Source organism: Plecotus auritus (assembly GCF_963455305.1).
Source record: "Plecotus auritus genome assembly, chromosome: 6".
NCBI classification, from domain to species: Eukaryota; Metazoa; Chordata; class Mammalia; order Chiroptera; family Vespertilionidae; genus Plecotus; species Plecotus auritus.
The window spans coordinates 63,493,286-63,564,873 of NC_137773.1; the positions used below are offsets into that span (position 1 = coordinate 63,493,286).

At 43.1% G+C, this 71,588-nt stretch overlaps 4 protein-coding genes and 1 pseudogene across 5 annotated transcripts; 2 read left to right on the top strand and 3 right to left on the bottom strand.

The window, feature by feature from the left end:
• The first annotated feature begins 17,887 nt into the window (after positions 1-17,887).
• On the top strand, positions 17,888-36,314 carry TMEM192 (transmembrane protein 192). The gene is made up of 6 exons (XM_080671927.1): positions 17,888-18,071; positions 24,687-24,833; positions 26,434-26,698; positions 31,647-31,781; positions 33,340-33,442; positions 34,041-36,314. Exons 1-6 carry the CDS (start codon positions 18,045-18,047, stop codon positions 34,177-34,179), a joined length of 816 nt encoding a protein of 271 aa, XP_080528053.1. The 5' UTR covers positions 17,888-18,044; the 3' UTR covers positions 34,180-36,314.
• A 587-nt stretch (positions 36,315-36,901) lies between these two features.
• On the bottom strand, positions 36,902-38,302 carry LOC308249881 (tripartite motif-containing protein 75-like; the record flags this gene model as incomplete). Its single annotated transcript, XM_080671926.1, has 1 exon — positions 36,902-38,302. The coding sequence occupies one exon, from the start codon at positions 38,300-38,302 to the stop codon at positions 36,902-36,904; it is 1,401 nt and encodes a 466-aa protein (XP_080528052.1).
• Positions 38,303-47,046: 8,744 nt separating this feature from the next.
• On the bottom strand, positions 47,047-48,456 carry LOC308249883 (tripartite motif-containing protein 75-like; the record flags this gene model as incomplete). Its single annotated transcript, XM_080671928.1, has 1 exon — positions 47,047-48,456. One exon carries the CDS (start codon positions 48,454-48,456, stop codon positions 47,047-47,049), a length of 1,410 nt encoding a protein of 469 aa, XP_080528054.1.
• Positions 48,457-49,773: 1,317 nt separating this feature from the next.
• LOC308251196 (M-phase-specific PLK1-interacting protein-like) lies at positions 49,774-50,311 on the bottom strand (annotated as a pseudogene). The gene has a single exon. The product of its transcript is annotated as an M-phase-specific PLK1-interacting protein-like (transcript).
• A 12,006-nt stretch (positions 50,312-62,317) lies between these two features.
• LOC308250999 (tripartite motif-containing protein 60-like) lies at positions 62,318-63,688 on the top strand (the record flags this gene model as incomplete). The annotated part of the gene is made up of 1 exon (XM_080673974.1): positions 62,318-63,688. One exon carries the CDS (start codon positions 62,318-62,320, stop codon positions 63,686-63,688), a length of 1,371 nt encoding a protein of 456 aa, XP_080530100.1.
• Positions 63,689-71,588: the final 7,900 nt, after the last annotated feature.

Sequence of the window (71,588 nt, forward strand, 5' to 3'; positions counted from 1 at the left end):
CATAGGTCAATGCTCAACCACTGTGCCATCCCAGCTAGGCTCTGAGATATAATCTTGAAAAATTTTCCTATTAAAAAATATTTTCCCATTTAGGGTGATGAAAACATTCTGGAATTTGATAGGGGTGATAGTTGTACAACATTATAAATATACTAGAGGCCCGGTGCGCAAAATTCGTGCACGGAGCGGGGGATGTCCCTCAGCCCAGCCTGCACCCTCTCCAATCTGGGACCCCTCGAGGGATGCCTGACTGCCTGATTAGTTGGGCATCCCTCTCACAATCCAGGACTCTGGCTCCCAGCTGCTCACCTGCCTGCCTGCCTGATTGCCCCTAACTGCTTCTTCCTGCCAGCCTGATCACCTCCTAACCACACCCCTGCCAGCCTGATTGATGCCTAACTGTTCCTCTGCCAGCCCAATTGCCCCTAACTCCCTCCCCTGCTGGCCTGGTCACCCCTAACTGTCCTCCCCTACAGGCCTGGTCCCTCCCAACTGCCCTCCCCTGCAGGCCTGGGTCCCCCCAAACTGCCCTCCCCTGGTGGCCTGCTCCCCCCAACTGCCCTCCCCTGCAGGCCTGATCACCCCCAACTGTCCTCCCTGCTGGCCTGGTTCCCCCCAACTGCCCTCCCCTGCAGTCCTGGTCCCCACCAACTGCCCTCCCCTGCAGGCCTGGTCACCCCCAACTGCCCTCCCTTGCAGGCCTGATCACCCACAACTGCCCTCTCCTGCCGGCCATCTTGTGGTGGCCATCTTTTTTTTTTTTTTTTTTTAATATATTTTATTGATTTTTTTACAGAGAAGAAGCGAGAGGGATAGAGAGTTAGAAACATCGATGAGAGAGAAACATTGACCAGCTGCCTCCTGCACACCCCCCACTGGGGATGTGCCCGCAACCAAGGTACATGCCCTTGACCAGAATCGAACCTGGGACCTTTTAGTCCACAAGCCAACGCTCTATCCACTGAGCCAAACCAGTTAGGGCTGTGGCGGCCATCTTGTGTCCACATGGGGGCAGCCATCTTTGACCACATGGGGGCGGCCATCTTGTGTGTTAGAGTGATGGTCAATTTACATATTACCCTTTTATTAGATAGGATTTTTTAAAACCACTGAATTATACCCTTTATTTTTTTTAATTAAAACTTTGTTGTTGAAAGTATTTCATATGTTCCCCTTATTCCTCCATTGACCCCTTCTAGTCTGCCAACCACCCCACCACCAGACCTTCACCATCCTATTGTCTGTGTCCATGGGTTATGCATATGTGCATACAAGTTCTTTGGTTGATCTCTTCCACCCTCCCACCCTCCTCTGCCTTCCCTCTGAGATTCCACAGTCTGTTCTATGCTTCTATGTCTCTGGATCTATTTTATTCATCAGTTTATTTTGTTCATTAGATTCCACATATGAGTGAGATCATTATACACTTTAAATAGTGAACTTAATGATATGTGAATTAAATTTCAATTAAAAAAAGCAACAACAACAAAACTAGTCACAGTGAGTAATACATGTTTAATTTACAACATAATGTAATAAAATTAAATTTCTTGATACAGTACAGGAAAAAAATCTCTCCCCAACTACTATGCCAAAATTCCTCTAATTCCATTATCAGAGAAATTGGTTTTTTTAATTATGGCATTGTCACTTCTGGACAACCTTAGTAATAAGAAAATACATATTACAGGGGTATATTAGGAAACCAGTATTGGCCATTCACTACATTAGTGAACTTAGGCAGTGAGTAGCAGGCACATATCAGGACCTGGTGGAGATATAATACGGTGGGAAAGAATAAGTTATTTTCAACGTGGACAGTTGATGCGGAAGGAATTGTGGTGAGGAGATGGGCAATGGTCAAATAATGGACTATGTGATGCTAGATTCGGAGCAACTAGAAGCCAGCATTAGTATTTGGGGTCATGATAGAGTAATGGGGTATCAGATTGAGGAGTAGGTAGAAGGAAGGAGAGGAAAGAGGGGTGTAAAAAAGGACAGAAGTTCTCAGAAGGGCATACAAAAATACTTAAGCCACGCTTCACCTCCCTTATAATTGGCCTGGAATGGATCTAGCAGTGACCTATTATCCACCTTCCCAGAATTCGGCATTTTCCATGGAAATGGATGTCAAAGAAAACTCTTAGGACAAAACTAAATTATTAATGGCCCCTGAAACAAAATGGACTTTTTATCTCTCTGGCAACACCCTGGTTCTCTTTTGCTTGTTAACTGCTGATCACACAGCTTACATTTCGCTTGGTTCTCCAAGTGGTACAGGGACTTTTTGAATTCTTGCCATATTACAGAAGGACAGGATGGAGTTTCCTAAATGAGGTGTGATGGGTAAGTCTTAGTTACACATGCAGCCCAGCACTGGAAAACACAATAAAAATAATTTTAAAAAAATTGTTTTTATGGGGGGGGGGTAATGGGGAAATAAGGACTCATATGTAATAACCAATAAATAAATTTTTTAAACAGTTCCCATTCAAGATTAAAGTGATTTTGGAGTTAGAGGATTAAGTAATGACTTGTGCATAGAGAGTTTAGGTAACATGTTACTTTCTCATCAAAATGTTTTGGGATGAATTTGTCCTAGCTTTTATCTTTGCTCATGTAAATAACTGCCTGTGCCATGATAGGTAAATGGAATTAGCTACTGCTTGAGATAAATTATATTCCATGAATGAAGTGGTTAGATACTGAGAATTGTTATAATAATAACAGCTAAAATTTACTAAGTACTTACTGTGCACCAGGGTTTGCTCCAAGCATTTTACACATTCTAACTCATTCAAAGACTTATCACAACCCTGTGAGATGGGACTATTAGTATCTCCATTTACAAAATGAGAAAACTAAGGTTCCAAATTTAAAGTAAAATTCAAAGAAGCAAATAGGTTTGTTTAGTTATCCCTAGAAATTCTCCTTTCAATGTTACTAGTAAAATTTGGAGGTTCTGGGTTTTGTCCCACATATCAATTCTAAGGCATGTTACCTTAAATGCCTTGTCCAAATGCCCGAGGACCATCATGATTCTGCATGAATTCTGTGGGTATAGATCTAGAGTCTCCCAGACTAAAGTGAACTCTGATACTTTGCTCTTGTGACCTAAATGCCATGGGAAGGACTTCTGAATTTATTCAGAGTGAGGTGGCAAATCATTTGAGCATTTGAACAGAGAGGAGTGTCATGACTTTATTTTTGCTTTTCACAAATCATTCTAGTTAATGTGTAGAAAATAGACTGGGATGAGGATAAGGATTGAAACAGAGAAGCCAATTAGAAAGCCATTGAACAGTCCAGGTGAGAAGAAATAATGGTCTAGATTAGGAAGGTGGTATAGAGGATGTAATGGGAAATAGATATTTTAAAATATGCCCGGTCAGTGTTGTTCTATGGTTGAGCATAGACCTATGAACCAGGAGGTCATGTTTGATTCCTGATCAGGGCACGTGCCCAGGTTGCCGGATCCATTCCTAATAGGGGATGTGTAGGAGGCAGCCACCAATGATTCTCTCTCATCACTGATGTTTCTATCTCTCCCTTTCTCTTTCTCTCTGAAGTCAATAAAATATATATATATATATATATATATATATATATATATATATATACACATTTCACAACTAGAACCATTAGGTTTTGCTGATGGCTTTATTGTGGGTTATCAGCCAAATTTCTTGGCCTTACGGACTGGTTGAAAGGCAGTTTTTTATTCAATAATATGGAGAAATCCATGAAGAGAAGGGCAGGAAATCAAGTTCATTCTTTGGATATTTTAAGTTTGACATGCCCTTTAGACATTAAGTGGAAATATGAAGTAGACATTTAAATATATGAGTCAGTAATTTTCAGGAAAAGCAACTTGGTTTTTTCTTCCTCCTCCCACCATGTTCTCAGGCAAAGATTTAACTCATATTGAACTACAAATTATGGTGGCCATTTTATATATACTCCCATTAGAAATAGATTAATGTCAATAAAGGACAAAATGTTATGCCATTTTCTGGTGGCAAAATTTCAGACATTCACATTACTCCAATGTAGAGTGAATAAAAGGGCATCTAAGTGCTCCTTGAATCATACCTCATAAGTAAGTATTTATAGTGCTTTATAGTCAGTCCTCATGATAATCTCAATGTTCAAGAAGTAGACACACTGCCCTAGCCATTTTGACTCAGTGAATTGAGCATCGGATTGTGGATTGAAGGGTCCCAGGTTCTATTCTGGTCAAAGGCATATGCCTGGGTTGGAGATCGATCCCCAGTAGGCGGTGTGCAGGAGGCAGTGGATCAATGATTCTCTCATCATTGATGTTTCTATCTTTCTTTGCCTCTCCCTTCCTCTCTGAAATCAATAAAAATATATTTTTAAAAAAGAAGTAGTCACCCTTATAGAAATGTTAACGAATACCTTGACATTTACCAGTTTGCAAAGAAATTTATTGGATTAAATATGTTCTCAGATTAAACAGATAGTTGGTAAAACTCATGCTTAAAATAAACTCACTTCCTTTTGCTCATTGAATGACATTAGTTATTCAGTATGGATGAAGGAGAGAGGTAGTTATTATTTTCACAGGCTGAAACTTTATCAGGAAATATATAAAGACACAAAAATCACAGCACCATATCAGAATGTGTGAGAAAAATACAGTAAATAAAAAGTGTTTTTAAGTCAGATTTCTTTACAATATAAACATGCCACAAGTTTTCTTTGTAAAATAAACTTAAAGTTAAATTTCTGTAATTAGGTTTATAACTAGAAAATAAAAAGGGAACTTTCTCCAAAATGTTCCAATAGAAAACTGCTAGAACCACTCTTTTTTTTTAAAGTGATTCCTTTTTAAAAAATGTTTTTATTGATTTTTTTAGAAAAAGGGAGAGGGAGCCCTAGCTGGTTTGGCTCAGTGGATAGAGTGTTGATCTATGGATTGAAGGGTCCTGGGTTCGATTATGGTCAAAGGCACAGGCCCAGGTTGCGGTCTTGATCCCCAGTAGGGGACATGCAGGAGGCAGCAGATCAATGATTCTCTTTCATCATTTATGTTTCTATCTCTCTCTCACTCTCTCTGAAATCAATAAAAATATATTTTTTTTCAAAAAAAGGGGAGAGGGAGAGAGAATGAAACAATGATCGGTTGCCTCCAATGGGGAACTGAACCTGCAGTTTGGGTACGTCCTCTGAGAATCGACCGGTGACCCTTTGGTACACAGGATGGTGCTCAACCGAGTCACACTGGCCAGGGCTAGAATAACTCTTACTTTATTTTTATTTTATTTATTTATTTATTTATTTTTAAATATATTTTATTGATATTTTACAGAGAGGAAGGGAGAGGGACAGAGAGCTAGAAACATCGATGAGAGAGAAACATCGATCAGCTGCCTCCTGCACACCTCCCACTGGGGATGTGCCCGCAACCAAGGTACATGCCCTTGACCGGAATCGAACCCGGGACCCCTCAGTCCGCAGGCCGATGCTCTACCCACTGAGCCAAACCGGTTTTGGCTCTTACTTTATTTTTATGTTATTGTTCATTATTCCCAAATGTCCTTCAAAATAAAAACCCTTATCTTATTATGTCTTGCACTAAATTTAATGTCGTGTTTAACATACCTAAGACAATACTATACAAAATATCCTACACTATATTTATCTAGTTGACCTCTACAACAACCTTTTGGAACAAGTGTTATTAATATCCCCATTTGCAAATGAGAAAATTTGAGGCTCAAAAAAGTTTAACAATATACTTAAAATTATATAATCAATTGATCGTTTTAAACTAGTCTAGTTCTTCAGACTCCATATCATGTTGCTTCTCTGCATTTTTCCTCCTCTCAACCCACAACACCCACTCAAATTTGACCTATTTTTCTCTGGCTTGAAACATTAACTTTTCTATAAATAGAAGCTTTTTTTCAAGAACATACTGCCCTACACCTGTGAGAATGGCTACCATCAACAAATCAATAAATGACAAGTGCTGGCGAGGATGTGGAGAAAAAGGAACCCTCGTGCACTGCTGGTGGGAATACAGACTGGTGCAGCCACTGTGGAGAACAGTATGGAGTTTCCTCAAAAAACTAAAAATGGAACTCCCATTTGACCCAGTGATCCCACTTCTAGGAATATATCCCAAGAAACTAGAAACACCAATCAGAAAGGATTTATGCACCCCTATGTTCATAGCAGCACAATTTACAATAGCTAAGATTTGGAAACAGCCTAAGTGCCCATCAGCAGATGAGTGGATTAGAAAACTGTGGTACATCTATACAATGGAATACTATGCTGTGATTAAAAAAAAAAAAGAAGGAATTCTTACCATTAGCAACAGCATGGCTGGAACTGGAGAGCATTATGCTAAGTGAAATAAGCCAGTCAGAGAAAGATAAATATCACACGATCTCACTCACTTATGGAATATAATGAACAACATAAACTGATGAACAAAAACAGATCCAGAGACATAGAAGCATCGATCAGACCGTCAAACTTCAGAGGGAAAGTAGGGGAGGGTGGGGGTAAGGGGGAGAGATCAACCAAAGGACTTGTATGCATGCATGTAAGCCTAATCAATGGACACAGACAACAGGGGGGTAAGGGCATGAGTGTGGGGCGAGGGGTGGGGAGCAATGTGGGGATAAGGACACATATGTAATACCTTCATCAATAAAGAAATTTTAAAAAAAGAACATACTGCCCTCGCCAATATATTTACCCTTGACAAGGGTGAAAGGACAATCAAATGCTATCTGGCAGAGAAAAAGGAAGAACTTGTCTGTATGTCATTTGTCCCTCTTTCTCCCCTATTTTCTTCTGCTACCTACAAATCTTATCCGGTTCTCTGTTTTGAGCATATTTTCATTTATCTCATTGAACATAGTTATTATAACTGCTTTAAAGTCTTTTTAATTCCAACGTCTGGGTCATCTCAGGTTTAACCTCTGTTGATGGTCTTTCCCTTGAGAATAGCTCTTATTTTCCTGTTGTTGTTTTTTGTTTGTTTGTCCTGGACATTGTGGATGTTACACTGTAGAAACTCTGGATTCTATTGTATTTCTCTGAAGAATGTTGGCAGTTTTGTTTTAGTGCACAGTCAAGTTGATTAAACTCAATGCACACTTTATCTCACCTGTGGTGGGTGGCGGCTCAAATCTCAGTTCTTTTGTTTTATCGTTAGCTTCACTGCTTGCAGTCTGACAGCATGCATACATAGTTCAGGAGTCAGCTAGCATCTTGGACAAGCTTCACACACTAAATTTTTTGCTCCCTTCTCTATCTTTCCTCTCTGGGATTCCTCTGTCATGCTCTGGCTGCCCCTACTTGTAACCAAGCTTGTTCTTCAGATCAGAAAGATAGCCAGCTTGCTATTGGAGTTTTAGCTTCTCTGTGCCCTGCTGTGACTGTGGTCTGCACTCAGGAAAAGCTGCCAATAATTAGGAAAGCCACCTTGTCATAGTCCCTTCTTCGAAGTTTGAGCTCTTTTCCAGAAACTTACTGCCTTTGTCCAGTCTTCTTGGCCCTCAGCTAGTTGTCTCTCTCCCACCCCCCGTTTATAATTGTTATCTGCAGCAGGCTGATCTGTTAGCTATACCTGAGATATAACTGGGTGGTTCTTCTCCATGCATGTTGGATGCTGCCATCTGGAGGCTTGAATGAGACTGAAAATACAAAATAGCTTCACTCCTATGCCTCATACCATTCCTCTCATCCCTCCTCCTCCTTCTATATCTCTCCTTCTAACCTACTTGATCATATTTATCCCACTCCCCACCTTCCATTAGTATCTTGTTTTTACACATTTAAGTTTGACTGAGTTCAATTCGACCACCATTTGTTGCATGCTCAATTCTGGGCTGTGTGTGATGGATTACATCTTAGAATGTCTGAGGTTTAGTTGGGGAGGATAACCCATAACCTGGAAACTTCTGAAGCAAAATAGAACGTTTGCAATACCTATCTATACTAATAAAAGGGTAATATGCTAATTAGACTGGGAGACCAGACATCTTCCTACCGTCCGACTTCCTTCCGGACAAAGCCACAGTGGTGGGGGCTGAGGCAGAGGCAGTTAGGGCAATCAGGCCAGCAGGGGAGGGCAGTTGGGGGCAATCAGGCCAGCAGGGGAGGGCAGTTGGGGGCCATGAGGCTGGTAGGGGAGCAGTTAGGCGGCAATCAAGCGGTAGGCAGGCAAGTGTTTAGGAGCCAGTGGTCCCAGATTGAAAGAGGAATGTCCTGGATTGAAGAGGGTGGAGGCCGGGCTGAGGGACCCTCCCCTCCCCCCCGTGCATGAATTTCGTGCACCAAGCCTCTAGTATTCTATATAAACATTGCTTCCGATTGATTTCATCACTCTTATTTAGTTAATGGAGCTAAGTACTTGAAATAGTCACCAAAATTGCTAAGGATGTCTGCAATACCTATCAAATACCCACAAATCCGTAAGACATTCAGATGTAGCATGAAACAATGGCAGAGAATAAAATATCCTATCCTGATCAGTGTGGCTCAGTTCAGTGTCAACCTATGAACCAGGAGGTCAAGTTCGACTCCAGTCAGGGTACATGCCTGGTTGCAGGCTTGATCCCAAGTGTGGGGTATGCAGTAGGCAGCCAATCAATGATTCCTTCTCATCATTGATATTTCTCTCTCTCTCCCTCCATCTCCATTCCTTATTGAAATCAATAAAAATATATGTATTTTAAAAACAGAAGCTGAAACTCCCCAATGTCCTAGTTTAAAAAAACATATTCTAATAATCATCAGTCAGATTCTCTTGTAGGAAACAACTTTTGTTCTCTTCTTAAACTTCTCCTTCATGATAAACTTAAGACAACCTGATGCAGAGATCCAAAAGTAATGATTCTTCTATCCTCATTACAATGCTATGTTAGCATGTAAAGGTCATTTACTCTCTCCCTTGAGAAAAAAAAAAAAAATGAACCTCCCTAAGATTTACAGTCTGTTTAAATATGATACCTGCTTGAGAATTAGAAGAATGAACTGGAACTCAAAATCTGCAATGAAACAATTTTATATGCTTTGCACTTAGTTTAAAATCCTCAATCCTCTAACAATTCTATAAAGGTCATATGGAGGAAAATAGTTTTTAAAAAAGAATGAATGGGCAACATTGATTTCTAGACAACATCGAAACCTTACTCAAGTTTCCTAATCTTGCAATTTTAAAATAATTTCAGAAAACTGAAAATATTCTCTCCCATCAGAAACATCTTCATTTCCCTTTGTTGTTGTTGTTTTGTGTGTGTGCACATGAGAATCATGACTTGAGTTTACACCTTGGTGTGCTGTGCGACTTTGGTCAAGTTATCTGGCTTATCTGAGCCTTTGTTTTCTTTTCTGTAAAATGAGCATACTGTCACTTACCTCAGAAGATTATGTGATTTAATGAGGTAAGTTTACTGTCCATACAGTGGGCACTTAATAAATATTAATCTCCTTTTCCCGCTCTCCTCCTTGAGAAGGGGAAAATAAAGACTCAATGTCTCTTCTCAAACTCATAGTGAAAGAATTTTGGTTGTTATCTGGCTTCACATTCCTGCCACCTGCACAGAGGAGTATTCAGGTAAAAAGCTTAATGGAGTACTTAAGAGTCTGGCCTTAGCAAGGACAAGGATAATTATGATGATGGTGATAGCTGAGGCACACATTTTAAGGTTTCACATTTTAAAATTCTGTCTTTAGATATTCAGATATGTCAACCTCCTAGCATAATGCCTGAGCTATTCAAATTACAGCCCACTTATTTAGCATCCAGGTCACTAAAAGGAAACAAATATCTATCTTTAATGCTTGGCCAGAAATACTAAATATTTGTCCTTTTTGATGAGAAAGATGATACCTGAGTCCAGTCTCCATCTTACTGATAGAGGAACAGCACTGCTCAGTGGGCTGCATAAGAACTGCACCTCCAGCCGAAACCGGTTTGGCTCAGTGGATAGAGCGTCGGCCTGCGGACTCAAAGGTCCCGGGTTCGATTCTGGTCAAGGGCATGTACCTTGGTTGCGGGCACATCCTCAGTGGGAGGTGTGCAGGAGGCAGCTGATCGATGTTTCTCTCTCATCGATGTTTCTAGCTCTCTATCCCTCTCCTTTCCTCTCTGTGAAATATCAATAAAATATATTTAAAAAAAAAAAAGAACTGCACCTCCAAATGCAAGTGTGGTTTGGGGGAACTTAAAGCCAATTATTTCGCTTTTATGAAACAAGTCAGTTCCTTAAAGCTTCGGGATAGCCTGCAGTCCCAAAAGCATTGGGATGAGCACTCCATCTCGCCCAAAACTCATTGCTTGCTCCTAGGGAACAGCAGCCAGTGTGGTGTAGAGGGCGTGGTGTGGACGTGAAATAGGAAGAGGTGATCAGGTGGAGATTTCCTAGGGACATTTCTGAGTTTGTTTGGGAAAAATGCTTTCATAAGCTGCTTGGGAAGGAGAGTGAGATATCAGGGCCTGCTCAAGCAACAAAAGGTGTAAGCTGAATGGATATGCATGAAGGAAGGAGAAGTCTTGTTGTTGTTGTTTTATCCTAAGAAGGAGGCGGGGGCGGGGGGGTGGGGGCAGAGGAGAGGAAAAGGGCTGAGTCAGTAGGGCAACAGAAAGCTTACACTCCCCCCAAAACCTCAGAAAATCCTACAGAATTCACAAACACTTGGTGTAAATGGGCTTTTTGTAGAACTCTGAAGGGAGAAAGACAAAGAGATCCCAACCAACATCTGAGTTTCTGCGGAAAGCCTCATCTCCCTTGCTGACCCTCTCTTCTTTTGGAGGGGTGGGTGGCAATAACAAGTGACAAATCTCTTTTTTAAAAAAACACATATTTTTATTGATTACAGAGAAGAAAGGAGAGGCAGAGAGATAGAAACATCAACAATGACAGAGAATTATTCATTGGCTGCCGCATGCATGGTCCCTACTGGGGATCAGGCCCAAAACTTGGGCATATGCCCTTGATGGGAATTGAACCCAGGACCCTACAGTCCACAGGCCAACGCTCTATCCACTGAGCCAAACTGGCTAGGGCATAAGTGGCAAATCTCTTCATCAGTCTCTTTGACTAGCCCCTAGCTTCTCAATCTTTTTGCCTCTCTGTTAGACAACTATGTTACTGACTAAAAAGTAGGTCCTCGAAGTCTAGACATCTGACTGTCCAACGGCATAGGAGCAAAATTGTGAGAAAGGTGTGGGAATCATCATTCCGTCTTTGGGAGAAATGGAGTATCATTATGTGATTTTCGAAAACAACACTCTGAATTTAGCATTGGTGCCATCTGAATTTCTGCCAAGGAAAAACATCTAATCAGGGTGATTGAGCAAAGTGCCTTTCGCCTGCTATGATAATGCTGAACATAATCAAAAAGCAGTTATTAAGTACTTAATTACATGCAGTGCTGTGCTGGATGCTGCATGCCCACGGAGAGAACTCTGTGTACCTGGCCCCTCCTCGCTAGCTGACTACAATATAGAAAAGGGGGGCGGGGAGGGTACCCACCAGGAAGGAAGCTAAAATTTCACAATTTTATGAGTTCCTCATGTGTGCCAGGTCCCCTGTAGGGATTCGACATGTGCTTTAATACTTACGGTCACCTTAGGAGGTAAGTATCATTTTATAGATAAGAATAATGAGGCTCAGCCCTAGCCCATTTGGCTCTGTGGATAGAGCGTCAGCCGGCAGGCAGACTGACGTTGCAAGCTTGATCCCTGGCCCTGGTCAGTGTGCCTGCGGGAGGCAACCAATCAATGTGTCACTATCAGCTGTCCGTCTCTCCCCCTCCCTTCCACTCTCTCTGAAAATCAATGGGAAAATATCCTCGGGTGAGGATTAACAAAACAAATAAATAAAGGAATCTTATTTTTAAAAAAAGAATAGTGAGGCTCAGAGGGGTAAGTTGTAGAACTGGAATGTTCGAGCTGAGTTTTCTGAATCCAAGGCTCTTTCCCCTGCACCACCTTGCCTCTGGGAGGACCTGGGACAAGGGAAAAGGTGCTCCGAATAAAAGAACTACTGAACAATAAGATGACTACCATTTGGGGATGGAAGGCAGCGATAAAATAAGTCGGGTAACTTGGGGTCAAAGAAAGAATGTCTTGTAGACGTTCTGAAAAAGACTTTTAAATTCTTACCCTACGTTTTTATGTAAAACACTTCGCTTATTAGCTTAGGCTTGAAGTGCGCCATAAAGCAGAGGCCTGAGGAGCAGTTGCCCCTTCCTCCCCCACTTCTTTCCTCATTTGGAGATGCTGCTGAGATGCCCTTGGCCTTTAAAACTTGTACTTCAGACAATGAATCTGCCCCAGACACAGGGGCATTCTGGGAGTAAAGCTGCAAGTTTATGGCAGGATCCACAGCAAACCTACCCAACGAGAAATCTGCTCAAATGAAATACCCGCTGCTGTTAGCAGCCTGGCCGTGTGCTGAGGACCCAGCTGAGGATCCTGTCACCACGTAGCCATTTGCTCAGTGCCTGGGATAGGTCTGCCTCTCACTGCCAGCCGGTAATGTTTGTGTGCTTGGTGCCTCCCCTGCCCTGCCTCAGGCACCTTACGTTATTTATCTCCCTGTGCCCCCTACCAGCCCTGTTGGTGTTTCACCTACATCTTGATCTAATTAATACAAAGCCCGTGTGACTGCTTAGTCCAGTGCCCCTCAGCTCCCATATCTCTCTCCTCAACTTTTACAAGGGCTGCATTTCTGTCATCTCTCCTCTTCCTTCCCATCTGTCTCCTTCTATCATATCCTTCTTGCTCTGTTCTTCTCACCTCCCACCTTCCACTAGTATTTTATCTTTATACCTTTCTTCTCATTTCTCTTTGACTGGGTTCGATTCAATAACCATTTGCTGCGTGTGCACTTCTGGGCTGTGTGATGGATTACACGGCCTAGAGTGTCTGAAGTGTAGTCGGGGGAATAAGGAATAACTATGAAACTCTTATTGATGACAGGAAATAATTAGTATTGGGAGTCAATTAGAAAAATGGTGTGAACTAGAATCTAAATAGGTGAGGCAGGCTTTTGTCTCTTTATAACCTCCTAAACTCTGAATACTTGGATTAACCTTTGCTAATTTTTCACTTACTAAAGGATAAAGGTCAATTGAATGTGAATAATATGAGAAAAAGAAATCTTTTTTAAATATCCAGGGTTGTTACAGCCTAGGCCAGGTAGCTTAATGGGTTAGAGTGTCGTCCCAATATGCTCAAGTTGCAGTTTGATCCCCGGGCAGGTCACCTACAAAAATCAGCCAATGAATGCCTAAGTAAGTAAAACAACAAATCAATGTTTTTCTCTCGCTTCCTAAAAATTAATAAATAAAAAACTAAAAATTATCTTTAAAAAGTAATGAATGGTAAAAATTTCAGAGTGTGAAAAATTTTAACAGAAGAAAACATTATTCTACATTCTTAGTCCTACTCAGTAGAGATAACTATGAATGATTCTGGTATATTCTTGCAGAAAATTTTCATAATTGTACAAAAACAAATATGTAACAGTTATTTTCACACAAATGGAAACATGTATATATATTTGCAAATTGAATTGTTCTTACCTGGCTATCATTCTGCAGTACATATAAATCCATGCATATGGATCTACCCCTAGGCTTTTAATGTCAACTTCCATTGATACAATATTTTATTTAACTAGTCCCCCATTGACAAATATTTAGGTCATTACTGTTTTTAATAAAGAGGAAGTTTTAGAAATAATGTTGCAACAAATATCTTTCTCACTTTTTTTAGTACAACTGCAGAAAAAAATCTACAGTCAAAGGATAAATAAGTATTTAAAACCTGGGTAAATGTTTATTAAGTAGGTTTGGCAAATTGTCCTCAAAATGTTGCAGTAATTTACACTGCTTCTAATAATGCATGAATGTTTCCCACACTCTCATTAATACTTTTGTCTTCAGCAATCTGATAGGTAAAATGGCATCTTTTGTTGTTTTATTTTGCATTTTTAAGATTGTAAGTGAGATTAAACATATATTTCTTATTCTGTTTGCCTTTCTATTTCTGTGAACTACTTGCTTTTATCATTTGCCCTTTAAAAAACATTGATTTGAAGTGCTCTTCCCATAATAAAAAAATTACCTCTTTATCATGCAAGTTAGAGTTAGGATCATGCTATGATTCACAATTACATGATAAGCAGTTTTGTGTGTATTACAAACTTTTTTAAAAATTCTGTTTTTATTGTGGTAAGATATTTATAACATACTAGAGGCCCGGTGCACGAAATTCGTGCATGGGGGAGGGGGGTGTCCCTCAGCCCAGCCTGCACCCTCTCCAATCTGGGACCCCTCGAGGAGTAGGATCGGGCCTAAACGGGCAGTCGGACATCCCTCTCACAATCCAGGACTGCTGGCTCCCAACTGCTCACCTGCCTGCCTTCCTGAATGGCCCTAACAGCTTCTGCCTGCCAGCCTGATCACCCTCTAACCCAGGGGTGGGCAAACTTTTTGACTCGAGGGCCACAATGGATTCTTAAACTGGACCGGAGGGCCAGAACAAAAGCATGGATGGAGTGTTTGTGTGAACTAATATAAATTCAAAGTAAAGGAGTGGAGGGGAGAGCAAGAGAACCCTCCACTCTTTCGGCTCTGCGGGCTGGATAGAACAGCCGAACGGGCCGGATCCGGCCCGCGGGCCGTAGTTTGCCCACGGCTGCTCTAACCACTCCCCTGCCAGCCTGATTGGTGCCTAACTGCTCCCCTGCAAGCCTGTTTGCCCCTAACTGCCCTCCCCTGCAGGCCTGGTCACCCGTAACTGCCCTCCCCTGCAGACCTGGTCCCCCCCAACTGCTCTCCCCTGCAGGCCTGGGTCCCCCCCAACTGCCCTCCCCTGCAGGCCTGGTCACCTCTAACTGCCCTCCCTTGCAGGCCTGGTCCCCCCCAACTGCCTTTCCCTGCAGGCCTGGTCGCCCCCAACTTCCCTCCTCTGCCGGCTTGGTCACCCCTAACTGTCCTCCCCTGCAGGCTTGATCGCCCCCAACTGCCCTTCTTTGCAGGCCTGGTCCCTCCCAACTGCCCTCCCCTGCTGGCCTGATCGCCCACAACTGCCCTTCCTTGCAGGCCTGGTCCCTCCCAACTGCCCTCCCCTGCTGGCCTGATCGCCCACAACTGCCCTTCCTTGCAGGCCTGGTCCCTCCCAACTGCTCTCCCCTGCTGACCATCTTGTGGTGGCCATCTTGTGTCCACATGGGGGCAGGATCTTTGGCCACATGGGGCAGTCATCTTGTGTGTTGGAGTGATGGTCAATCTGCATATTACTCTTTTATTAGATAGGATAGAGGCCTGGTGCACGGGTGGGGGCCAGCTGGTTTGCTCTGAAGGGTGTCCCAGATCAGGGTGGGGGTTCCCTTGGGGCATGGGGTGGCCTGGGCGAGGGGCCTGTGGTGGTTTGTAGGCCGGCCACGCCCCCTGGCAACCCAAGCAGGGGCCCTGGTATCTGGGGTTTATTTATCTTCTACAATTGAAACTTTGTAGCCTGGAGTGGAGCCAAGCCTTCTGCTTGCTCTGTGGCGGCAGCCATTTTTGGGGGGATTTATGTATCTTCTATAATTGAAACTTTGTAGCCTTAAGCGGAGGCCTGGGCCAGCCAGAGTGTGCGGAAAGCTTGGCTTCCTCCATTGCCACGGGCAACCCTAGCCTCCTGCTCTTTCCAGCTCCGTGGCTGCCGCCATTTCTGTTTGGGTTTATGTATTTTCTATCATTGAAACTTTGTAGCCTTGTGTGGAGGCCTAGGCGGGCAAGGGCAGGCGGAAAGCTTGGCTTCCTCCATTGCCGGGGAAACCCAAGCCTCCCTCCTGCTCTCTGTGGCTGTAGCCATCTTGGTTGGGTTTATTTGCATATTCGCTCCTGATTGGCTGGTGGGCATGGCTTGTGGACATGGCTTGTGGGTGTAGCGGAGTGATGGTTAATTTGCATATTACTCTTTTATTATATAGGATTTGCCACGTTGACTATTTTTTAAATCCTCACCCAAGGATATGTTTATTGATTTTAGAGAGAGAGGAAGGGGGAGAGGGAGAGAGAGTGGGGGAGAGAACATGGATAGGTTGCCTCCCATACACTCTGGGACTGGGAATTGAACCCACATCCTATTTGATGTATGGGACAATATTTCAACCAACTGAGTCACCCAGCAGGAGCCATGTTAACTAATTTCAAGTATAAGATTCAGTGGCATTAATTGCATTTATAATACTGTGCAATAATCACCACTATTTATTTCCTCCAATTTTCATTACCTCAAACAGAAATTTTTTTTTCAAACAGAAATCTTTACCCATTCAACAATAATCTCTCACTTCCACCTTTCCCAGCCTTTGGTAACCTCTATCTACTTCCCGTCTCTAAGAACTTGTCTATTCTAGATATTTCATATAAGTGGAATTACATAATATTTTTCCTTTTGTATCTGGTTTACTTAATTTAGCATAATAATTTCAAGGTTTATCTGTGTTGTAGCAAGTATCAGAACTTCGTTCCCTTTTATGACTGGAGAGTATATTACATTTTTAAAAATCTATCTGTCTATTGATGGACATGAATTGTTTCCACCTTTTGGCTCTTGTAAGCAAGTCTGTAATGGACATTGGCAATCCAAGTGCCTGCTTTCAATTCCTTTGACTATATACCTAGGATTGGAATTGCTAGGTTTTATGGTAATTCTATGTTTAGCTTTTTGAAGAATTGCCAAACTCTTTATTAGCTCTAAGACTATTTTTGTGGCTTCTTTAAGGTATTCTTTATATGTAACATCATGCCTTTTTTGAATGATTTTACTTCTTTCTTTCCAATTTGATGATAAGCAGTTTTGTGTGTATTCCAAACTTTTTTAGCCTAGCCGGTGTTGCTCAGTGGTTGATCTTTGACCTATGAACCAAGAGATCACAGTTGGATTCCCAGTCAGGGCACATGCCTGGTTTCCAGCTCTCATTGGTGGGCTGCCTCCTGCATGCCCCCTCCTGGGGAAGGAATCCGTCCTCCTGCCCACTCTCTATCACTGAGCCAAACCGCCAGGGCACACTTTTTTCTTTAGTTCCTCTGGGTTCGGGGTCATGCATGAACAGTCTTTACTGTAAAACTATGACTTTTTCCTAGAACTTCTGTTGACTCATTTTTATGTTTAAATCTCTGAACTACAGTATTAGGAATTTATTTTGGCTTAAGGAATGTGGAAGTGATCATCCAGCTTTATTTTCTTCCAAATGGCTATTTTTCCCAATATCATTCACTAAATAATCCATCAACTGGGGAATACTTATTTAAAAAAATATACAGCTCAAGTTGAAAAGGGGTAAAGCTTTTTACTCCTAGAAGTGTTATACAAGGAAAGACTCAGACTCAGGAGAGCGTCTCCTGACAGGGTGAAGTCTGCTCATTCAGAACTGAATCAGAGCCAGAAGAGGGAGCTACTGATGAGCAAAGCCTGTGAGACTGACCTCTAATTTGGTTTCTTTACTCATGCCCATTGCTGACATCTGTGAATATGTCATAGGGTTTAGAATCTTTATTCTGTTCGTGCCCCTCGACTGGTGTTTGAACTAAAAATGGGAACTCTAAAATTCTACTACTTGTTCTAATTATGCATGGAGCTATGTCTGCAAACAAAAACTAAGAATGAAAAGAGTAAACGTTTTAAAAAGAAGCAAGGAGCGGCCGAAAATATTTAAATTCTTGTACTTGTAATAATACATCCTTTAATGCCCAAGTCTCTGGCCAATAGCGGACTTGAGCAGAGGAGGGAATCCCTAGGAACCAAGGTCACGCGGCAGCTGCGGCCCACGGGTCCGGTCTTCGGGGCGGGACACGCCCCTCCCCCTGCCTCGACCAATCGGAAGTGAGGAGGCGGGACCACGGGAGGACCCGAGGCGGGGCAGGCGCCAGAGCGGGTGTGTCTGGAGTGGGGGCGGGCAGATCCCTGAAGGTGGCAATTTCCCAGGCTCACTGCGCGTGTGAACAGGTGGAGGGGCCGGGCTGGCCCGGGCTTCGGCCTCAAGCGTCGGGAAATGGCTGCGGGGGGCAGGCTGGAAGATGTGAGTGCAAGAAAGTGGCGGGCGGCTGGCCCCGGAATCCCCTTCTTCCTGTACTGGACGCGCTGGGCGGAGACTGCGCGGGGAAACCACCCCACCCCGTGCGTCCCCGGAGGGAGGCGGTGCTTCCTGCGCAGGGCTGGCCTGGGGCGCGGGGTTATGGAAGGCATCAAGGTGGGGTGGGGTCGGCGACGGGCCGGCCACGGCCTTTTTTTTCCCCGGGTCTCCGCCGGGTGGTGGCTGCGCGGGTTCCGGGTCCCAGGCGGGTGCCCAGCCCACGTGCCTGGCGCATCTGTGATCCCGGAACTGAGAGCTTCACCTGACGCGCGCTGGCCTGACAGCCCAGGCTCCTTGCGCGTCCTGGGCGCCCGGCCGCCGGGCCCCGTTCTATCCCGCTGGGGCGCATGGGGCGAATCTCCCCTCCTTGCGGGTCCCTTCCCTTGGCAATGAAGGGCTGTGGTGTGGACCTGGAGTGGCTGCAACAGGCAGGCCAGCCGCCCGCGTCCCACGGGCAGACCTGTCGCTATCATCAACAGAAAACCGACTTTGGAGAAAAACAATGAGATGTTTTGAATTTAGGCAGGTATAGTAGGAATGAAAGGACTTCTGAGTCTCCTTTAGATGGATCCAAACCAGATTCCAAAAACAAAAAAACAAAAAACAATGCCCTATTTTACAGTGTACGGAGTGATAGCATAATTGCAAAAAATATTTTCTTAGTTATATAAAAACATTTTTAGGGGAAACATATTTATGCCCAGAATTAACTGAGTTACCCTATGGGCACAGAATAAAATTATTGACTTTCAAAAATGCAAAGTTGACAGTTACATTAAAGCATTAATTTCGATTAATAAATTAATAGAAATATTACTGCAGTCCTATCACCGAATGAGGTCCATCAGGCAAGACATATGAAACACAGTTCCAGCCCTACAAGAGGTAAAATTCTTTGGTAAATAGTGACCATAGTTGTATTATCTTGACTAAATAATGACCAGTTTCTAATAAGACTAAAAATTCCTCCTGTTCCCCCAGCGGAGATAATGGAACACTAACTGTAAAACCTGGAAGTAGATTTGAGACTCATATATTTAAAGAAAAATTGATTTTTTTCCTAAATTTTTAAGGACGGGATGTATGAACTGACAGTGTATGAAAATAAAATGAATAAGTAAAATGAGAGACTTAGAAAAATGCATGCAGTAAATGCTTCTTGGTTGATGCTAAGCTACCCCAGGGTTCTTGGATCTGTAGCTTTTAGCTTTAGAATGAGTACAATTCTAGAAATCTATTTCACCAACAATTACATAGCTAGATCACATTCAATCTGAGCAAGTTGCCTGCTTTGTTATTTTTGTGGATATGAATTCTACTATTCAGTAAAATGCTAAAAATTATCTGCCATGTCATAGGCTCAGACACTTCAATGACTTAAAAGAGGGGAAGGCTTTTTAGTTAAGGTTAATTGATTGCAAACAGTGAGACCAACTCTGGCTAACTTAAGGAAAATTGGAATTTCTCTGAAATAGGGTAGATGAACACCCGGGCCTCTGAAAGGACCCATATGGTATGGGCAAAAATAAGAGATATCTTCTACAGGTAGGAATGTAGTTATCAATAGTGAAAATGAAATTTGTATTCAGGAGGCATCTTCCCTCCACCTTTCACTTGCAGATGTGAATTAGAGAATGTTGGGGTGCTATTTGTATGGTTTTACTATATTTCCTGTTGGATCCCTTGGACAGTGTATTTGATATAGACATCATGTATTTATTGAATATCAAATGAGAGACAGAGTGAAGACACTGTAGTGGTCCCCTTCAGTGTAGTCAGGGAAAATAATATAAGGCAGCATAAGAAATATTCCAACTAAATATTAAGGGAAGTATGTTTTAAAGTAGAAAGAAAACACTGGTCTGGACAAGTTTTATAGAGAACATAAGTTTTGTTTGGCTGGGATTTTGAAAGATGAGTTGGATTCTGAAAAGATAAAAGAGTGTATTTGTGGGCATTACAGAAAGCTCATTCAGGATAGAGGAGAATGAGCATGAAATGGAAGATAAATAGAGTACAATAGTTCTTCAACTAACATTGATGAGATGTCTTAGGAATTTAACTCTGATTGATATCAATTAGCCTATGGTAAAATTGGTTTCATTATATTTCATTTTACTTTAAGTTACAAAACCTATCGACGATGTTAAGTGAGGTCTTACTGTAGATTCTTGTTTTACAGGTAAGGTCTCAATTCTGACTTTAGTTTAAGCTCCCAGGCCCCATCTTTTCAAGAAGTTGGGCTATAGTTTATTCATTCCACACACACGTTAAGCCAGTGGTTGGCAAACTCATTAGTCAACAGAGCGGCAAACTCTCTGAGCCACAGTTTGCCGACCACTGCGTTAAGCTATATATTTGGTGCTAAAGTTACAAAGAACATAATACAATACAGAGTTCTGCCCTTATGAAGCACACCTATTCCAACAACTTTAATGTCTTGTGCTTAGTATCATCTTCAGGCGTCCTCAAACTACAGCCCCCGGGCCACATGCGGCCCGCCGAGGACATTTAGCCGGCCTGCCGGGTGCTGCTGCCTGTCCTGCTTAGCAGCCGGGCCCGCAGTGCGCATAGGAATTTGTTCATAGTTTTTTTTTTTAAACTATAGTCCGGCCCTCCAATGGTCTGAGGGACAGTGAACTGGCCCCCTGTTTAAAAAGTTTGAGGACCCCTGAATATTATAAAAGGCCAGTGGCCGGAATGCTGGAACACCGGAACAACCTAATGACCAGTCACCAGGAGGTGCATGGAGCACCTCTCGGTCCCTCCCCCCGGCCCGAGAGCTGCTCACAGCAGCAGGGCTGGGCTCGTGGCTCTCTGAGCGGGTGGGACACGAGCCACTAGCGGCGGAGAGCTACGAGCGGAGGAGGGCAGGGTGCAAGCTACGAGCGGCAATGGGCAGGGTGGCCAGCTGAAGCAAGCAGCAGCAAGATACTCATGCACGGAGTCTGGGTCCCGCCGCGGGGGCAGTCTGGGTCTTACATGACTTTGAGCACTGGGCCTCTAGTCTATATATATAAAAAGCCAGCGACTGGAATGCCATAACGACCAGTCGCTATGATGCCCACTGCAGCCAGCGAACCGCCCGATCAGGGGGTGGGGCCAGCCAGCCAACCTCGTGCAGCCCCTCCCCCGTCCGGCCAACCACCCAGGGTCCCTAACCCAGGCCGCTGGTCTCTGATTGGCCCCCCCACCCTATTCAGCTGGCCTCACCCACGATCAGCCCCCACCAACCCAATTGGCCTGTAGCCCCTCCCCCCAGCCAGCTCCACCTCCCCACCCCAACTGGGGGCAGAGCCTGCTGGCCATTCGTCCTCGGCCCCTTCCCCCAGCCATCCCAGCCCTGATTGGTTGATTGGGGTGGGCCAGTTAGCCAACCTCCCGCCGTCTCCTCCTCCCAACAGGCCCAGCCCCTGTCTGCCCTGATTGGGGCCGGGCCAGCTGGACCCCTCCTGTGCACAAATTCATGCACTGGGCCTCTAGTAAGCTATAAAAGAGAGGTGTATGAGTCCATTGAAACTGATCCAGAAATGACATTCTCATGCTAGAAATAACAGAGACATTAAAAATTATAACTGTTTTCTATGTGTTGTAAAGGTTTTAAAGACACATGGGAGATATAAAATAGACCCAAGTCAAACTTGTAGATATGGAAACTACAATGTCAGGTGAAAAGGGCAGTAGGAACAGTGTTGAGGCATCAGAGAAGACAGCATTTTTGCTGGGACAGGTATTTGAAAGGTGAGGAAGACTACTTGGAAGCATAGCAGCTGGCATCAGGAGGGAGGGAGGAAGTTGGTGAGAGGCAAATCCTGGAAAGTAACTTGGGAATGGATTGTAAAGCACATAGCCAGACAAAGTGTTTGGACTTTGTGGATAATGGGGAGGTACCCAAGGTTTGGGCGAGAGAAATGTGAATGTTTGTTTTGGAAGAACTCTGCAGTGAGAGAATTGCTAAGGTCTAGAGATTGGAAGGTATCAGCATAGGCCATGAAAAATGATGAGAGCCTTGACGCAGATAGTGAGAATAGAGGAAAGAACAGATTTGGGAGTTAAAATGGTAATGAATGTTGTATTATATGGCAATGCATATTTTATAATGAATATTATATGGTAATGAATATTATCAATGGAAAAGCAAGAATTAGAGATAATAGTAGCTAATATTTATTGATTGCTTACTCTGTAACTATCAGTGTTCTAAGGACTTTTATGTGTAGTTACTTATTTTTTTTTTATATATATTTTATTGATTTTTTACAGAGAGGAAGGGAGAGGGATAGAGAGTTAGAAACATCGATGAGAGAGACACATCGATCAGCTGCCTCCTGCACACTCCCCACTGGGTATGTGCCTGCAACCAAGGTACATGCCCTTGACCGGAATCGAACCCGGGACCCTTCAGTCCGCAGGCCGACGCTCTATCCACTGAGCCAAACCGGTTAGGGCTGTAGTTACTTATTTAATCTTCCCAACAAAACTACGAAGCAGGTGCTATAATTATTCTCCTTTTAAAGATGAGGAAACTGAGGCACAGAGGGATGAAGTAGCTTGTCCATAGCGAGGAAGCAGTAGAACTTACATTTGAACCCAGGCAGTTTGTCTTAGGAGCCTGCCCTTAACCACAGCACTTACTGTTGATGGTCCCTACAGCTCTTGATAATATCTCCTGATTATGATGATACCATAACTGAGTGAGGGAATACTGCCAGGACAGGTTCATTCATTCATCACGTATTCCCTGAGTGCGGACCACAGGTACTAGCTTTACAAAGACATAGGAAGTGGAGAGAAGTGGGTCTCATAAAGTCTATTGGGGAAGACATACTAGTAAGTAAGAAGACCATCACAGGATAGTATGCTAGAGGAGGTCAGCACCAAATGCTTGGGAAGACTGGACGGGATGGCATGATCCAGAGGCTTGGCTGCCCGGGAAGGCTACCCATGGGAATTGTCCCAACTGAGCCTGGAAGGCTGCATGGACATTAGCTAAGGAAAGAGCTGTGGAAACTAGAACATCTGCTGACCGAGAAAGAGCCAGAGGCAAAGGAGTCTTGAAGAGAACAGAAGTAATCAGAATTGCCCCATGAGTTTTGGCAAACTAAACAGGAAACTGTCTAGGCATTGAATTTTAAAAATTGCAGACCAGTGGCCTGGCTGGGTGGTACAGTTGGTTGGAGTGTGGTCTCATACACCAAAAGGTTGTGGGTTCAATTCTCAGCCAGGGCACATACTGAGATTGTGGGTTTGATCCCCAGTGGTCCTGGAGAGTTTGGGAGGCAACCATTTGTTTCTTACATTGATGTTTTTCTCTCTCTCTTTCCCTCTCTCTCTAAAACCAGTGGAAACATATCCTTGGGTGAGGATTTTAAAAATTGTGGAGTAGCATTGAATGCCTAAGATTGGAAATCAAAGCCCCACATTACTGAATTATCTATCTAATCCTAGTGACCAACATACCATCCTCTACCCCTTCCAAAGTAGAAAGCCCTTATCTTCTGTCCCCTAATTCTGTTCTCCAGCTTCCCTTTTGCAAATTAAGACATCATCCCCCTCTCATTCTAGGATACCTAGTTAACCTAAATTCGTTGCATTATCTGTGCTATTCATTTGCTAATTTATTACTCCCCTATAGTATCCTGTGCACTATATTCTATTGTATGTTGTTTAGTCCTCCATGCCTTTACCCTGGCCTCCCCAATGAAAATGTAATCTCCTTTTGATTGTGTCTTAAGTTTATATAACAGTTTTCCCTAAGAATCTTTTTTTAAAAAATAATTTGTATTGATTTCAGAGAAGAAAGGAGAGGGAGAGATAGAAACATCAATAATGAGAAAAAATAAATGATCGGCTGCCTCCTACATGCCCCCCACTGGAGATTGAGCCTGCAACCCGGGCATGTATCCTGACAGGGAATCAGACTGTGACCTCCTGGTTCATAGATCAGTGCTCAATCACTGAACCACACTGGCTAAGAATCTGACATTGAGAGATTGTTGTATGCATCAGAGACTGGACAGTACTGTTCTGTCAAGACAATACTGATAAACATGATTAAGTAGATTTTTAAAGTAGCAGCTGAACTTTTGCCAACTACTTCAGTGACATTGCAAGTGGTTGTTCTCATTGAGAATCTGACATCTACAAACTAAAGTCTCCTTGGAAGGTCTGTCAGGGTGCTCTGTTTCTATTAGTACTCTAAAATATTTCTATCATAACTGAAAGTTTGTTTTAAGACTTCTGAATAAAGCCTTCACCTCTAAATACTGAGGGCATGAAGAAAATGATTTGCTTTAGTCTCATTATGTATTACCTTGTTTGAAGATAAATGAATTAAGACGTCCTCTACCTGTTTTAATGATTGTTGTTTTTACCAGTTTGTATACAGAAGTTACAGAGGCTTATGTATATTCAAAATTGGCTTTAGGTAGGGAGTATGTTTTTTTTCCCCTCTAACTTGTATAATGCTTTTTAAAGCTTTATAATTCATGCTAAATTTGTCTTAGAAACATAATCCACAAAGTGGTAATTATAGCTTGCTTTCTTTTTCCTACACCCCAGGGTTCCTTGGATCCATCCCAAAGTGTTGAAGATGACCCCCTTCTGGACACCCAGCATCTTTCACATTATTCCTTACATGCTCATTTTAGACCCAGATTCCATCCTCTTCCTACGGTCACTATAGCACATCTTCTCCTGCTGATACATGTAAGTTTGCCGTGAGAAAGCGATCCATCTAGAGGTGATGTTCTTTTTTCTTTTTTTTTCCCTAATTTATCTGTATTGTTGAGAGTATTACAGATGTCCCCTTTTTTCTCCTCATGCCTTCACTGCACTATTGTCTGTGTCCATGGGTTATATGTATATGCATATAAGTTCTTCGGTTAGTCTCTTCTTGCCCCCCCTCCTCAACCCCCTGAAATTTTTCATTCTGTTGCATGCTTCAGTGTCTCTGGATCTATTTTGTTTGGCAGCTTATTTTATGCATTAGATTCCATAAGTGAGATCATGTGATACTTGTCTTTCTCTGACTGGTTTATTTTGCTTAGTATAATACTCTCCAGGTCCCTCCATGCTGTTTCAAAGGGTAAAAGATCCTTCTTTTTTTTTTTAAGATCTGGAAACAGCCCAAGTGCCTGTCAATAGATTAGTGCAGTGGTCGGCAAACTCAGTCAACAGAGCGCCGCGGTTTGCAGACCACTGGATTAGTGGATTAAAAAGATGTGATACAGCCCTAGTTGGTTTGGCTCTATAATAGATATAGTGTCGGCCTGTGGACTGAAGAGTCCCAGGTTCGATTTCAGTCAAGAGCACATGCCCAGGTTGCAGGCTTGATCCCCAATGGGGTATGTGTAGAAGGCAGCAGATCAATGATTCTCTCTCATCATTGATGTTTCTATCTCTCTCTCCTCCCTTCCTCTCTGAAATCAATAAAAATATATATTTTTAAAAAGATGTGGTACATTTACACAATGGAATACTGTGCAGCTATAAAAAGGAAGGGTGTCTTTGAGGCAGCGTAGAGGTGACTTTCTTAAAAAATACATAAGCTTGCCAAAACCGGTTTGGCTCAGTGGATAGAGCGTCAGCCTGTGGACTGAAAGGTCCCAGGTTCGATTCCGGTCAAGGGCACGTAACTTGGCTGCGGGCACATCCCCAGTAGGGGGTGTGCAAGAGGCAGCTGATCGATGTTTCTCTCTCATCGATGTTTCTAACTCTCTATCCCTCTTCCTTCCTCTCTGTAAAAAATCAATAAAATATATTTAAAAAAAAAAAAAAAATACATAAGCTTGCCCGGTGTTTCTCAGTGATTGAGCTTCGACCAATGAACCAGGAGATCAGGGTTTGATTCCTGGTCAGAGCACATGCCCGGGTTCTAGGCTGGATCCCCAGTGGAGGGCATGCAGTAGGCAGCCGATCGATGATTCTCTCTCATCATTGATGTTTGTATCTATCTCCCTCTCCCTTCCTCTCTGAAATCAATAAAAAAAATATTTTTAAAAAGTTTGTAAAAATGCAGTTTTTTTTAAAACTTATTTATAAAAATCGGATATCAGAAATCATAAACTTAGAGGCGGTGAAGGGATTGAGCAGAAAAGAAAAAAAAAGGAGAGAGAAATCATGGACTTGGACAACAGTGCAGTAATTGCAGTGGTGGAGGAGCATAGAGGGGCTAAAAGTTGCTGGAAAAATCAAATTAAATTTAAAAACAAAATGTCATAAGCATAAAGAATATGTGGTGGGATGGTGATAATGTTTCTGAAATCTAAATATTGAATATTAAACATACTGTTTTCCTTTCCACCAGGTTGTGTTTGTTATTTTAGCATTTTTAACAGGTGTGCTTTGTTCTTACCCTAATCCAAATGAGGACAAGTGCCCAGGAAACTACACCAACCCACTGAAAGTTCAGACAGTCATAATCCTTGGAAAAGTTATGTTGTGGATTCTGCATTTCCTTCTTGAGCGCTACATTCAGTATCACCACAGCAAAGTAAGAAACCGAGGCTATCACATGATCTACCGATCGACAAGGCATCTTAAAAGACTTGCATTAATGATACACTCCACTGGTAAGCCCAGTTGTATCTCTCAGCTTGTCTGTGGCTTTGTTGAGTAGCAAAAATTACAGCAAAAAGAAAATCTGAAGACTTGATTTTATAATCAAATACAGCAGGTCCTTGAATAATGTTATTTCATTCAACATCATTTTGTTAAAATGTTGATGGGATGCCATAGGAACTTAACTCTTATTTATATCAATAGCCTATGGTCAGATTGGTTTCTTTATACGCTGTTTTACTTAATGTCACAGAAACCTATTCACAAAGTTAAGTCAGGACTTACTGTAGATTCTCGTTTTTGTGAGACTGATATGTGTTGTGGCCACTAAATTTTGGATCACCTAAATGTCTTGAAGCTTTTCTTATAATATATATAAGCTTCATTTTCCTTTGAAATCTGTGTTGGTTATTATAGGGGAGGGAATATCATTTTTCCTCTACCTTCCAGTTATTTGTCTGAGATCCCCACTGTAATAAAAGACAGATTAACAGGAGAAAAACAAACAAGTTTAATAACATGTATGCCTCCTATATACAGATACTCAGGATACTGTAACACCCCAAAATGGCCCAAGCCACTACCTTAAATACCATCTCCGGCTAAAGACAAAAGAAGATGCTGGGGTGGGAGGCAGTTATGGGAGGTTACAGGAAAAGCATAGAAAACAAGAATAAAGTTGTTAAGCAGATTTAAGTAGATGCCTTCTCCATTGATAAGAATTTCTTGAGATTTAGAGTCATCCTTCTCTTCCTGGTACAGAGAGGGAGACAGTCTTACAAATGGATAATTTCTCTGTTTTCAGAGCTTTTTCCCCTGTGTCTACTGTTCCTTAAAAATAATCAGCTTAAAGCAGGGTGGGCAAACTTTTTGACTCGAGGGCCACAATGGGTTCTTAAACTGGACCGGAGGGCCGGAACAAAAGCATGGATGGAGTGTTTGTGTGAACTAATATAAATTCAAAGTAAAGGAGCGGAGGGGAGAGCAAGAGAACCGGATAGAACAGCCGGATCCGGCCCGCGGGCTGTAGTTTGCCCACGGCTGGCTTAAAGTAATCCTTATGCCAAAGAGTTACATTTTCAGGTGGCATTTTCTGCTCTCCTTCATTATGAACATGGTATCCATGTATTCCTGTGTCCGTGTATTTCTATCTCCTTATTCATCTCAAGGAGATAGAAATGCTGCTGTGATTTGATACCTATAAGATAAGAAGAGGGAATTGTTTTATTTTAAATGAAACTCGGTACTTTCCTTGTAGTAAGAAACTGTTATGTAATAAGATGCATTATCCAAAACGAAAAAAGAAAAGCAAATTATGAAGGCAATATCAGCGTTTAGAATAATGAATGCCTGCTTTTCTTTACTGTTGTGGACATTTCAAAGGCTTAATGGAATTAAACTGAGCTTCTTTAGGTAGGTAGTTTTGCCTTAATGTTATTATAAAGCTTCTATCATGTTAAAATACCCTCTTTGATTGTGAGTCCAGAATAAATCTTTAAACCAGATTAGAAATGAATACTTTTTTGCCAGAAAAAAAACAGCATTACAGAATTTAATTTTTATTTTTATTCTGTGCTAGTGCATTTACTTAAGGGCAAACTGCAAACTGCAAGTTCATCCACTCGGTGACATTTTTAGTGAAGATAAGGGCCATGCTAGCAGAGAAAGCAGCATTTTATAGAGATGGCTGAACTGTGCTCATCCAGAAGGGGACGACATTTACTGCTTGCTCCCTGAGGAAGAACTAGATTTTATGTTCGACTTTTGATGTGTAGTGCTCTCTCCTGGCCAGAAGGTGTCACTATCATCTTTGGGTGGAGGGGGCAGTCAGAAAACTTTTTAAAAATGTTTTTATTGACTTTAGAGAGGGAGGGAGGGAGGGAGGGAGGGAGGGAGGGAGAGAGAGAGAGAGAGAGAGAGAGAGAGAGAGAGAGAGAGAGAGAGAAAGAAAGAAAGAGAAATATCCATCTGTTGCCTCTTGAAGGCACCCCAACAGAGGACTGAACCCAAAACCTGGGCATGTACCCTACTGGGAATCAAACCTGCCACTTGTGATGCATGAGACCATGCTCAAAACAACTGACCCACACTGACCTGGGCAAAAATCTATTTTTTAATTACTGAAAGACCTTATATGCTCTATAACCAAATAATGTTCCATCATAAGAGGTTTTCTGGAAATAGTTATTTTGAGTCCACCAAAATGACTTTCAAATTATTGTTAAAAATGTGACCCTTAATCATAATGTTTCTAAATTGGACCCTTAGTTTAATCGCAGATGGCATCATTTTTATGTTGCTCATATAAGGATTCAGAATATCAAAAAGATTGGGACAGGTATTCACCTTGTTTCTATTTTTCTTTAAGTATCTTTTTCTTATTTGAAGAAAAAGAGGTAAATCATAGAAGATACAGAAGCTCCAGCTAATCATAAGAGTATAACCATTTTTAAAATCAGATGTGATAGTACTGTTGGATATATTTTTTAAAATCTTTATTGTTGAAAGTATTACATACTAGAGGCCCAGTGCATGAAAATTCATGCACTGGAGGGGTGGGTCCCTCAGCCCAGCCTGCCCCCTCTCACAGTCCAGGAGCCCTCAGGGGCGGGAGGTGACCCAGCGATCAGGGGAAGTTGACATCCCATCATACCTCTGCTGCTGCCATTGCCGGCAGCGCAAGTCTTGGCCAGCCCTGGTTACCTGAGCCTCAGGCAGCCCTGGGTGGCTGGGCAGCCGCCATCTGAGGCTTGCCTGTGCCTCGGGCCAGCCCTGGGCGGCTGGGCAGCTGACATCTGAGGCTTGCCTGCACTTCGGGCCAGCCCTGGGTGGCTGGGGGGCTGAGGGGACTGGGGGACTCTGGAGGTGGGCGGGCCCAGCCTTGCAGCGCGCCTGCCGCCCCGCAGGGCTGAGGGGACTGGGTGCCGCCATCTTGTGGCTGTGGGTGTCGCCATCTTTGAGGGCATGGCGGTCAATTAGCATATTCCCTCCTTATTGGCTGTGGGCGCCACCATCTTTGCAATGGCACGAGGGTCAATTAGCGTATTCCCTCTTTATTAGATAGGATATCCTCTTTTTCCCCTATTAACTCCTTCTAGGCCCCCCCGCAACGCCAGGCCTTCACCACCCTATTATCTGTGTCCATGGTTTATGCATATATGCATACAATTTCTTTGGTTGATCTCTTACTACCCACCCGCCCGCCCGCCTCTGAGTATTGCTGGATATTGATTAGCTTCATCCTGATACTTTTTGTTATTCTCTAGAGAAGAAAATATATTTATTTTATGGAGATGGGAGAAGGTGCTTTCCTTCTAAATAAGTTGAAAATATTTATCTAATTTATCTTTCCTCGTTCCTTAGATCCAAATACATTTTAATGTCCAGCCTGTGTGGCTCAATGGTCGAGCATCAGCCCATGAACCAAGGGGTCACTGATTTGATTCTTGGTCAGGCCACATGCCTGGGTTGCTGGTTTGATCCCCAGGAGTGGGTATGCAGGAGGCAGCTGATCAAAGATGTTTCTCTCTCATCGATGTTTCTATCTATCCCTCTCACTTTCTCTCTCTAAAAATGAATAAAAATATTTTAAAATACATTTTAAACTCAGGGTTGTATGACAAGTATTATTTCCCCAAATTTAAATAGGAGGAGTCCAGGGTCAGAGTAAATTAATGGCTTTAGTTCATAAAAAGAACTAATAGAGCCCAGCTGGGTGGATCAGGGATTGAGTGTCAACCTATGAACCAGGAGGTCACAGTTCAATTTCTGGTCAGGGCACATGCCTGGGTTGTGGGCTTGATCCTCCATGGAAGGCATGCATTCAAGCAGTCAATCAATGATTTTCTCTCATCATTGATGTTTCTCTCTCTCTCTCCTCCCTTCCTCTCTGAAATCCATAAAAATTTATTTTAAAAAAAAACTAATATAAAAGAAATATATCAAAAGTAATTTTTAAAAATGAAAAAAAAGCTGAAACTGGCTTGGCTCAGTGGATAGAGCGTCGGCCTGCGGACTGGGGGGTCCTGGGTTCGATTCCGGTCAAGGGCATGTGCCTTGGTTGCGGGCACATCCTCAGTGGGAGGTGTGCGGAGGCAGCTGATCGATGTTTCTCTCTTATCGATGTTTCTAGCTCTCCATCCCTCTCCCTTCCTCTCTGTGAAATATCAATAAAATATATTTAAAAAAAAAAAAAAAAGACAGCCAGGCTGGCGTGGCTCAGTGGTTGAGCATTGACCTATGAACTAGAAGGTCACAGTTCGATTCCCAGGTTTCGGGCTTGATCCCCAGTGTGGGGCATGCAGGAGGCAGCTGCTCAGTGATTTTCTTTCATCATTGATGTTTCTGTCCTTCTCTCCCTCTCCCTTCCCCTCTAAAATCAATAATAATAAAAAATATATTTTAAAAATGAAAAAAACCCCACAATATCACTGTGAGAAAGATAGTTATCCCCATTTTTCAGATGGGAAAGTCAAGGAGCAGAGGGAGTCAGGCATTTCTCCAAGGTTAGCAGTATGTCCGGATTTTCATCCAAGTGTCTGGAGCACCGCAGTGCTCCTAAAGGCAGTGTAGGTCTGCCATGAGCATAGGTGGTGGCCAGAATGGATACTAGGTTCCTCAAGTACCCATGAGTCTGGAAGAACTGGGATAATGCAAATTTCTAAAAACCACAGTGCACAAAGGATGACCCAAAGGAATGTCATTGTTAATAATTCTGTGAAGCAAAAAACCATTTCTTAGTTTTTAAGAAAGTTCAGTTTCTTTTATATTTGTATTAGGAGACATCATTAACTCTTTGATGTTTTGTTTACCTTTATTCCTCCCTCAAAAGATGAGCAGATTTTTGGTTTTTATCCTCCAACTTCCTTCACTTCTCTGTATAAATGGGGTGTGGGTGTGTGCATGGCCTTGGGGTGTCACCTGGGCTCTGGCTAACACTGTGGTTTTTTCCTCCTCCAGGCAACACTGCTCTCCTCCTCACCCTGTGCATACAGCATTCCTTCCCAGAGCCCAGCAGGTTGTATCTTGACCTCATTCTGGCCATCCTGGCCCTGGAACTGATCTGTTCCCTGACATGTCTGCTCATCTACACAGGTGAGAACTGCAGCTAAGCTGTTCTTACAAAGACCCGCTTGAAGCCCCTCTCATTTGAGAACAAGGAAGCTGTTCTCAAAGCTTTTCTATGTAGCTGAGAACCTGTTGAGCACCCGTATCTCTCATTGCTGACATTCAGACTTCTCTAATTTCAAATCCACAGGAAGATACCAGTGAGCCTCGTTTTTAGTTGTGTGTCATCCACAAGTTTCTGTCAATTAAAGTGAAGCCTTTCCAGTATAAAACAAAAAATTCCCAGAAGGAATGTTTGATTCCTCAAAGGCAGCTGACATGTAAATCTTGCATTTACAATTAAAAGAAACAAACTACAAAATAAGTACATAAATAATGCATGCAAAATTGCTTAAGGCCAACGTTGCTTTGGGATAAATCATTTAAGAACCTTCAGTCTCTTCTCTTTTAAAGCTCTCAGTTTATTGATGACCTTTGTAGGCTTTTTGTCTCACTCTATATGACCATTGCCTTGAATGTCTGACAGTGAAACACACACAATAGAGCACTTGTTAACGCCAGATATTTGAACCCTGTGCTAGTGCTCATTGAGTTATTTATAAAAGAAATATTTTTAGTTCAAGCTGATATGCAGTGAGTTTTTCTGGGTGGGCTAGTGGTATCCAAGCCCCTACTCTACTAAAAGTGTAATCTTGACTACCTCCTTTAGACAGGAGATGGAAACTTAGGATGCTGAAGTATTACCTTGTAAAATAGCTTGTTTTTTGTTGTTGTTGTTCCTAAAGCTATCTTGTTCTGTGTTAAAGCTCATCATCTCAATGTAACTTTTACTAGTATATACTTAATTAAAAAACAAACACTCTCACACACATCCTCACTCTCTCTTTCCCCTTCTCAGGATTTGTTCTGGAAACCTTCTCCAGTCTTTCAGGTTTCCTTCAAGGCTGAACTCAAGCCCTACCTTCTTCCTCCTCTCTGAACCTCCCCCCACCTGCACATCACTCCTGCTGAGTAAGGGGCTGCTTTCCAGGGGTGTCCTAGCCCCTGTGCAAGCTCTGCTTTATGGTCCTTTTTATCCTGTTCTGGAATGTATATTTATTTGTATTTTTCTCTGGTTTAGGAGCTCTTGTTATAGGGTAGTGTCCACAGTGGAGGCTTCAGAGCCCTGCTTCCCAGATTAGAGCCCTGGCTACTTGTCCAGCTTTCTTGGACTGCACTTGACTTGACTGTAGAAAATAAGAAGTAATAAAAGCACCCACCTAAGGGGCCGGTTCTGAGAACTGAATGAGTTCCAGTAAAATAGTTCCCCTGTGCCTTTTGTGCTTTTAGTCCACAAAGAAATAATCCCGGTTATTATAATCAATAATAGCAATGATCACTGTGTTCCCCGTGCTTAGTACAGGCTTGGTACATGATAAACTTTCAAATGTTTGAATACATCAAAAAAACAAACCATTGCTTCTCTTTGTGAAGCATTTTTATATTACCTTTTTTGAAAGTAGCCAATTCATGTAATTTGAATAAATGGAAATAGAAGTATTTTTTATAATTAGGTAACCTGACAATAATGACTTTATTATTTTAGTGAAGGTTCGAAAATTTAATAAAGCCAAACTACAGCCTGATATACTTGAAGAAGAAAAAGTCCATGCTTACCCTAGCAATATTACTTCAGAGACTGGATTCAGGTAAGCTTTGGGTGGGGAATAAAAGTTGAAAGAGAAATAATTTCCTCCCTCCCACCCCTCACCCCACCAAAATCTAGAAATCATTCTACTTGGAGATTATGACTCCGAATCTGTGCCTTTAGAATTAGGTTTGTGGTTTTTTTGTTGTTGTTAATCCTCACCCAAGGATGTTTTTTTCATTGATTTTTAGGGAGAGTGGAAGGGAGGGAGGGAAGGAAGGAGAGGGAGAGAGAAACATCAATGTGAGAGAGACCCATGGATTGGGTGCCTCCCGCATGTGCCCTGACCCAGGCCAGGGATGGAACCTGCAACCCAGGTACACAACCCTTTGCTGTGTGGACTGAAGCTCTATTCACTGAGCAATATGGGCCAGAACTAGAATTAGGTTTGATGCTACTTCCTTTCAGCTGTGGTGAAGCCCAGTTAAATGAAAGAATCTCATTTTGGGATATTGCACTGGCTTACAATATCTACGAAAAGGTAACAAATGCAATATGCTGTACTTTCACCAGTTTTCAACTGGTTGGGACCCATTTGCAAAGAGACCAATGCGTATTGGTGAATATGTGTAACCCATTAATATTTTGATTCTTTGTAGGACTATTTCAAGTTTAGAAGAAATTATTGAAAAGCAAGGAGACATAATAGTATACCTGAAGAGACACAATGCACTGTTGAGCAAGCGGTTGTTGGCTTTCACTTCCTCGGACCTAGGCTCTCATTCAAATCGAATGTGAGAGTCCAAGGTCAAGACAGCACTTGCAGAGGGATCCACGCTAATACAAGACTGACCACCTGACAAACTGTCATAGAAAATTGCAGCTTTTGCAGAGTGACATTTTACCCCTCTTGTAGGGTACCTGAATTTGGTTCTCACCTGTGTGGCTGTATAATATGTAGAGCTTGTGGATTATGTGATGGTGATTTGTCAAGCCTTGATATCTCAGAATGTCTGTTTTACACATTTTGAAATTATTTAACTGCCTGGTTTATCCTAGGACCAAAGGTAGAGTTTAAACATCTCCTGCACCAACACTTCTTCCACATGACATAACCCTATTGATAATTTGGCTACTTATAGAACGAGGCTGGCATGCTAATGTATTTAAAACAGGGATTTGATCAAATGAGTTCTTCCCACTTTTAAACTGATGAGGGAAGACATTTCTTGTGTTAATGATTCCTCCAATGGCACCTTCTCATATAGTTTATATGCTTGTGTAGTATTGGATGGCAGCTTGGCCCTTGTAGCATTTATAAAGAAGTTTCTCACTGTAGGATCAAATTCTCAGTAGGTGATTTACTATGCAAACTCCTACAGTTTTCCATTGTCCAGAGATAAGACATGAAGATTACTTGGATCAGTGTTAGACTAACCATTGTTGTCTGTTACCTCTATAGCACCTTCTACTGGCAACACTTTGAACTTTCTATTTTTGCCCTCTTCGGGAAGTTGCCATGCATTTCAGTATTGACTGAACATACCTTCACTGGATCAGTATGTTCAGTGATAGCAAAGGGGTCTTCTGTGGTTTTGTCTAAAAAGAAAGGACACCTCTTTTAGTCTTGGATCATACTTAAAAATAAAATACCCTATCAACTTCTATACTGATATTAAACTTATGTAATTCTCTGGATAAATTGAGGTATTTTTAGCCTGGCTGGCATGGTTCAGTGGTTGAGCGTCAACCTATGAACCAGGTCACAGTTCAATTCCAGGTCAGGGCATGCCCATGTTGTGGGCTTGATCCCCAGTGTGGGTGGTATAGGAGGAAACTGACCAATGATTCTCTTTCTCCTTTTCCCTTCTCTGAAATCAATAAAAATATTTTTAAAAAATAATGTGAACCATTTTAATGAATAAATGGCTTTACTTCTGCAGTTTTCCTACTGTGCTCTTTATCAGTTTGCCCTTGGAGCCTTATCGTGCTGCCTTAGGAAGACTTTTAGTTGAAAGCTTAACACGAGGGGGAGGGGATATCTGTGATAATGTCTGCTACTTAATTTTTTATTTACTCTTAATTTTGGGGGGGGTATTTAGTGGAATAATATTTGGTTGGAAAACGCTTAACCTAGACACAGGTATCTGACAGGGGATGTAGTCATGATGTCACACACACTGTTACTTATGGAGGGCAAACACCTGTTTCTTTTAGATGCGGCCATTATAGGGGCATTCTAAGAGTTTTATACTCAGCTAAAAGTGATGGTGTGCCACCTGAAGGCAATACCATTGAATCCCCAAAATGACAAGATCCATAAACTAAAAAGCCAAATTTTATTGTTAAAATCCAGGGTGTCTCCAAGTTTTCTGTCCTCCCCTTCCCATTTTCTCCCCCCGCCCCCTTTTTTTAAAATACATTTTTATTGATTTCAAAGAGAAAGGGAGAGGGAGATAGAAACATCAATGATGAGAAAAAATCATTGATCGGCTACCTCCTGCACGCCCCCAACTGGGGATTGAGCCTGAAATCTGGGCATGTACCCTTAACCGGAATCAAACCCGGGACCCTTCAGTCGGCAGGCCGAAGCTCTATCCACTGAGCCAAACCAGCTAGGGCTTGTCCTTCCTTTTTAGTATGCATTTACTATGCAAACTCCTACAGTCTCAAACCATTGCCTTCTCTGAAAATCTGTCTCGGTGTCTGAAAGAGTCTGTAAACTTTGCTGCCAGCTGATTTCTTTTTCAAAAAGAAAACATTGATGGTAGAGGGATTAATTCTTATTTTTAAATTCAATTTGGATCTAGTCCGTTTCCAAGGTTTATGGGATGAACTTAGGTTTACAGAGAAAAAGTTGTAGTTACCGTTAGGATGCTCAGATTCTAATGTGTCAGCTAGGTGACCAGCAACACCCTTTAAACACAATAATGAACATTACAAACAATAAAAGAAAATGAAACTAAGCACCAGAACTAGCAAAACAGAAAAACCACAAAACAATTTAAATGTTAAGCATGCTATTCAACAGGCAAATACTGTGCTAGCACCATCTATACAAAAACTACTAAGACCCTGGTTTGTAGCTTACAGAGGACCAGGATTTCTGCCCTCTGGGCTCAGTGAAATAAGGCAGGGAGCCCAAAAGTACCATAGGAGTCCAGGTCAGAGAATACCCTGGAGGGGAAGGGGGATTTAGGAACTCCAGGCCAATTCAAGAGTAAAGAAGCTAAGTAAACAGCTATAGAAGATCCCAAGCACTGGGTAGGGCTTGAACCAAGAGTGCATTGGGACCTGGACAATCCTCAGATCTTGTCCTGTGCTGCTGAAACAAAATGAAAGTCTCTTCCTGACTTATGTGTTTAACAGGACCACCTTTGTTTACCAAACATTTCTTCCTTTCACCTTCCAGTCAAGGGGGATTAGATTTACTCTCATATTAATATGATACCCACTATTGTATTAATTCACACACACCTTCCATTTTAAAAACTGGTCCAGTCTCTTAGAAAGTTTTCATTCAGTCTGTTCCTATAGAGATCCTAAGAGGTTTTGAGTCAGGTCCTACATAGAAATAAGGCCTAAGAGGTCGATTAAAGGTATCAGTGAAAGTATAGATGTGCGATTTGTCAGTCATGTTATAAAATGAGATCTCCCCCATCTCATAGTCCAGGAAAATGCCGATGCCTCTGGGCTTCACTTCAGACAAGAGAGGGATGGTGCCAGCTCCCGGGGCATCATAGCCATTCCCCTGCCGCCTTATCCGCCAGCATCCCTGACAGGCCGACGAGCTCCTCCTCGACCTGGCGGACAGAGAATCTTTGCAAACCCCTATCTCCCATTTGGGTTTGTCTCCCACTTCTACCTCCCAGAAATGCCTGCCAGAATGAAAGTATGGAAACCCCAGGACAACTGTGTTGACTGTAAATCTTTTTGGAAAAATAGGAACGTCTTGCCTTCTCTTTGTATATTGCACACATTTTTTATCCTCAGAGACCATCAGGTTAGGGTGTGCCGTTTCAGGGTCTAGAATGATATCAACTCTAAATGTCCTTATAATTTTCTTCAAAGCAGAATACTGGAAAGGAAAATTGCAGCCTTCCGTCTGTAACTGGGCTGAAAACATTGATGGGATGGGCCCCTCAGAGTTCTTGTAGAAACTTTTGATTTGTAACAGCAGTTCCACATCTGTCAGCACCGTGCACTCTGCTACCTGACTTAGCAGGCCTTTGAATGTGGAATTGTACTTTGAAAATTCGGTTATATTAGCTCTGAGTTTCTTTTCAACAGCCTTTTCTTCATCAGCTAATCTTGAAAGAACTGCTTCTTGATCCCGTTCTAAAAACTGCCTCAGGTGCTCAAATTCAGAGAGTAATTCCAGCCTTTGGGTTACCACCTTCTCTCTCAGTTCTAAGGCTTTTTTGCTTTCAATGCTTATTGATTTCTGAAGGTCTGCCACCTGCTTCTTCAGGGGCTCAATGTAACTGCTGAGCCTTTGCCTGTGATGAGAGGCAGCCTCCCCCATGGGCCTCACCTGGTGGCCCTGGTGGTCAGGGGGCTGAGTGCACAGGGGACACAACAGCTCTAGGTCCTCCTCACAGAAGAGGGTCAGGGCCTGGTTGTGCTGCTCACACAAGCGCCTCTCTTCCTGCCTTTTCTTCTTGCCCCTGGTGGACTGGAGAATCTTGGCCATTTCAACCATCTTTCCCAGCTGGGTGTTGCTCCTCAAGCACCTCTCTTGGCATGGGTGACGGCACACAGGGCAAGGGAACCTGTCCTGTAGATCAGCCCAGGACTGCCGGATGCAGGAGCGACAGAAGTTGTGCCCACATTCGATGGTGACAGGGTCTCGCAGGCCATCCAGGCAGATGGGACAGCTGATTTCTGCCGGGAGTCCTGCCAGAGCTGCATCAACCGCCATTGGGCCCTGAAAGAAGGACATGACTGAGGTGGGTTTCTTCGGGAAGCTGGGCTCTGCAGTGAGAAGTGGATGCACTGGAAATCTCAGTCCTCACTTTGCTGGTGGCCTGTGAGTCCTGTGAGTCCCCTGATCTTTTAATTCCAGCTTCCAAGAGAAGCCCTTCCCCCAACCTGCAGCCAGTCACAGCTCAGCTGGACAAAAGCTTCTCCAGATTTGGAAGCTCAGAGAACATGCAGCCAACTAAGCAGCTTTCTTGGTCAGAAGAGCAGTCGTTACCTGAAATCATTAGTTGCTGTGTGTGAGAAGATATTTCTTCCTTAAATCCCTGGGTTCATTTCAAGTGGCCCCACCCACTACCACACTCCAGTCAAACACAGATTTCTCTCTCCTAACCCCAATCTTTCCTTCTCATGCTTTTATCATTAAGCCCATCTACTTCCACCCACTGGGCACTGCCATCCATGAATCCCATCTACTTTCCACTCACCCACCTGGGCTATGGAATGGCCTGGGACAGATGGGTGTAACGCACCCAAATTACACCGCAGCCTTGGCCACCTATCCATGTAACTTGGGAGAATTTATTTGACATCCTGAAGGGGTTCAGAACATGTGACCTCAGAATATGCCATTTTGGATGGGGTTATTTTGAGCTGATGGCAATCAAAACCCAATAAACTCAGGAAAAGCCCTGAGCTCTTCCTTCACGGCCCACCCCTCAAAGTATCAAATTATGCATTTGTGGGATAATCAGCAATTATACAGGAAATTTACATCAGAAAAGGGGACTTTGTAGCTGGAAGAGAACTATTACCAGAGTTACCCTTTTCACCTGAGACTGACTTACCTTTAACTGGACCACCTTTGCTTACCAAACAGTTATTCCTCTCACCTTCCAGTGAATTGCCTTCCACAACCCCAGAAGCTCCAGACCCCTAGCCTTTCCTCACCTCTCAGGGGTCCTCAAACTACGGCCCGCGGGCCACATGCGGCCCGCCGAGGACATTTAGCCGGCCTGCCGGGTGCCGCTGCCTGTCCTGCTTAGCAGCCGACTCGTCCTGGGCCCGCAGTGCGCATAGGAATTTGTTCATAGTTTTTTTTTTTAAACTATAGTCCGGCCCTCCAACGCTCTGAGGGACAGTGAACTGGCCCCCTGTTTAAAATGTATGAGGACCCCTGGTAGAAGTCTCACTTCTCTGACCACCAGTTGAGTCTCAAATCTTTGTGAAAATCCTGCATATAAAAAATCTTAATTAAAAAATTTTGTCTCTGGTTAACCTGTGTTAAACAGACTTGAGTGGAGCCAAGGACCAAGGTCACCAAGGTACAGAAGGTCACCAGTGTGGAAAAGCCCCAGGTGCCTAGCAAGGAACAATCAATTGTAGGATGGGACCCTTCCCCCAGGTGACTTTTCCTCACCCAGCATATCCACACAGTTTGGACCCCCTGACCTTTCCTCCCTATAGATAACATGATAACATCTATTCCTCAGTATTATTTCAGCTCCAGGCCCAGATAAGCAATAAAATCAGCCTCAGGACCAGCTGCATTGCATTGAATAATGACCTCTAGCCCTGGTGCCTGCCAATCAATCAGTGGAGACCACAATCCTGAAAGGAAACAACGGGAAAACTGCTGAATATTCTATTGAGCTCTTCCCCTGGACCTCCCCTAAAACCTCCATCTCTTTTCCTTCACCCTTCCTCGCCCCACCTCTCCACCCTCCCCCCAGTCCTAAGCATGTTACCATTGGTTTCCTCACTCCAAAACTCCAAGGGCCCTTCCTGTAATTTGTTTCCTAAGCCCAATTGTTCTAGGAATTACTATTTATATCTCTGTGATTTAGCAAATAATGTTCTCTCACAGTTTGAGGTCTTGGCTCTGAATTCTTTCCCAGCCAGAACCCAAGTCCCAAGGTTGCTGAACCCAGGTTTGGTCTGACCCCACCAGTCAGACACCTGGTGCTGTTCCCACCGCCTACAACAAATCTATTTTATGTCAATTTAATTCTTAGACCAGCCACAGAACCTACAATGGTAGAAGGTAAATTTGTCCCTCCCATACAATCCCAAACTCTTAGAGTCAGGTATATAAGAATATAATATCACTATAATTTTTTTGTCTTATGAGGATATAGAAGTTAAAGAAAGCCCTGGTCTTGAAACAGTATTTATAATGTCTCCCAATTCACGTTTACTAAATTTAGTTTGCTCTCCCCCCCATCCTTTCTCTTCTACAGTATATTGTATAAGGAAATACAACTGTCCCTCTACCATCTTCGGTATATACCATATCGTATAAGAAAATACATTTGTCCCTCTACTATCTGAACTGAGACATCCCAGTAATAAAAAGACAGACTAACAAGGGAAAAACAAGTGTAATAACATGTACACCTTCTATACACCTGGGAGAGACCCAGGAACACTGTAACTCCCCTAAAAGGCCTAAGCCATCACCTTAAATATTATCTTCAGATAAAGATAAAATAAGGATGGTGGGGGTGGGGCAGCTTTGGTGGGTTACCAAGCAAAGTAGACTGAACAAGGGAAAGATTGTTAGGTAGATTTCATTGGGTGGCTTCTCCATTGATAAAACAGTTTCTAGAGCTTCAGAGTCATGTTCTTCTTCCTGATACAGAAACACCCTTACAAATGGAGATTTCCCTTAAAAATATAAGTCTCCCTCACAAAAGGGCAACCTCACCATTTCCAGATATTCTGCAGCATCAGCAGCCTTTCAAAAATCATCAGCCCCGCATATTTTAGGGTGGCATATTCTGTTCTCCTTCAACCGCTGTGTATGTGCCAAAAAGCCTCATTTGTGAAATGTGATCCAGGGAGGAACTAACATTTAAAACATGCAAATTGCCCTAGCCGGTTTTGCTCAGTGCATAGAGTGTTGGCCTGTGGACTGAAGGGTCCCAAGTTCGATTCTGGTCAAGGGCACATGCCCGGGTTGCAGGCTCCATCCCCAGTAGGGGGTATGCAGGAGACAGCCAATCAATGATTCTCTCTCATTGATGTTTCCATCTCTCTCTCCCTCTCCCTTCCTCTCTAAAATCAATAAAAATTAAACAAACATGCAAATTGAGTATAAACACAACTGGGAAAAACATTTTCAGTATTTACTAGTAAAATATCACCTCTAAAGAACACCTACAAGACAAGAAAGTAAAACAAACAAACACAAAAACACAACATGTAGAAATAGGAGCAACAGTTATGTAAAAATGCAGGACTTTATCCTATATAATAAAAACCTAATATGCAAATCGACCCAACGTAGGAACGACAGGTCGCTATGATGCGCACTGACCACCAGGGGGCAGACGCTCAACACAGGAGCTGCCCCCTGGTGGTCAGTGTGCGCCCACAGGGGGAGTGCCACTCAGCCAGAAGCCATGGCGTAGCGTGGCGTGGCGTGGCAGGAGCCTCTGCCGCCTCCGGAGTCCCAGACTGCAGGAGGACACAGGCCGGGCTGAAGGACCCTCTCCCCCCAGTACACAAATGTCATGCACCAGGCATCTAGTTAATAATATAAAAATTACATGTCTGCCCTGTTTACTATGCTTATTGTATTGGAAAGATGGAACAAATTGATAGTATCCAGTGTTGGCTTTGGGAGGTAGCTATTCCAGTGCTATAGACAGCTGGAGTAGAAACCTTTTTTTAAGAAAGCCACATTGAACTATCCATCAACAATTGAAAAATCTTTGCTTTTCCCTTATAATTCCCCTAATTCTAAAAAACCTATTAATCGTCCATGGACACAATGTGGCAGTGAGGGCCTGAGGTAGGGGGCCAGGGCAGGCTGGAGGGGGCCAATGAGGATTAAAGGAGGGGACATATATACTAATTTCAACAATAAAGAATTATTTAAAAATAAAATAAGAATTTTAAAAAATATGTTAAGCATTAAAAAACAGACCCCAACCCTGCACAGTGTGGCTCAATTGGAGCACCGTCCCATTCACTAAAAGGTGGCAGGTTCAATTCCAGGTCAGGGTACATACCCAGGTTTCGGGTTAGATCCCTGGTCCCAGGGTCAGGTGGTGAGCAGGAAGCAACTGACTGATGTGTCTCTCTCTCTCTCTCTCTCTCTCTCTCTCCTCTTCTCTTTCTCTCCTTCTCTCTCCCTCCCTTCCTCTCTAAAACTAATAATAAAATAAAATAAAATCGCAAAAGGAATTACTTATGCTAAGCCCCATGCCATCAAACTAAAACTTAATTCAGCTTTCCCAGAAATTGAATCTTAAACCCATCAATCAGGAATCACCTGATCAGCACTAGTTAGGTCAGCTGTCTGATGAGCCCTTCCATCCCCAAAGGAAAGTAATCTTGCAATAACTAACCCTTTTTTCTGGCTCCCTTCTGCCTATAAAAGCATTTTATTTTGTAGTTCCTCAGAGCTTCTTTCTAGCTGCAAGATTAAATGCTGCCTATTGAACCATTGAACAAAGCTAGTAAGATCTTTTAAAATTTACTTAAAAAAAATAAAATTTACTTAATTTGTGTTGAATATTGTCCTTTAACACACATACAATTTAATCAAAATAATCAAAAATATGTACAAAAAAGAAGAGTAAAATATATATATATACAAAGATGTTCTCTTCAGCACAGGTTTAAACTTCAAAAAAGTAGAAACACTGGAAATACCAAATGTCGGTGTTGGCTGAATAAACCACATTACAAACGTGTAAAATACATTCTGTTCAAGAGACTGCAAGCTGATTTTAAAGAAAGATGGTAGTGCCAAGTGTACTGATCTAGAAGGAGGCACACTAAATAGTGTAGATTGAAGAAAGCAAGTTAACTTCCCACTCCATTGCCGTCCCAGGTGTTGTCTCAGACCACTGACCGCAATAACTGTATTCAGAATTTTGTATTTTAGACCATGAATATCTACGTAGATCATGTACTTTGTAAACATCCACAGAATGATCTGGGGAAACACTTCCTAATTAAACACAATGTAATTATGGTAGAATGCACCTGTGTTCAAATGGGATAATTAAAGACTATCATGTCAGGTGATCTTTTGCCAAATACGTTTTGCACCAAATTTATCAAAAATGTGTTTTACAACCCTAGTCGGTTTGGCTCAGTGGATTGAGCCTCGGCCTGCAGACCGAAGGGTCCCAGGTTCCATCAGGTGGCACATACCTCGGTTTCAGGCTCCTCCCCAGCTCAGGCCCTAGTCAGGGTGCTTGCAGTTGGCAACCAATCAGATGTGTTTCTCTCACTTCAATATTTCTCTGTCTTTCCCTCTCTCTAAAAAAAAAAAAAAAAAGGAAAAATATTCTTGGGTGAGGATTAAAAACAAACAAAAAAACCCACAAACTTTAAAAACAAACTCGTTTTACAGTAGTTTGAGTTCCAGCCTGTGGGCTCTGTAGGATGAAGGATGACTCTGACCTGGGACTAGTGTCCACCAGGCCCCTGCCAATCTTGCCTCTGTTTACATAGGTACAGCTAGAATGTGCCCCGGTTTTCCCAGATCCTTCCCAAGCTCACAAGGCTCAGGGTCTATCTCTTATCTGGCACCAAACCCACTCTAGGCGAGCTTCAGCCAGGTTTCTTCACTTTCTCCAGGTTGACCTAACTCTGGCTCCAAAGATATTTTTTGAGGGGGGAGTGATTGGAAATTCTTTATTTCAATTGTCCTTAAACATTTCTCTACACACAGTACAAAGTAGGTGTAACTCCCATTTACTGATGCAACCTTGTTCTCTCCAGGCAGCTTGCAAGTACTAACCCTCCCCTCCCCCCCCCCCCCCCCCCCACACACACACTTTTTTTTCATTCCTGGGAGCCGGTATTTACACGGAGTTTTCTTAATTGAGATACAATTGATCCCAGGGCATTTGAATACCAGCAAAGCTTACCAGCTATCAGACTCCTTCCTTAGCTCCTACTCTTGATTCAGAGTTCACTCACCCCATCCCCAACATCCTATTTCAAGGTTCAGTATCGCACACTTTCTATAAAACTTAATCATTGTAGTGATTTTCTTTGAGGTCCAGATCTGTCTCCCCACTAACCACTAAAACACCGAGAAAGTATCCTTCTTCCTTATAACATCCAGCTCAGGGCCTGGCACCTAATAGGAAGTTGTATATTGCATTGGATTCCTGGTGCTCCCTTATGAGTTCTGTGGCTTTGGGTAAACTACTGAACCTCTCTGAGCCTTAGTCAGCCCTCTATAAGAAGGTTGACTTTTTGGTTAAGGAAGATCAAGGCCACACAGGGCCTGAGGATCAGAGATATGGGCCCCATAGCTCTCGTCCCTCCACTCCCCCAGCACACAAACCTTCCCTCACTGACACATTCACACTTGGCCACAGACCAGCACCTCGGCTTAATCACACACAGATATTGTTCCCCTTTAGGACAGGGTGGGATCTGGGTATCTGTCCTAAAGGGGAACAAATATTTAACAAATATTGCAGGCGATTCTGGACAAGACTCTTTGAGGGACCAGGAACCATAATACACAGGATGTGTTCTGAAATCATTGGAACCTGAGTTTGGATTCCCCCTGGCGGGGCATGATCTCTCCAGGGAACCAAGTATCTGCACAGGAGGTCAAGCCTCTTACCACACTCCAGCCTCCTGCACCCACATCCTCCCATCTCCCCACTTACCTGGAGCAGGGGGGCTCCGGAACAGATCCTCTCTCAGTGCAAGCAGCCACAGACAACTAAATTGGAGTACAGGTGGGAGGTGTGGCTTTGAGGACTCCACCTAGCAGAGACACAGCTGCTCCAGGAAATGGGAGGAGCTGGGGGGAGGGGAGGGGGAGAAAGGATGCGGGTTTCTTCTGTAATTATAGTCAGTGTCCTTGGCCTTGATCTAAGAACTTTGGATCTTCTTCCTCATAACTATGTAGCACTGTTTCTGTTATCATTTATATTTTTTTTAAATGAGTAAAGTAAGAAACAGAGAAGTTGAGAAAGTAAAAAAGAAATGTCAACCCAGAGCCTGCTAGCCAGGTTACTGTAGAATGACCTTCTTTTGTTTTTTTCTTTATTAATTAATGTATTACATATGTGTCTTTATCCCCACCCTTCCTCTTCCACCTCCCCAAAGAAAGACCTTCTTGACAGAAGTTAGCACTGAGGGTGCCCAATGAAACAAGCTGTGGTTCACAGATGCCAACTGATTTTATAAGGAAATTCAAGACATAAACTATGTTCTTTTTATCTGATACATATAGGAACAGAATTCTAAAGTGATGAAGTTGTTATACTAATAATGACTCTGGGAGGTTCATTATCTTCTTATCTCTACTTTGTATAACCTTTAAGATATTCTTATTTTTATTGTTGAGATTATTACAGATGGCCCCCCTCCCACTTTTCCCCCTTGCCCCCCACAAACCAGTTCCCACTCTGCCCCAGGCCTTCACCCTAATGTCTGTGCTCTTGCACAGTTGTAATAACACTGTAACAGGACAACCGAGGGGCCCAGGCTGCCTGTCACTACTTCAGTCAATTAAGCAGACACAGGGATGAATCATATGAGTATTAATTCCAATAATGCCGGCAGCATGGGAGAACAGTAGGTCATCCACAAAAATCAGCTCTGCCTCTCCCCAAAAGCCAGCTGCTTATATTGGGTAGAAGGACAAAGATTATGTGGAAAGTAGGAATTACAGGTATGGGGAAGTAGGCATGGGATAATCATTCCAGATTACTAGTCATGCATGCTGGAGGGGGGTTGCAGAGGGAGGACGCCTCCAGGTGCCCCAGGGCCCATTTACCGGTAATAGGGGCTGGGAGCTGTAAAGAGCAGCGGCCTTCAGGACTAGATTGTTTCAGCCAAGAGGTTGTAAATCTTTCCATAATGATAGGCAGTTCTTGGGACAGGAGGATGGACTGCATTCCAATATTAGCTCCCATGTCCCAGGGCGTACAACTCTCAGACAAGTTAGAGTGTGCTTTCTCTAATCAGAACAGAACCATCATGGTTAACAGAGCATGGTTAATATCTCTTATAATTGTAGCTGGTCCCCAATAGTCTATTTCTGCCCCTAACAATACAGTTTAAAAAGATTTAATGGTGGGAGAAAGAAAAGGTTTTGTAGCTGAAAACATTTTTGTGTTTATGTGAATCCACTATGATGTCTAGACTCTAGTGGAATCCTGTAGGAAATAATACTGGATATGCCCTGGAGGGAGACATTCCCTTATTATACTGGACAGCAAACAAACCTGCCCTGTTTTGTATGGAGACACCTCTCCATCTTCCAACGCTGTTCCCACAAAATATTGTTCCTTGCAAATACTGTCTGGAGCATCAGTTCCTTGCTTCCCCAAACAGCAGAAACTTGAGAGACACAAAACTCTCTCTCCAAAATTGTTTTCTCCCACCTGGAAGGTGTAAGGTAACTACGAAACAGGTAAATGCATAGGGATAGGAAATGGGCAAATGTTCACAAATTTACTGCAGCGGTGAAAGTACAATTTATACACTTTATGCGCTTCATACACAATTTATACCGGGAAAACTTGACAGTTAACCTGCACATTTCATAGTTCCCACATCTCTATTACTATTGAAACAAAATTTTAAAAAATGGAAAACAAAATAAGAAAAACATTGTTCATATATGTCAAGTCAAATAAGCATTAACTAATGTTCTTTATTGGTGCTAGATTCACTCATAGTTGTACCAAATTCTACCTACTGTCCATAAATCACAGGGAGAAAATAAAGCAAAGTGACAGTTCATCCTTCCTAATCTCTTAAAGCACAGACAGTGAGAGGTTTGGGATCACACCCGATATAGAAGTAAGGCTTCAGCACTTCAGAAAATGTATCCCAGAAGGAATGGATGTGAGACATGTCATTCAAACTGTAAAAGGAAACCTGACCCAACTCATAGTCCAGATAGATGCCAATCCCTCTGGGCATTTCCTTCAGCACAAGGGTGACAGGAACAGACCCTCGTGCCACATAGTCACCATCCTGCAGCTGAATCGTCCAACATCTGTTCTCCTGTCTTAGCAGGGGCTGCTTTCTCTCCTTGGAAAGGGAGTCTTTACAGACCCCCACGGCCCACTCAGGCTTGTCATCCACCTGGACCTCCCAGTAATGTCGGCCACAGTCAAACCCTTCAGAACCCAGGACAACTGGGTCGACCACAAATCCCTTTGGATTCCGACGAACTCTTTGCTTTTTCCTCACAAATGTCACAGACTTTTTATCCTCAGACACAAGCAGATTAGGATGTGCGGTCTTGGGATCCAAGGTAACTTCTTCTCTAAATCTCTGTATAATTTTCTGCAGGGCCGAACACTGAGGAGGAAGACTGCATTCTTCTCTCCTTAACTGGAACCAATAGACAGCTGGGGGTTTCAGGTGATCACAATGGTGGAGGACACCCTTGATATCCATTAGGAATTTCACATCTGGTGTCACATGCTTCTTCTCTGCCACCTCCTTTTCTAGACCTTTGAGTTTGGAAAGATGGTCTGAAAATGCAGTTGTGTTTGCAATGAGTTTCTGTTGAATGTCCTTCTCTTCTTCAGCTAGCCTTGAGAGAACTTCCTCTTGCTCGCGCTCCATAAATTGAGACAGATGCTCAAATTCAGAGGCTAATTTCTGTTTTTGTTTTTGCACCTTCTCTCTCAGTTCTAAGGGTTTTTTGCTTTCAATGCTTATTGATTTCTGAAGGTCTGCCACCTGCTTCTTTAGGGGCCCAATGTAATTGCTGAGCCTTTGCCTGTGATGAGAGGCAGCCTCCCCCATGGGCCTCACCTGGTGGCCCTGGTGGTCAGGGGGCTGAGTGCACAGGGGACACAACAGCTCTAGGTCCTCCTCACAGAAGAGGGTCAGGGCCTGGTTATGCTTCTCACACAAGCGCCTCTCTTCCTGCTGCTTCTTCTTGTCCCTGGTGATCTGGAGGAGCTTGGCCATGTCCACCATCCTTCCCAGCTGGGTGTTGCTCCTCAAGCACCTCTCTTGGCATGGGTGACGGCACACAGGGCAAGGGAACCTGTCCTGTAGATCAGCCCAGGACTGCTGGATGCAGGAGCGACAGAAGTTGTGCCCACATTCGATGGTGACAGCGTCTCGCAGGCCATCCAGGCAGATGGGACAGTTGATTTCTGCCGGGAGTCCTGCCAGAGCAGCGTCAACTGCCATTGGGCCCTGAAAGAAGGACGGGACTGAGGTGGGTTTCTTCAGGAGGTTGGGCTCTTGGAGACCTCTCCACTGAGAAGCAGATGCACCCTCAGATCTCACTGGCCTTGCTGTCCTGAATGGCTCATTCCTATGAGACCAGTGGCCACACGTATTCAGAGGAGCTCAGTTCACCACCTCCTGCTGATCACAGACTAGTTGAATCCAAGTTCAGAAATTCTTGATCAGAAAGCAGATATGGTTCTAAAGTGCCTATTCACTCCTGGAAATGAGAAAAGATTGTTGCATGTAAAAAAGGCTACCATTGTGGTCCTGCTCACTGCCACATTTGAAGCAACCACTGATTTGTCTCTCTGGTTTAAACAGTTTATTTGTTATAGTGCTGAATTCATAATATATCAAAGTTTACTTGTTTTTCCTTTAACCTGCTCAGCTCTGTACAGAAAAGTAGATGCGATTTCGACCAGGTAAGATTTCCTTGAGGACCCTCCAACTCAAAAAACTGATTTTCATGTGATGCTCAGAATGAATAAAATTGGAGATCAAGGTTTCAATGTAAAATGAAACAAACACACAAACAATTGTTCTTTGAAGTCATTGTCACTGCTGACCCACCCACTAGTGGCAATGATTTGTGGGGACAAGATCCTAAGGAGGAAATACAGGTGTTAGATATCAGCATGGTGCTAACATTTGGGGAGGAGAGCCAGGCTAGTGATTGGGAAGAACATGAGAAAAGCTTGTAGGTGCTGGTAATTATCTATTTCTTTTTCCTTTTATGTATTTATTTCTTTTCTTTTCTTTCTTTTTTTTTTTTTTTTTTTTTTTTTTTTTTTTTTTTTTTTACAGCTCAAAGGATAGTTTGTGTTTTTTTTTTACTTTCAAAAGTAGTATGCAAAAAGAAAAGTAATAGGAAAAATATTTACTTACAAATTCTGATTACAAAGCATTATTTTAATATTTCTATTCCTTTAGCATATGACAAAACCAAATACAGGTAGGAAGACAAAATATTTTATTTTAAAACATTAGAAAAACATTAAAAGACAAATGTCCATTATATAACCAAGAATGTTAAATATTTGGAAACTGTAAATTATCTAAAATGTGGTAGGCACTTTCAGAGAGCTACATATTGCAAATTATCCTACCATATTTATTTCCAAATATAAACAATGTTTGATAGGATGAAAAATACCAAGCAGACTCAACTAATTATCCAATCAAAGTCACCATGTCAGGGTTCAATTTAAATACACAACTGAAAGTTCTGTCCAAGATGATCCTGACACATGAAGCTTCCAGTGAATTTCAGAAATGTTAACAAAGATATCTTCCTTGTTTGCCTGTGAATGTTTGAGTATTGCTTATGTCCACTACAGATACTGTTTCTAGGCCAGCCCAAGGGTCTTCAAGCATTGAAGGTTTGAGATAACTTTCCATCCAACTCATTAGACATTCTTTTTTCTCTACCACACCCTGATCCAAAAGGTGCAGGTGTCCTTGGAGAAGCCTGGGGGTGGGCCTGCTGCTGCCCTGGGGAGTAGCCTACTAGTAATTGCTGCTGAGACCCCGCAGGGGACCTGAAGTAGGAACCAGGGTAGCCGCCAGGGAACTGAGACCCAAATGGGCCCCACAGGAGGCTGACGCCCTGTCCTGGAGAGTGGCTGCTCCCATAGGGCCTACACCTGGGCCTGTACAACTGCGTGTGATGCGGGCTGTCAAACCTGTCCCTAGGCGAGGGCAGCTGTGATCCGCCTCTGGCAGGGGAACCCTAGTAGCTGCTCCCGCTGATCCAACCTCCTACACCAGGGCCAAGGTAAGGAGGAATCAGGGGTGGAAAGTTCTGTTGGTGCATATCTGGAGAGGAAGACCTTACTCCTACATCCTGGTACTGTTCCGAATTATCTCTTTCTTAAATAGGTGGTGGTGTAGGGTTACAGGCCCATGCAATTCTGTTTGCAAGTCTATTAACAGTAGAAAAATGAAAATAAAATAATTGATTACAAGAATTATGGTAGAGCCCTAGCTGGTTTGGCTCAGTGGATAGAGCCTCAGCCTGCGGACTGAAGGGTTCCGGGTTCAATTCTGGTCAAGGGCACATGCCTGGGTTGCGGGCTTAATCCCCAGTAGGGGATGTGCAGGAGGCAGCCAATCAATGATTCTCTCTCATAGTTGATGTTTCTGAATCTCTCACCCTCTCCTCTCTGAAATCAATAAAGATAAATTAAAAAAAAAAAAAAAGAATTATGTAGAACATTTTCATTCTCTTTGGCTAAGGAAGACATCTGGTATGATTGAAAATCAGAAAGTTGGTATTAGTTAGTCAAACTATCTAAATAGCTCCTATAGCCCTAACCCGTTTGGCTCAGTGGATAGAGCATCAGTCTGAGCAAGTCAAGGGCACCTATCTGGGTTGCAGGCTCCGCCTGGCCAGCTCTGGTCGGGCTCTTGCAGGAGACAACTAATCCATGTGTTTCTCTCACATGGGTATTTTTCTCTGTCTCTCCCTCTCTCTTCCACTCTCCCTAAAAATCAATGGAAAAATATCCTCGGGTAAGAATTAACATATACAAACAAACAAACAAACAAATAAATAAAATGGGTAAAGGGGATTAATCATAGAAACAAATGACCAATCATGAAATCAAAGCAGATCATTTTGAAAACTCCAGAGACATCAGCGTGATCTACAAGGGCCATTGTTCTTTGTAGTATCTCATGGAATTGGCAAAGATTTCAAAAGTTGCCTGGGCTGAGATGCTGGCTCCCCCATTTATGGCCAGGTGACCTTGACAAGTCACAAAGGATTTTTGGAGAGGAAAATGTGCCTAACAGCCGGCCCGGACCTTCCATACTCACGATGCTATGGTCAAAGAACATGTTTTGTGGTCACCCCTCCTATCCTTGACAAAGCTACCTCTAGCTGCCAGAACTCCCCTCTAGCTGCTAAGTCCATCAGCATCTACTGGGGCCTCCCCGTATTTGCCCTCTATCCACAGGGATCTAATCATGACCCTCCCCTACAGGCCTTGTTCCCACTCAAGACCACAATCCTTCCCTCAGCTCCAGCTTCTGCCAGCACCAAGCTGTCTGCACCTGACACCTTCCTTCCCTTTTCTAGCAGGTTCTGCTCCCTCTGATCCCAGCACCTGTACAAGCAGACCCTCTCATTTGTCTCCAGTGCGGAGGCCAGCTCCCAGGGTATTGTCACTTCTTTCTCATCCCAGCTTCCGCTGACTCCATGATGGCTCACTTCCCCAACACAGGGTTAGAACAGTAAGGACAGAATCATGAATTCCCCCTTGACTGCTGCAAACTCATGCAGGTTTGAGAGATCTGCATTCCCCACAGATCTGTGAAAAAAGTGCCTGCAAGCAAGAAGATGGTTAGATTAAGGGAGATCAAAGGATTGAAGTACTAGGTATATCAGGGCCTCAAGGCTCTAATCTGTCCACTCCCATCTATACACAAACCAGCCCTCACTGAGACATCCTGGAAGGGATTCCCCAGGCAGCTTCAGACAGCACCTCTTGGCGCTTTGTCACACCCAGTTATTGGTCACCCTTAGGTCAGGTTGGGATCATTGTGTTTTGTTTTTTTAAATATATTTTTATTGATTTCAGAGAGGAAGGGAGAGGGAGAGAGAGATAGAAACATCAATAATGAGAGAGAACCACTGATCAGCTGCCTCCTGCAAGCCACGCCCCCTTTTGGGGACTGGGCCGGCAACCCAGGCATGTGACCCGACCAGAATGGGACCCAGGACCCTTCAGCCTGCTGGAGGACGCTAGCCTCTGAGCCAAACCAGCCAGCACAAGTCATTGCATTTTTAGCAAGCATTTGGATGACTTTAGGGCAAGGCTCACTAAGGGACCTAAACCATAATAAAACGTGTTATACGTGTGATAACCAGAAAGGTGAGCCAAGCTATTTTTTCCGGCGTCTCGTGATGCCAAAGAATGAGCTACACCAGTGGTTGGCAAACTCATTAGTCAACAGAGCCAAATATCAACAGCACAACGATTGAAATTTCTTTTGAGAGCCAAATTTTTTAAACTTAAACTATATAGGTAGGTACACTGTTATTAACTTAATCAGGGTACTCCTAATTGTGTGGAAGAGCCACACTGAAGGGGCCAAAGAGCCGCATGTGACTCGCAAGCCGCAGTTTGCCGACCACGGATTACACGGACCAGAAGATTTAAGCAAAGTGTAGAAAATGTATTATAAGCAGATTCAGATTCCCGGCAAGGGGAGAGGGGCCCAATAGTGGGCTGCCCAGTAAAGCCGTGTAGTCCAGGGGTATACATTTGTTACAAGCCTGCTTTATGTCCATCTGTGTGGTCAGGTCACCTGTTGACTCCCTGAATTGTTTTTGCCCAGCAATGGACCTGCACTTTCCCTGTTTCTATGTGTTGTTTCTCTGTTCCTATGCTGAACTTTTTCTGTTTCTATGTGTTCATACATCTTGTTTACTGCAGGCCCTGCCTTGGTTTCCCATGCCTCCTGCTTTGAGTCCACAAACATTTTATTATTTCTGCTTGGTTGGTTCCTGTGGTTAGGCTGGCTCAACCTGCCATGTCTGCCCCTGCCTATGTTCCAACTGCTTTGTTTTCCACTGGACCCCTGCCCTATATGCCTGCATTTCAAGTTAACCCTCTCACATGGACACAGGCAATAGAGTAGTGAAGACCTGGGAGGTGGGTGGGGCTGGAAGAAGGGGGGTAAAGGAAGGGAAAATGGGAGATATCTGTAATACTATCAACAATAAAAAATATATTAAAAAATAAAATAAAGGCTGGGTGTTTGAGGAGCTCTTAGGGGTGGCTCAACAGAAACAAACAAACACACAAACAAACAAATATGTGTTATAAAAATAACCAAAAAAGAGGACAAATGTAATACTTTCAACAATAAAGATTAAGAAAAGATAAAGTATATGTCATAGCAAAAACAAACTTGAATCCAAGTTAGAATTCCCTTGCAAAGTGGGATCAAGGCTTGCAGGAGCATGGACTCAGGAAACCAAGGCTCCTGCCTTCTGCATCCACATCATCCGCCTCCCAGTTCACCTGGGACCCACTGCTAGGAGGTGGGTCTCTGAGGACACTCGCCCTCACTTTCTCACATACAGATATTCCCATTCCCAACCTCTCAAAGGTTAGATCTGGGTATCCATATCCAACCTTTCAAGGGTTAGATCTGGGTATCCATATTTTTAGCAAGCATTTTGGTGACTCAGTATAAGGCTTTGAAAAGGGCCCATGATATCATAATAAACCTCATGTTCTTTTTGTTGTCAACTGGTCCCAATTGATTTCAGAGAGGAAGGAAGAGGGAGAGATAGAAACATCAATGATGAGAGAGAATCATTGATTGGCTGCTTCCTGCATGCCCCACACTGGGGATTGAGCCTGCAACCCGGGCATTGACCAGGAATTGAACTGTGACCTCCTGGTTCTAGGTCGATGCTCAACCATTAAGCCACACTGGTTGGGCAAACCTCACGTCCTTTAAAGTAAGTCAAATCCGGCCCTGCCTGTGTACTTCAGTTGTTTATAGAGCATCCCGATAGCCAAGGTAGTGGGTTCAATTCCCAGTCAGGGTATAGACAAGAATCAACCAATAAATGCATAAATAAGTGTAACAATTAATCAATCTCTCTCCCATCCTCTCTCTCTCTCAGACCTATCAATAAAATGAACTAATTAATTAAGTCAAACCCCACAGGGAATATATAATGGTATAATAACCATGTACGGTGTTGGAGGTGCTATACTTACTACGAGGGAATCACTTCATAAAGTATATATAAATGTCTGACCAGTACCCTGTACACATGAAACTAATATAATATTGAATGTCAATTGTAATTAAAATAAATAAATAAATTAATTAATTAAACCAAATTCGAGTTTGGATTCCCTTTCAAGGTGCGATGCCTCAGCCTGTCTCGGCTGGGTGCTCAGGAAGCCCTGGGTCTTACCTGCCGCAGCCACATGAGTTCCGCCTCCAGACTCATCCGAGAAGCTGGTCTTGGGGCGGCCTGTAACTCTGGTCCCTGAGACCTTTCTCCCAGAAGGGCCCTTGAAGCCAGTCTGTCACCAGATCCTATGCTCTGAGATGAGATCTTGACCTGAATTTATATAAGAGGGTGGGGCTATTATGACCCCCACCACGCCCAGCAGAGAAGGGTGGGTCCTCCTCTGCAGAGGAAGGGGAGGGCCAGGGTGGAGGTGAGAGGAAGTTCAGAGATGCTGGTTGGTGGGGAGAGGGATTTGTGTGATTCAGTCAGGCCAGATAAAGTCACAGGCAGAATCTCATTTGCACATTTTTGATCCTCCCAAAGACATGTAATCCCATCTTTCTTGCTGAGGGAACTGAAATCTGAGGACTGTTGCTTTCTGTTGGAGAGTGGGAATTTTTGAGCACTACTGAGGCTGTGGACTATGCCCCAGATAAAGTTGTCAGTGCTGACACCAGGCTAGGCCTTGAGATATGGTCTCATGGCCCCTTCCCAGCACGTAGGCCTTCTTTCACAGAACACTGTCAGCTTTCTGAAGAAAAGGATGACTCTGTGAATAACATGGTCGTCAATGGCATGATCCTGACGTTGCTTGGGAAAAACTGTTTTGTCTTGGGTTACTTGCTCTGCAAAAACAGGATGTGGTTAATGTGCTTAAAAGTGGTCCCACACAAAGGGTGGGGGCTGCTCTCTGGTGTCCCTGTGTGGAGAATGGCAGAGCAGTCGCCGGGCCAGCTGGCGGGCTAATAAAGGCTCCCTAAATTTTAATTTGGTCTGGGCTCCAGTGGTCATTCACTCGCGCTCACTCCACAACACTTTCCTCACCCAGGAATGTATAACTCTGAGCCCCAGTGTCACCCCCTCTTCAGGATGTACAATCTCAGCGCCTACAGTAAAAGGAATGGGGGACTTTACCCTTCAGTTTAAGAGGTCTGGGTCTAGTCCATCCCTTGCTCCCTGCATCCTCACAATAAGCTGTAACCTGTTCCCGTGACGGCACAATCCCCTCCCCAGATTCGGGCAGTTTACAGACACAACTCTGAACCTGCCTGCCACACAGGAAGAGCAATTGTGAAGTCCCAGCCAAGGAGACAGCTGTGCAGCTGCTGATGGATGGTTCCAGTTACTTTGTTTCATTCAGTTTTCCTGGAACAATGCTGTCTTTAACCTGTGGTTTTAAAAGAGTTCCTTCTTGCCTTAACTGGTTTGGCTCAGTGGTAGAGGGTTGGCCTGCGGACTGAAAGGTCCCAGGTTTGATTCCAGTCAAGGGCATGTACCTTGGTTGCAGGCACATCCCCAGTAAGGGGTGTGCAGGAGGCAGCTGATTGATGTTTCTAACTTTCTATCCCTCTCCCTTCCTCTCTGTAAAAAGTCAATAAAATATATCTTAAAAAAAAAGTTCCTTCTCTTTTCTTAGCAAACTCTTAAATTGTTCCAACTCAGAGTATAATTCCCCCATTTGCTTCTCCACCTTCAAAAGCAATTCAAATGGTTTTGCAACTTATTTCTAACCCCTTTGCAGCATCTTCAACCTGCTCCCTCAGGGGCTCAGTGTGGCCTTTGAGCGTCCTCCTGTGACTAGCTGCACTTGCTCAGGGGCCCTCAGGGGCTGTGCCTGGTGGTGGGAGGAGGAGACCCTGCACTGGGGACACAGCAGGTCCAGGTCCTTCTCACAGAATAGGGCCACAACCTCATGGTGCTTCTTACACGGGGCTTCCTCTTCTGGCTTTTTCCTCTGGCTCCTCTTGGACGGAAGTTGCTTAACAGTGTCAGTCATGTGGCATATTTGGGGGTTCCTCTGGAAGTTCCTGTCAGGAGGCTGGGGACCCAAAGGTAACTGCCTTTCCTGTTTCTGGGTAACTCTGATACCCACCCCTCTCCCCACCTCCACACATTACATCCAGGTCACCCCACTCCCAGCCCTGGGCCATGGCTGTGGTCAACCTGCACAAGGTTCTAAGGTTCTGGCTCTTTCCAGAGTCCTGCTCACCGAGGCTGTAGGCACAATCCTGGCCTGGGTGCTGCTGCCAGGACCACCCACCTGGGACCGACAGCACCTCCCTCCCTGTGGAACCACTGGAGGTTCATCCGGAAGGTCAGAACCTGGCCTGGTTCCCCTTAAATTCCAGTAGGGAGTCTTTTCCTGGCGCTTTTATAGAGGTCAGGGGAAAGGGGAGGCTGTGGCAGGGCACAGGAGGGAAGTGTGTAAAAGCTGAATTGTTTAGAGTTAATCTGAAAATTGGATTTATGGAATCAAGGCGTGTAATTTTCAGAATATTCTAATGTACTGAAGAATCCTGGGTAACTTGAAACACAAAGTACTCTTTTCAGCTAACACCTAAGTAGAAAAGCTGCTAAAACTTGAACTTCATTCCTGTGTTTTGCCTACATCTTCTTATAGATCCAATCATCTCCTTATCAGTTCATTCATTGAGCCCTCCATTCAACAAACTTTACATGCTCACATAAAACTTAATCGTTAGAATCCTGGGCACAGAAACAATAGTCAGTGTCCATTCAGGGAGAAGAGACATAAAAGAGCAATGCAGATTTTGCCCTGTTTTCGTGTGGATGACCATTTATTCAGGAGAGAGAATTCGTCTTTTCTTCAGGATCACAAATTCCTCTTCTCCAAACCTGTACACTGAATAGTGTCTAGCACCATCTGCTGGAAAACTTTTGAACAGAGGGACATACAGTATACTGTATGGTGACAACCAAAATGACATATTTGGTTACAATCAGCCTGACCAGTTTAGCTCAGTGGCTGAGGGTCAATTTATGAGCCAGGAGGTCACATACCTGGATTTGGGGCTCGATTGGGTGGGGGGGAGGTGAGAGGTGCAGGAGGCAGCAGACAAATGTTTCTCACTCACATCAATGTTTCACTCTGTCTGCCTCGCCCTTCCATTCTCACTAAAATAAAATAAAAATATATTGAAAAAATGAAAAATAAGACAATGTGCTGATACAGGATGAAAGTATGTGAAACATAGGCCGTTGTAGGACATGCAGATTCTCTCATTTGAAGATATACAAGGAGAATGTTCTCTATACAAACATATAAATTAAGTCACATGCATGTTTGCCCAAGCGAGCCCTGGCCTTTCTTTCCAAGCACCGGGCCCGCGAACCTCGGGCCTGTTACAGCCCCTCCTCACCTTGCGTCCGCACCCCCACAGGGCCGCCATCTCCCCAGGGAGCAGGGAAAGGAGAAATGATGCTGCTGGGAGCTTGTCTGCTGCGCGGGAACCTGTGGAGGTTGAGAACTGCAGGATGATTTTGTGAACCAGAAAACGGAGACAAGGACAGGTTGTGGAAACACCTCCTTCAAGGGCAGAAGCTATTAAGACAACCTCCAAAGAAAGATGCTGAGACTTTCAGGCAATTTCTTTCTTTCTTTAAACCTTTATTAAGGAAAGTATTACATATTTGCCCTTTTTCCTCCCATTGACCCCTTAGGGCCCACCTCTGACTCGTTCATATTCTCTTCACCAGAGTGAAAGGAAACGGGGGCCAGGTCGTGCCCTTTGACCCGGATGTGGAAGAGCCTGGCTTTGTGGGCGGAAGGAGCGCACAGCGGCCCCTAGGCCTCGAGGCTCAGCGCTGAGCAGAGACCGAGCGGAGTGGGTAGGTGAGCGGGTCCCAGGCCGCGGGTGGGCGGGACTCAGGAAGGACCAGATGCGGGCGAGGTCGCGGGGAAGGGCGAGGTGGGGGTGCGGCCCCGCGACCCGCGCTGGCGCCCCCTGGTGGCGGGTGAAGGCGGCCATGGCGGAAATGGCCGCCAGAGCACTGTGAGGGCCGCCGGTGGTCTCACTGGGTGTTTGGAACAGGTTCTCTGGCCGCTGAGGGGGTACTTCAGTAGGTTCAGAGGAGGCCGGAGGGGGAGGGGCAGTTCCAGCGGTGGCTGCGGAGGGAGCCCGACTTCTGCCGCCCCCGCCCGCCCTCCCCTCCCGGCCACAGCCGAGGGAGCTGCAGCAAAGTCCCAGGGCTCCTGGTGAACCTGCTGGGTGCCAGGCCCTTGGCTCATGGCTGTTCCATTTTCTTTCTCCTTGTACTCCCTATTTAAGGTGGTGTTTTTAAAAATATATTTTTATTCATTTCAGAGAGGAAGTGAGAGAGAGAATCATTGATCGGCTTCCTCCCGCAGGCCTCACACTGGGGATTGAGCCGAAATGGCATGTGCCCTGACCTCCTGGTTCATAGGCCGAAGCTCGAGCACTGAGCCACACTGGCTGGGCTCTAAGGTTTTACACATGTGTGTGTAATTACTTAATTGAAGATGAAATATTTACTGGTATTTTTATAGCTTCATATGTTCCCTTTTTACTCTGCAACTGGAATTTGTTTTGATGAAATCATTAGGTATTCGGTTTTCCAAGGACTTCAGAGTGAATTTGTACATTAAATGCATTTTGTCAGTGTTGAGAAAAATCAGCAGACCTACAATTAAATCATCCAAATAAGGATGATACACCACCAAGCAATCCTCCAATAAGCAGCAGACACTGACGGTGAATTTGAAACTAGCTAGCTAGAGATAGAGTCAGACCCCACAGCATCAGATCTCCACTGCAGAAGCCAGTCCAAAGTCCAGGTTGTTACTTGTACTTCTGATCCAATAGCTTAAATCAGAGGTCACCACAACGCCCTCTTTGAGGTCCATTAATTTGCTAGTGAGACTCACAGAACTCAAGCATTTACTTGGGATTACCACCTTTATTATAAAGGATACAGATGACAAGCCAGATGAAGAGGTACAAAGGGAGAGATCTGGAAATATATGGAGGACAGGAGCTTCTATCCCTGTGGACCTGGAGTGTGCCAACCTCCTGGCATTTGCACATGCTCCTCAACACAGACACTCTTCAAATCTCCAACAGTTTGTACTGTTTTCACAGAAGTTAATTTCTAGCCCCCGCCTGACCTCCCAGAATTCGGTGGGTGGGGCCCAAAGGTCTAATCTCATCAATTGGTCTTTTTGGTGACCAAGTAGGGTGTCCATCTTGCCCCATGCTGTCACATCATTAAGGTACGTTCAGATGTGCTTAAAGGGGGCTCCAAATAACTACTAAAATATACTCCTATCAATCACTCAGGAAATTTCAAGGGTTTTAGGAGCTCTGTGCCAGAAATTAAGGACAAAGACTAAGTATATTTCTAGTTATACCATAGAAGAAAAATAGAAATATTATGCAGAAATTCTTAAGTTCTCCGTCACACATATTCTTATTGTTTAAAACCACAAGTTTCAATAGGTTTATTTATGTTTATGCTGACTCAAAACTGAAAGGAAAGCTGAGTGTTACTTTCCTTGTTCCTGAAAGAAAAGGGGATTAAAGAACCCATCCCAATGACACAGGTAGTCTGAGATCAGATTTAGAATCCGACCCACGTAACATAGAAGCAGATGGAATTTTAATGCCTTTCTTGTCTTTTCTCAGTCTCAATTTATATTATTGGGAGATTTGAGTGTGAATGGGAAGTGGGAACAGAGAACATGATGGATTTGGAGTGGAGGAGAAAGGAGACCAGTTTGAAACAGCTGTGAGAAAGAAAAGAGATGGAATAGATCTGAGAGCTTTGAGATGAATGGAAAGAGGTGAAGTTTAAAGAAAGGAGTAGGAGAAACTACCTAGAACAGAACAGAGAGTCACAAAAATTGAATTAAAAGAACTTTTTAAAATCAAGGAATATTTTAGGAAAGGAGAGAGAATATTGTGAATCCAGGTATGAAGAACCCAGGTACTATAATTATGAACTTTTTGCCACTCCTTACCTATAGTCCTACTAAGTCCTTGCCATTTTTGTGAAACAAATCCAAAGACATCACAGGATTACACTCGTAAATTTTTCATTATATATTTCTAAAAGAGACTTTACTTACAAACTTTTAATACCATTCATTATCTCAACCTAACATAATCATCATTAAATTCTTTTTACCTACAGATATCCAACTTCCAAGTTAAATTTTGGCAAAGTATTTCAAGGTGAAATGAAATTAAGTTTATACATTGTAATTAGTTATTATGTTCTCTACATGTACTTTAATTTATTTTTCCTTCATGGGTATTTTTTTTTTTTTTTACATTTGTGTCAAAAAACATGGTCGACTTTTAGTAGTTTATCACAGTCTGGATTTTACTAATTACTTATTCAGTATATTAATAAAGATTTGCCAGAGAAACGGAGACAATAGTATGAATCTAGAAAAAGACATTTATTAAAAATAATTGCCGCCAAAACCGGTTTGGCTCAGTGGATAGAGCGTCGGCCTGTGGACTGAGGGGTCCCGGGTTCGATTCCGTCAAGGGCACGTAACTTGGCTGCGGGCACATCCCCAGTAGGGGGTGTGCAAGAGGCAGCTGATTGATGTTTCTCTCTCATCGATGTTTCTAACTCTCTATCCCTCTTCCTTCCTCTCTGTAAAAAATCAATAAAATATATTTTAAAAAATAATAATAATAATTGCCTCACAAGGTTGTGGAGCCTGAGATGTCTCATGATCTGTATTCTGCAAGCAGGAGACCCAGGAAAGACAGTGGTGTAGTTGGAAGACAGGAGAATCTGAGAACAGATTGTGCCGATTCGAGTGTGGGTCTGAGGGGCTGAGAACCAGGAGCACTCAGGATAAGAGGTGGGTGTGCTAGCTTATTCAGTCCAGCAGAGAGTGAATTCAGCCTTCTCCCAGTTTTGGTTCTCTTCAAGCCTTCAGTGGATTGGATGATGCCCACTGACATTGGGGAGGGCCATCTGCTTTGTTCATCCAGGGATTCAAATACTAATCTCTCCCAGAAATCTCACAGACACACCCAGAATCAGTGTTTCACCTGCTATCTGCATCTCCTGTGGCTCAATAAAGTTGACTCCTAAATTTAACAAGATTATCCTTCACGGGGGGGGTGGGGGGGTGGGGGGGGTGGGGGGGAAGGGGGGGTTTCTCCATCTCTTATATTGCCTGTAAATAGATGGGTGATTTGAACTCTGTAGAGATTTAGATTCATTTTTCTGTCAAAACTTCTTCACAAATAGTGTTATGTATTCCCCGCAGCAATTCTATGATATGTATTTTGTTACTCTTTTTCTGATAGTTGAGGCACAATGATAAATTTCCCTACAACAATTAACTCATTTAGAGTTGCAAAATAGATTATAGTCTTCATTGGTAACTCCTCCTTAAATATTTTCCTGGTAAATAATTTCATTTACCATAGATACTTTTTCTTTTTAACATTTAAGGAACCATATTATTTTGTGGTTTTTTTTTAATATATATATTTTTTCATTGATTTCAGAGAGGAAGGGAGAGAGATAGAGAGATAGAAACATCAATGATGAGAGAGAATCATTGATTGGCTGATTCTTGCACATCCCCTACTGGGGGAAGCAGGGAGATTGAGCCCGCAACCTGGGCATGTGCCCCGGGCCGGAATCAATCCCAGGAACTTTCAGTTTGTAGACAGATGCTCTATCCACTGAGCCAAATCAGCCAGGGCACCAGAGGTACTTTTTCATACAGGGATGTAAAGATTAATTGCTGATTGAACTGTTCTTTAAATGGCAATATCATTCTGTTCACAGAAACCACATATGGCTTAGATTGTGCTGGGTTTTTGACCACAAGGACTCCACAGCCCATGTTCAATTGGGGGAAAAGTCATTAAATACAGGCAAGAGTGACAGGAAGTCTGGGCATCAGCTGAAAACTGGGACTCTTTTTGGACTCTCCTACTGCATTGCACACAGAGTAGACCTCAGCTTCTCACTTTCCTCACTCCTGGAGGATCACACTGACTGAAGAGACTGTCTTGGGTCAGATACCTTCACTACACAATGGAGTTTGCAGCTTCCCTGGCTGAGCTCCAGGCTGAGGCCAACTGCCCCGTCTGCCTGGATTACCTGAGAGACCCAGTGACCATTGAATGTGGGCACACCTTCTGTCACTCCTGCATCTACCAGCGCTGGGAAGATCTACCGGGCACCTTTCCCTGTCCTGTCTGCCTCCACCACTGCCCTGACAGGAAGTTGAAGAGGAACACCCAATTATGTCACATGATTGAGATTGTTAAGCAGATTCCCACCACAGGGACTGAGAGGAAATTGCAGGAAGAAAAACCCCTGTGTGGGAAGCATGATGCGGTTTTGACACTTTTTTCTGACAGGGCCCAGGAGATGTTGTGTCCTCATTGCAAAGACCCCTTAGAGCACCACGATCAGTCCCTGATACCCATCGAGGAAGCTGCTGCTAGTTACAGGAGGAAGCTCAAAAGATATATTGGGGCGCTGATGGTGGAGGTTGAAGATGCTGAAACAGAATATGAAAACCAAATTGCAAAAACTTTTGAAGTGCAGGAAAAGATGGAAAAGTGGAGGAAAGAATTGCAGTATGAATGTAAAGAACTGAAGTGTTCCTTACAAGTAGAGCACAATGTATGTAATGCTGGTCTACTTATAGAAGAGAAGAATGTTGAAGAAAAACTAACTGAAAATGGAAGGCAAATTTCAAACCGTATGTTCATACTAAACAAGCTTTTAAGTGAAATAGCAGAGAATTATTTGCAAGCAGATGTGGATTTACTCACAGGTATTGAAAGTATCCATAACAGGTATGAAAACCTAGAGACCCCAGCAGTCTTTTCATGTGAATTAAAGAAGAAGATTTTCACTCTCCCCCCACATTATTTGGGCCTGCATAAAATGATCCGCACGTTTCGGGTAGATTTGACACTGAATCCTGAAACTGCCCATTCAAGTCTCATTATCTCAAGAGATAGGAAAAGTGTGACCTATAGGACACCAGATGGTCTTCCTAATCCCCAGGCACACAGTTCTTACCCAGCTGTCCTGAGTTCTGAGGGATTTGATGCTGGCAGGCATTTTTGGCAGGTAGAAGTAAGAGGCACAGGTGAATGGTCCTTAGGTGTGTGTAAAGAATCTTTCCCCAGAAATACTCTCATATCACCATTGCCAAGCAATGGATGCTGGCGATATCAGCAGCAGGCTGGTATATTTGGCCTTTTCCCCAGAGGACAACATAAGATTGGCATTTTTCTGGACTATGAGTTGGGAGAGGTTTCATTTTATAATTTGAATAACAGGTCATACTTGTATGCATTCACTGATATGTTTACAGAGAAACTTATGCCTTATTTCTCCATTTCATCTTCTTCAAAAACTCTTACAATCAGTATCATCAGAGTCTAGTGATGAAAAATTTGGAAGAAATTTTGTATGTGCTTATTTTCTTCCCTTTTTATTGAAAGGAATACTTAGAATCAAGATCCTGATTCCAGTTTTGAGGTTTGAATGTTGAAAGCTTTAAGGACTCACCCTTCTCTCCCCTCTGACCTTACACCTGGGAAAGGTGATGGGAAAGTCCAGGTGCTCCATCCTTGGGTGCAGGTGGGAAGTTCCAATCAAGCAAGTTTCCATCAGTGTGGGCAGGCTCCCAACAACAGCACCCAGTAACCACCATGAACCCCACAAGCTAGTCCCTTTTCCCCATGCTCCCAGTCATTTTGGGATCTATTCTAATATCCACCCTTCTCTCCCCCAAAACCTCACCATGTGAGCAATAAACTTTTCACAATCTGGTATGTGGTGAGTCATCATCAGTGTGAATTGAAACCAATTTTGGGTGCCTTCCACCCTGCCTATGCAAGCTGGTCACCACCATTGACATTGTGAGCAGGATTTTCCAGGTATGAAGCAACCCACCAGAGTTTTCTCCTCCGGCTTTGTGTGGTAACACACCCTGGTTCCCTAGCCAAGGGTGTCCTTGCAGTTTGTGATGCATTTTCTGAGTTCTATGGTGTCTGTGTTGTAATTGAACTGACCTAAGTCAGAAGTTTCCATAAGAATTACATTCTATTGACTATTACTTTCCATGTAATTTTTTTTTTTGGAATTCTAATTGTCTTGCTTTTGTCTAATGTTTTATAATATTTTGTCTCATGTTTTATGGAAATTTCATCTGCAGGGCTGTGAAAAAGCAGGCTGACAGTAGTGTTACAAATATGCACAGTAATTAATAAAAAAATATACAAGAATAAACTTTTGCATGCTAACAACTGTGAGCATAACTTTATTTTAAAATTCTCACCTGAGCCTAGACAGCGTGGTTTAGTGGTTGATCATAAACCTATGAACCATGACGTCATGGTTCGGTTTGATTCCCAGTCAGGGCACATGCCCAGGTTGTGGGCTCAATGCACAATTTACAACCACTGTATGACCTGCAAAGGTGACATATTCATTTATTATCTCATGTGAAATTGTCAACCTTTGAAACATGCTTCTGTATGGTTGTCTGTATGGTGTTGTTTACAATGTTTGGAAATAAAGTTTTACTTTGTATACTTCTGTACTATTTGTCTCTCATAACTTGAAAAGATGCTCAGCAGAGCTTTTATTGAGGTACAAGGGAATCCATGCTATGCTGTGGTGATCTCAGGTGCTTATTCTTGTGAAGTGTAATGTATGCCAGCAGGGCGCTGCTCCATTGCCGACCCAGGGATCTAACTCCCTCAGTCGTGTTGTCACAGCACTGGGTCAGAACAACTAGAGAAAGAGGGAGCACTGAAGGGCCACCTTGAGCATTGAAGGCCAACACCAGGAGGAGACACATGCTTTTTTCTTATTCCATTTTCTAAAATTCATTGCAAGGCCCTACTTCTCTGCAAGGGGTGAAGAAGAATGCATGTATTGTGAGGTGAAAAGCTACTGTTTGCCATAATTCCTGAATCCAATTAGACATTAGTGAGATGTACATTAATGATAGTGGGAGAATGAAAAGTCTTTCATTAGAACTGGAAAAATGTTACCATAGGATTTATAGTAGTTTGACTTAATCCTATAGTAGTTGTTCAGTAACTTCACCTACAAAGAAGGTATTTCTTTTAAGTAAAATCTTAAAATATTATTTATTTGTTAGAAATATAAAGCATTATTTTGAAAAATGGTGACTCATTAGAAAATGAATCGTTGAAACTAACCTTTAAATACAATGGCACAGAAAACATAATTGGGAGAGAATTCTGTTAACAAGTAGATTCAGAGCTACCTTTTAAAAAAATGTATTTCATTTATTTCAGAGGGGAAGGGAGAGGGAGAGACAGACAGAAACATCAATGTTGAGAGAGAATTATGGATCGGCAGCCTCCTGCATGCCCCCCACTGGGGATAGAGCCCAAACCCCAGGCATGTGCCCTTGACCTTATGGAACCTGGGACCCTTTAGTCTGAAGGCCAATGCTCTATCCACTGAGTCAAACCAGTTAGAGCTCCTAGCTAGCTTTTAAAAAATAGTTCTTAGGATCTGTTAAAAATGTTTTTATTGATTTTAGAGTGTGGAAAAGGGAGAGGGAGAGAGAGAGAGAAAAAAAAACACCATCATTTGGTTGCCTTCTATACATGATACAACCTGGGACTGAAACTGCAACCTGGGCATGTATCCTGACCGGTAATTAAACTGGCCACCTTTTGGGCCATGGGACAACACTCAGCCACCTGAGCCACACTGGCCAGGACCCTAGGAGTTACTTAAATGAATGGTGTGACATGAGTGAAAGACAGTGGTGGCATTATGGTATGTTTGCAGCACAAAGTCACAAAGGCAATTCACATGTACCAATGTTTCAACAGGCACAAATTCAGTTGCTATGGTTACTTAAACAACCCAAGTACATCACTGGTTTAAATTTCAGTTAAACATGGTATATGAACTGTAATTCTTTTTAAAAAATATATATATTTTATTGATATTTTACAGAGAGGAAGGGAGAGGGATAGAGAACTAGAAACATCGATGAGAGAGAAACATCGATCAGCTGCCTCCTGCACACTCCCCACTGGGGATATGCCCAAAACCAAGGTACATGCCCTTGACTGGAATCGAACCCGGGACCCTTCAGTCCCCAGGCCGACGCTCTATCCACTGAGTCAAACCGGTTTCAGCTGAACTGTAATTCTTAAAGTAGGAATAATATAAACCCAGAGGGTGGAGTCTCCAGCCCAGAGGATTACTCTCCTCAGCAGTTCATCACTTACCAAGTCTGCCTTCCACACCATGGTACCACACAACTAAGCTATGTTTTCTGGCCCTTTACAACAATCACCTTCTTCAGTGTCATGTAACATGTTCCTCATTCTCCTCTGAGCTGTCACCAAAGGACCTTTCACATTCATTTTTCTACTGACATTTTCTGGAAAATATATGTCTTCTTAAGCGCTTTTTAGTTTGTTTTTTTTGTTGTTTGTTTTTTGTAATGGTCTATAAATCCTATTTCAGGGTGTGGCAAGAGTTAGAAGACAGAAACACTTTGTGGGGGAAAACAGAATCCCAATGGAATTGACTTAAGGAGATGATAGTTCTACATTGATGGTATATTTTAGAATAGGAAATTTTAGGAATTTGTATGCTGGTCTCCTCTGGTCACTGAACCAAAAGCAGTCTTATACTGATAGGGGTACTTATAATCTAATAGATAGAGCACCTGTATTAATCTGAAAAGTAATATTATTTTAAATCTTAGAACACATATACTTATGTGAATGGGGGTTACGTTTCTTAATAGGGAGTTAAGTTTTTCTTCAAGTTCCCTTTTCAAGGCCTGTGTGAAGTGATTGGGGAGGGGACTCAACTGTGAATCCAACAAGCAGAACCCACCAGCATGGTCAAGCCAACCCACCAGGAGTCAAAACATCATCTCATCAACATCATCTCCTGGCCTGATGACTAATTACAAGAACTGATGTCTGAGGACCCCCAGGCCAGCACGTAGCTGCATTCCTCACCCCAGTCCCTTCCCCTTCATAAACCCTGAATCTTGCTAGGAGGCAGGATTTGATTCCTATAAGCACCCTGTCTTCTTGGCTGTCTAGCCTTCTCAATAAACACCTAATATGATTCAACCCTGCCATCGTTATTGGACACAGCAACAGGCAGCCTGAGCCAACACGGGGTGCCCCAGTAACAATACCTAACTCAATTGGAATAGTTACTAACTCAATTGGAATAGTTTGTAGTGATTTCATTACTCATCTAGCAGCAAAGTCACTTGAATACTATTTCATTTTTATGTCACTTTGCTTAATGACTCTGTTCTTGGCAATGAGATTGACTAGAGTCAACTGTGACTCTGTACTAGTGTTTTGCTTTGTAGGAATCAGCCTTTCATAGATTGCTAACATAATAAATGTTTGAATTTTTAGTTAAAATATATCTTACGTATTGATTTCAGAGAAGCTGGGAAAAGGGGGGAGAGATAGAACCATCAAGAATAAGAGAGAAACATGGAAAGGCTGCCTTCTGCACCACCTTCAAAGGATCAAGTGGGAAAACCAGGCTTGAGCCATGACCAGGAATCATACCTTGACCTCTGGTTCATAGGTCCATGCTCAGTTACTGTGCCACACTGACTGGGCAAATGTTTGATATTAAAAGAATGTGGAGGGTGTCAACCATAATTGAAAATAAATTGTAGCCCTAGCTGGTTTGGCTCAGTGGCTAGAGCATCGGCCTGCTGACTGAAGGGTCCCAGGTTCAATTCTAGTTAAGGACACATGATTGGGTTGCCGGCTCAGTCCCAAGTGAGGGTGTGCAGGCGGCAACTGATCAATGATTCTCTGTCATCAGTGATGTTTCTCTCTCTCCCTTTCCTTTCCTCTTTGAAATCAACAAAAATGTACTAAACAAACAAACAAACAAACACCAAACAACCACACACATCTAAAAGCACAGCATTAAAAAATAATAAATGAAAAAAAAAATGAAACTGGTAAAATTTTATCATTCAATATAAACACCAAATTCCCTAATAAGCGATATGACCTAAATTAATTGATAAAGAATTTTAGAGCTCAAAGAAGCTTCTCAATGAAAGTAACAATTAGGCTGGGACTTGAAGAAAGAATGCCAGTGCAAGGGGGTAAACAGTGTATAAGGGGCAAGGGGCTGCCACGGACCAACCTGCCTGTGCAAAAGTGCTGTGGCAGAGGGTGCCATGCCCTGAGTGTGGGGAGAGAGGGCAGGACTGCAGAGTGCTGGGGATGACAGGGGTGAAACTGGTGGGCTTCTCACATTCCAAGGTGAGAAAAGAAATGGGCCTCCCTTAGCCTTCAGGAGTCTACTTCTTAATGAGCAAAGATGGGATTAAAGGGTGTTGAGAGGGTGGGCGGGGAATCCCAAAAGTCCAGATAAGATCATGCAAATGAACAGCTTCAAGCCTCTGCTGAGCTGATTATCTCAAGAAGAACCACCCCCTCCCATCAACCAGCACCTCTGAACAGCTGCTAAGCCCCACCTGGCACATTTCCCGCCCCCAGGGTGGAGCCACCAGTCTGATGAGGGAAGTCCTCATAGCTCCACCCCCCTAGCAGTGTATATAGATGCCAGGGTCACAGCACTAACTTCACAACTGGTACAAGACACATCCCAGACCCTTCCTGGAGACTCAGTCCACAGACTGGCCCACAGAAAGCTGGCACCAGGTATGTGCTTGAGGGAAGTGTGAGTCTGTGAGACTTTGGATTCCTATGTTGTTGCTCTAGCAGGATGTGGACCTCAACTGGCAAGCCAATCCTAGCTTGGATTCAGGTAAATGTAAGACACATGCTTTTACTATTGTGGGAGTTTTTACGTGAGCTGAACCTAAATCATCTAAGTACTTGGTAAAAAGTACTTAGTCACACAGTTACTGTGACTCCAATCTGATCTAAGAGGTGACTAATATGGGTGTGTGATAAAGCTGGTCAGAAGCATTGTATGGAATGGCTTTCCAAAATGTCTGGTGTGTCTAGTGGTAAATTCTTATTTTTTAAAACCAGAGGTTCCAAGAAGTTTACCTAAATTGAAGTGTATGCTGACTCTAAGCTGTCAGGGAAGCTGAGTGTTATTTTCCTGTTTCATGTGTCTCTGAAAGAATAGCGGATCAAAAACCCATCCCCAGGACACAGGCATTCAGTTCAGACCTGAAATCCAGCCCACATAACCTACCAGCAGATGGAACTCTAATGCCAGCCTTGGTGTTTCCTTAATCTCCATTTATCTCCAAAGAAGAGATTTGTTGGGTGGGAAGGAAGTGAGAGCAGGGAAGAAGATGCATTTGAAGTGGAGGTAAAAGGGGACCAGTTTGAAACAACTGTGAGGAAGGAAGGAAATGTATGAATCTGAGAACTCTAAAATGAAGGGACATGGATGAAACTTAAGGAAGAGAATAGGAGAAAATTTTTTGGGTGTTAGCAGAGAAACACTGAAATAAAATTCAAAAGGTCAATTTAAAAAGTGATAGGATATTCTAGGTATCCAGAATTGGAGAGAAAATATGAACTCATGCATGAAGAACCCATATGATATAACTAATCTTTTTCACTTCTACCTATGGTTGTACCAACCTTTCCCCATTTCTGTGCAGGACATACCTATGATTTTACTTTTTAAATTTTTATTACATAGTTTTAAAAGTGATTCTTAATTTACATAGTTGTATGTTAAAATATTTTTAAAAATTATTTTGCTTTAAAAATGTGATTTGATAGGGATAGAAAAGAAAGACACACACACACACACACACACACAGAGAGAGAGAGAGAGAGAGAGAGAGAGAGAGAGAGAGAGATTGAGTAAGAGGAAGTTACATTGATCTGTTGTTCCATTCAGTCATGCTTTCATTGTTTGCTCCTTCTAAGTGCCCTGACCTGGGATCTAATCTTGTTATATTGGGACCAAGGGAGCTACCAGGCCATGGCAATTTACATACTTCTAATGGCATTCAATATCTCTATGTAACATAATTATTAGTCAGGTTTTTTTTTAATCCTCAAATATCCAACTTTTAGTTGAATTATGACCAAATATTTCAAAGTGAAATGAAATTAAATTGATACATATTAACACCTTAGTATGTCTTTTAAGTCTATTTTAATTCCTACAATTTCCTTCCATGTATTTTTTCTTTTTTCTTTATACTTGTGTTGAGGCAACATGATAGAATTTTCAGTTGAGTTTATTAGAAACCAGATTATACTGATTACTTCCTCACTGTATTATTCAAGGTTTGCCAGAGAAACAGAAGCAATATCTGAATCTGGAAAGGTATTTATTAAAAAGCAGTGGCCACAGGTTATGGAGCCTGAGATGTCCCATAGTCTGCAGTCTGCCAGCAGGAGACCCAGAAAAGACAGTGGTGTAGATGGAAGGCCTGAGAGTCTGAGAGCAGATGGTACAGATTCCAGTGGGGTTCTGAGGGGCTGAGAACCAGCAGCACCCAGGACAGGAGGTGGGTGTGCTAGCTTACTGAGTCCAGCAGAGAGTGAATTCAGCCTTGCCCAGTTTTTGTTCTCTTCAGGCCCTCAGTGGAGTGGATGATCCCCACTGACATTGGGCTGGACCATCTGCTTTGATCATCCACTCATTAAAATATGAAGGTCTCCCAGAATTATCCTTACAGTCACACCCAGAACTAGTGTTTCACCTGCTACCTAGCTATGCAGGGGACCAATCAAGCTGGCATGTTAAAATTGAAACAGGTGAAGAAAATTTTCACATATTTCTCCATGCCTTATATTTTATATAAATAGTTGGTTTGGAACATGTTTGATGATATTTAGTTTCATTTTCTGGAAAACAAAAATTTTTAAAGTATATTTTTATTGACTGCAGAGAGGAAGGGTGAGGGAGAGAGAGATAGAAACACCAATTATGAGAGAGAATTATTGATTGACTGCCTCCTGCATGCCCGCTTCTGGGGATGAAGCCCGAAATCTGGGCTTGTGGTCTAGAATGGAATGGAACCCAGAACCCTTCAGTTTGAATTCTGACACTCTATCCACAGAGCTAAACCAGCCTAGTCTGGAAGACAATTCTTCACAAATAATGTTATGTCATCCCTTCAATAGTTCTCTCATATGTGTTTGTCCCTCTTTCTGTGATACTTGAGGCCAATGGTCAATTTTCATAATTGATTTATTCCTTTAAAGTTGCAAAATAGATCTTAGTTTTCATTGTAAACATCTCCTTAGATGTTGTCATGATAAATGATTTTGTTTACCTGATGTTACTGCTGCTTGAACTGTCCTTTAAATGGCAATATCATTTGTCCACAGAA

Excerpts from the sequence above, each read along its gene's own strand:
- TMEM192 (XM_080671927.1), top strand. The coding sequence starts at position 18,045 with ATGGCTGCGGGGGGCAGGCTGGAAGAT. Across the intron at positions 24,834-26,433 it reads ATCTTCTCCTGCTGATACAT|GTTGTGTTTGTTATTTTAGC; the intron begins GTAAGTTTGCCG and ends CCTTTCCACCAG. Across the intron at positions 26,699-31,646 it reads ATTAATGATACACTCCACTG|GCAACACTGCTCTCCTCCTC; the intron begins GTAAGCCCAGTT and ends TTCCTCCTCCAG.